Below are 68,051 nucleotides of genomic sequence, written 5' to 3'. Positions count from 1 at the left end.
GTAAACATGATTTATGCCAGTCAGACCATCTAATCCAGCTCAAATGCCCTCTAAGGCATAATGCGCTACCAACAAAACAGCTCTCTACAATCTACAGCGTTGACGTGGCGTGACGTATAGCCCCCGGACTAGACGGCTCCCAGTGGGGTCCGGTGTTGGCTTGTTGTCTCTGTGCTGCTCCATACGTGCTTCACGGCTGACAGGTTGGTTAACATAAAAACGCCTTGCAAAAGAGAGATTGTGCATTACATTTTAGTAATCTGGTGCTGGTGTGTCATGCATTCATAAACTGCACCAAGACCCAAAATGCTAAAAGCTAAATTACAATAGACGATAGTTTCGATAAAGAACAATAACAAAGAGCTCCGTCATACAGAAGCCTGGGTCTGCTTCAGCGTCCCTGGGCTGCGGGGGCCAGAGCCCCTGGAGGGGAACCCCGTTTGTCCACCCACAGCAGGGCCACGTCTCAGCAAGCTACACATTATCCGACCACCAACTTCCCCCAGATCGTTCTATCTCCATCACCAGCCATAGAAGTCACACCTAAAACTGAGCCGGCCACACAAACCTAAGTGACCCAGCCAGTTACAACAATTTCTGAAAGCCCAAAGCTTAATGGCTTCTTGGCAACAAATTCAAATCAACCCCTGAACTGGGCAGATGTCTGCAGTTTAGACTGAAACCGAGATGGTGTGGGTAGTGGCTGTAATTCCTCTACAATGACACCTCGGCCTGAACGATGGTGTGTGAAATATACTCTGAAGGCTTGGTAATAAATAAATAACAAAACTCAAACAAAATGTTTTCCATAAACTCCTTGTGAAAAGTAGCCCGTCTCAGCGTCAGCCCTGAGGGCGATTGGGGGGGGGGGCACATTCTCCAAATTCCAGGGAAGACCATGAAAGCTTCACAGCAGAGCACAGCTCGGTAGTTGGCCTGACCCACCTCAGTGTATGCCCACAACCTGCCAAATGACCCCCCCCCTCCAACATACCAGCCAGTGCGGCACACAGGTTAAAGAAAGTGCTGAATGATGACATGCTTCAATGGGCCCAGGTAAGTTCCCGAGGGCACGCGGACATCTGGGGAAGAGAAGGTGTGTCCATTCACAGTCACACTCTCTGATCTGGCCTTAAATAAGAGTACACAAGGATGTGCTGCAAGCGTTTTGAACAGCGTATTGTGCAGGGCCTGGACACTGTGTGTGTGTGTGTGTGTGTGTGTGTGTGTGTGTGTGTGTGTACCGAGCGCCGTCAGCTCTCAGATGGAGTGCAGGCTGCAGTGTTCTCACATGAATGGGCCGTATTCATCCAGCAGACAGCCGGTGGCCTCAGAAAGCCGCGTCCAGCCGGTGCGGGCCAGGGTGGTGTTTGAGGGGGGGGGGGGGGTGTTTCAGAGTGGTGCGGGGCCAGGCCGGTGTTGGGGGGGTGTCAGAGTGGTGCGGGGCCAGGCCGGTGTTGGGGGGGGGTGTCAGAGTGGTGCGGGGCTCCGGATCTAGCAGGCAGCCGGCCTTAGACGGCCTCTCCGCAGCCCCGTGGGACAGCCAAAGACCAGGGTGCCATGGCAACACGGCCGTGATCATGCCAAGCAACCCCCCCCCCTCCTTTAGACACTGTTCATCTTTCTGAAAGAAAGGCTGAATTCGGAGAGGCTGAATAAAAGGAAGTCTGGCTTCTGCTTCGGGGGACGTCGCTGGACGTCCGCAAACTCGAGGCTTTTGGCGGTATGAATAACCGTGTCTGAAGGGTCGCGTCCCATTGATATTTTAGGGCACATTATTGGGGGTCTCAAATTTCCTACAGCAAGACATTCACACCAAGTACAGGACCATAAATGCAACTTGTAAGCCGATACAAAACCTTTAAAAAGCACATTGCATTTCATCATGAAACGCCACGTGGTTTCTGACCAGGAGCTGCGTCGACGTGGGAGAAACCAGAGTGCCGGCCCACGGTGGATGAGCTCTGGGACGCCTGGGAGAACCGTCCCTCCCACCTCTTGGTTCAGATGGAGCTCCTCCATGAGAGAAGAGAGATCCAGGGTGGGGCGAGTGCACACAGCCGAACCCCAGAAGGGCCTTCACGTGGCCATCTGAGCCTCCCGCTCACTGGGGCTGTTCAACCACCAAGAGCCTGGGGTTATTGCCCCACTCGGTGGGGGGGGACTGTGACGTAGGGTCTGCTTCTCCATCCCTCCCCGAGCACACTCTGCATTTCCCGTCTGGCCGCTCATCTGAAGCCCTCGGCCGGAGGGACCTTCTCCCTGCCTGCTCCTCAGAGCCATGGAGAACGCCGATCCAAAACCGCATTCCGCAGTTGCACAAGGAGCATGCCGACTCCAGCCTGAGCAAGCGTTCCCGTCACCCTTACTCCGCCATTTTGGCTCTGGGGGGGGGGGGGGAGCACCGTGACGGTGGTTCTGGGGTGTGGTGGGAGATTAGTAACCCGACGCGGTGTTCTGTACGCCATATGGCAGCCTGGCTGCGAGACTCAGGACCGCATTATCTGGATCAGCTGGGCGGCAGGAACTGTTTACATCGCTCCTGGTCAAAGGCCCCTGGGAAGAGACCAGTGAGGAGAACAGAACATGGTGCAGATTCACAGCACCTGCAGTACAGCAGGCTGGGACCAAAACACCTGACCATCAACACCACATTTCCATGCAGACACTAACAAATGTATTCGCCTGCGACAAGACCAGAAATCTGGACAGACCTCCGCATCTTCTAGCACACTCATCCAGTGAAGACCATCTCCTAGATCAATACTGCTTAAAGCCTGCTGGCACTACAGGACGTCAGAGCACCCAGCGTCCTGCCTGAGGAGTCGGGCCCCGAAACAGAGGGTACGGATATTGATCAGCCCATGACTCAGACGAGCAGTACTAAGAAGAGTGTGAGGAGCTCAACACTGGTGTACGGAGTGTGAGGAGCTCAACACTGGTGTACGGTCCCGTTATGCAGGTGGCAACAGAGGACACTTCAACTACTGCATCACGTATCAATTGGTGGTTTAAAAAAAATACTAAAATCTAATTCATAAAAGCATCCGATTCGTATTGATTATTGATTTAATTCACATTGCGGTAATTCCACTGCACCACAAGTTCCATTCTTGGAATATTCATTCCCCTAAATAAAGGAGAAGTGAGATAGTCATTGTTTCTCTCTCGACAGCGTGCCTGTGAAGGTCCTGCGTAAACATCTACTAATCAGATGATGGTGTGTCTGTGGAAACGAGGTAGCACAGAACCAGGAAGGGAACATATAGAACGTCTTACAGGGGCGTAATACGACCACGCAATCAGACCTATAATTAACTAACATATGCACACATACATAAATATAAGTACATATATATCATCTGTATATATTTGCATTGACAGATAACAGGTCGTTGGGGACATGCCATGTCAACGTTTTTGTTTTTGTGTGCATCATAAATATAATATGAACGCAAGATCATAATGAGAGAGAATGGTTAGAGTTCTTAAAGACACACCTTCCTCGAATGAGGATTTGATAACACCAAACAGGACATTATTATCCTACATGCCCGAATCTCCGAAATGGGACAGCACGTCATGTAACGGTCCTGCATCAGGCTTGGACTGGCCTGCCTGTCTCCGGTCCGGTCCGATATTACGCTGCAGCACAAAAACCCAATCTGGCTAACGCCATGCATGTAAACACGAGCCAAACATGTTTAGTTCAACTTTGAGCTGCACCCGGTTCGTCCGGTGGCGACAACCGGGACGTGCGAGTGAATCCCAGTCTGGGCGCAGCGCGAGCGTCCGGGCCCGTCCGGGCCGTCAGCCCAACCCACCGGTCCGTATTAGATTAGACAGCGAACGCGCAGCAGCGTTTATAACTATCCGTCGCGGTGAACGTTTCGCCACCGGCTCCGGTTCTGAGCCCGTTTCCGCCACGAGTGTCACTACGTGTAACTTCCCGCAGGTCCGGTCCGGCGAGGCCTCCGACACCCGCGGTCTGGACTCGCAGACCCGCATGGAACACCAGCCGTGCAGGACCCGAGACAGCTTAGTCCCGACACGGGCCGCCTCCCCGTGTCCCGTCTCCTTCCGCCTCCCCGTCCAGCTCGGCGGGACCGAACCGAACGCTGCGCGAGCGCTGCGCGAGCTTAGCACGTAGCACGGGAGGGGGGGGGAAAACCACCCCGTCTCACCTCTCTTATCGAGATCGTATCCGACCACCACGAAATAATCTGCGAGCCTGGCCATCCTCGCTACGGGCCTCTGTCGTCGTGGACCTTCCGTGCGCCGCGGGTGTTCCGATCACATGCCGGAGGCGGGAGAGATCGCAGGGGCGACAGCAGCATCCTTCCAGCCGAGCCCCGCCGCCATACTGTCGCTGTTGCCGTGCCCTGACGGCGCGCATGCGCGGTAAACGCGCCGCGGAAGGACGCGCCACGCCAACGGCGCACGGTCCGTTTATTAACGTTTTACACCGAAACACAAGAAGACAGAGAACGTTGTGTTGTTCAACGCAATAAAAATGTGTCATTTTGGGATTATTGGAACTACTGTGCGAGCTTATTTGGCCGTCTCTGTGAAGCAGGTTTGAGTAATATTTAAGGAACATGGAGGTGTTGCTAGAGCAGAATAATTCATAATGGGCCTCTACAACGATATTTTCACTTTAATAATGCGATGGATCACATGCGGGGCTGGATTTCCGATATTAGACCAAGCACACGATGCTTAATGAACGAACATTGCTGTCACGAACCCGTTTAGTCGACGCCTTCATGACACTTTCGGTATGCAAAGTGGACCAGCTTGAAGGTTCATCCAGCTACCTAAAGATCTGAGGAGCTGATCTCACTCTTACATAACACCACTACGCCCAAAGCGGCGTGTCATCGCCGTCCTAACCCAACCACACTCGGTCTGGCGCACTACACACAGGAACTGGTGCCACGCTTATGGCTTTCTAGAAAGATAAGTACAGCAAGTATCGCGATAGCTTTACATAAACGTTACGGTCATGCTCTCACACCAGAGAGAAAAGCTAAAAGTGTGTGTGTGTGTGTCCGTCCCGGATATCCCTCGAATCGGAGGCCAGCGTCCTTGTCCGTCAACACAGACACGCCTCTGAACGAATTCCAGCACTTCCTGTGTAGTGTCCTTCGACCTATAGTGCTTGACTCACCAGATTTAAAAACATTCCCAAGCACTGATTTATGCGATCAGTCAAGTTTGTTGTGCTCAGCTGTGTCTATTGTCAGTAACATGAGTTGTTTGATAATAATCTACAGTAACCAAACACACCAAGAACAGGGTTGTTTTCATGTGCATGGATTGATGCCGTTTTCACAAAAGTATGTGTGTGTGTGTGTGTGTGTGTGTGTGTAATGTAGGCTATCCATGCTCAAAAATACACAGTGAGCAGATTTCTGAAGATGTCTTGGTGCCATTATATCAGATGCTGTAGGTTCTTCTGCAGATAGAAGCCCCTGCACAAGAGCCTTGTGTGTGTTGTTCCACGTCCTGCCTGCGAAATCAGCATCGGTCCATTTGAGTAGATACTGCAACACAAGTTAGGCAAACTGAATTACGGTATTTCTCATTAGAATAGTAAAAGCGGGTCGTGGAAGTGTTACTGAATGGCCCCGGGTTTGACATTTCCTGTTTTGCTTCTATTTTTCCTTTTGCTTGTTCATGGTTACCACTCTTTCACCCACAGCGAGTTGAAACCTTGAGATGTTAAACTCTTGATAGAATGTGATGAGAGGATGAGCGTTGAGCTGAGACAGAGCAGCTACACGTGCATGTTCGTGGAGGTAAGAGGGCCAAAGTGTGTGAGGGTGTACGTGCGTGTATGTCAGCACACGTCTCTGCGTCTGACACACGACGCTTCTGGGAGCACAAAGAGCAGCACTGTCTGGCCGGATGCAAAAATCACATGACATCCTGTCGACAAACCTATAGACAGGAAGAAGACTGCTTGCTTGATGAAATCTTTGCTCATCTTGAATCATGATACCTTACACCCTAACATCTATCTGAAATATCACTGCAGGTGCATCAAAACTCTTCAAATGAGACCAGAGACATATCACCAGATCCAAACCCTCTTTGTTATTTTCAGACATTTCAGCCAGTCACTGGGACGTTGGAGAAGGAATAACAGACTTAAAAATGCCTTAGATGCAGATTTTGATTTCCCTGTCAGAACAGCTTGATCAGATAAATCAGGACTCTGGCTTCCAGTGGCGTGCACACGACACACGACATTTTGGGGGGCAAGTGCTCAGGGGGGAAAAGGGCGCTTTTTAGCACACGTGGAACACTTCATTGTAAAAAATACACGCATATGTTGAATGAAATTTGACTTTTATTTATTCTCTAAAAGTGAGTTTTCAACGGAAAAAAGTCACACCACCAACTGATAAAATCCATATCCAATATTAACTATATACAGTCAATGTTAAGTACTTCAGTTAACTTCTGTTTACCCTCCACGGTCTGCAGGCCTTGTTGCATATATTTTGGAATTATTAAATCAATATATGCCTACAATTAAGACAGTAAAAAGACCTAAAAGTAGGAGAAGGAGTTATAGGCTACTCCTTCTGTGTCATTACATGAATGCAGATGGGCATTTTTCACAGGTAATGGGGAACTTCCCGTTTCTTCTTTCACAAATGAATGTGTTCATTTATGTTGCCTAACAAAACCTATAGCATACAACAGAAAACGTTCAGCTTAACACATAGATTTGCAAATTCTACCTTAATATGTGGTCGTCCTCACGTTATCTTTCATTGATTTGGGCTAGAGTGACTAGTTTATCAGATGACCAGTCGGCTAAAAATGCATAGTAGTTTGGTGCTGTATGAGACATTTTACTGCACAACAAAATGATTTCACATTGGGCTTAGAGGACAAACGGTACGATTTGACTTGATGTGTATGTGACCAGGCTGCTGCTGTAGCGCATCTGGTGTTAAAGGAAGAGAGAGGTCGGGTGTGTGTGAGGTGGGGGCTCATTTCAGGGCATTGTTTTTAATCGCTCAGGTTTTCAAAAGATCAATTCAAACCGACCTCAGTAAAATGTTAATAATCATAATATAATATTTTTAAAGGCTTCTATGCCTTCAGATGTCTGACTGTATTCTGCATGACCTGTTCACACCACCCTTATAACCTCCCCTGCTACTACGAATGCCACGTGCTGTAAATACAGACTGCCTGGACAATGCTACTTTTTGTTTTTACAGTAAATATGACATATGAGGGCTTGTCATCACATGAAACCTGGAATACCTGGAAGAGCTAAATCAGGACCATGCTCTAGCCACACCCCCCGCCCCCCCAGGTGTACAGGACCAGCGTCCTCATCTTCATTCATCTTTTATGTCTGCGGTTCATTTGATCCGCCTCTCCACAGTCCTCTATGTTTCTGAGTCTATTCACTCCTGTTTGTTGTTAGTAACAAATCCATTGTGCCTAAACAGGTCACGCCCAGAAACATTTGCCCAATCAAATGGCTTTATCCACAAACCTGGTGGAAGCCTACGCTAACACAGAATACCATGAGCGTGAGCTGTCTCTCCTTGAGTGGAGATGAACCCGCTTGTCAGCCATTGCGAAAGGTGAAAGGGTCACGTTAACAAACTTGGTGGGCGACTGTCAAAACGTGCAGGAGAAGCACTCTGGGAAATCGGAGGGAAACATTTTTCTAACTGGTGTTTCAAAGGGGCTTTGCGGCTGCGTGTCACCAGTAACACAGAGGCCAAATGCATTACAAGGAAGAAACACACTGACTCCCCTTATTGCCTGTTGTCTGAGTTTGTCATTTGTATTATAAATACATTAAATATTAATTTTAAAATAAGATGCTAGATAGATAGATAGATAGATAGATAGATAGATAGATAGATAGATAGATAGATAGATAGATAGATAGATAGATAGATACTTTATTGATCACGAAGGTAATTTAACAAATTTAGCAAATATTTATCTTAATCTAAGTTTAATCCCATGAGGGGTTCTACTCCCACTCTATACCAGTGCACCGTCTTGTCATATAGGGCAACGATAAATGTTGAACTGCCTGGCGACTTTGAGCTTCACTAGATGGCAGCATACATGGGTCAACTGCTCCTTTGCTCCGGCAGTACCACATCCTACCACTAGGGTGACCTCTGGAGGAAACCAGTGAAGGTAATACCAGTATAAAAAGCATAAATGAAACTGAAACTCCTTTCTCAGAAGAACGTTTCTGTTAGGTGTTAGGTTAACTTATGAAATGAAAATGCAGCATGTTTTGATACTCAAAACAAAACACAAAAACAGTTCTAACTAAATTTCCACAGACAAATTTTCACAGCAACTGACACATTGCAGTGCTCACGTTTGTAAATAACTTAACATATTATTAGCATTGCAGTCAATAAAAGGAAATGATTTTGATTCCTCTCACACCTTTCCGCTCAGTGGCTTATCTGTGGGACAATGTGCACTAGATTCAGTGCTCATGGAATAGAGCTACTTGTGAAGTAATTCAAAAAATATTTAAAGCAAAGCCCGGGCAAGAGATCAAAGTGGTGCTTGTTTTCTTTCTGGGGCAGTTTGGCACTCAACCACAATTTTTGGTATCACATGATTCTATGTGGTTACGTAAAAGAGTTAATCTCACTGACCTGACCAGGAACTTCCAGACTGCCAAGAGGCACTGAGTTCATCAGCCACCACCTTACACACATCCCAGTTTAAACGTGACAGCGATACTGGGAAGGACCCTCCTCTTGTTTCTCAACTTAGTCCATGAAGATGCTGTAGAATGATGTTATACAGAGTATACTCTGGGTATACTACACACGTCACAATCTGACATTTTACTTTCAGCTTCTAACGCTGAAGCAACTTCTAACGCTGAAGCTCTGAAGCTCTGAAGCTCTGTGGTATGACATGTCCCACCACAAGTCACAGAATGTGGCAGATTCCTCAAACAATGTGCATTACCACAATGACCCTCAAGCCATGTTAACCACAGACAAACTTCAGATGGTGCATGTGGTTGGAATGACAGCCAGAAAGATGGAGATGAATTTAGCTCTAATGAAAAAACAAGGACCATATCAAAGGCAGTTTTGTGTTCACCATCGCAAAACAGAGCAGTCACTTCTGAAACGTGCCATATTTGTCAATTGTGATTTTCACCTCAATCGAAATTTGTCCTCCGCTTTTACCCATCTGTGCAATTAGAACACACACACAAACATACTACTAGGGGGGTGTGGTGCACACGTGCCCAGAGCGGTGGGCAGCCCTAGCCCGGCGCCCGGGGTGCAGTTGGGGTTAGGTGCCTTGCTCACGGGAACTTCAGTCATGGCCTCGAACCCATGGGAATCGAACCCACGACCCTCCGGTCACAAGACCAGTTCCCTACCACCAGACCATGACTGCCCCTCTCTTCTGAGCTTGGTAGAGAGATTACAGCAGAAAAATCCAATGGCTCACCCTGGACATCAAGGAATCATAAACATTAATTTAATCAGGATGGAAGACATGGCTGGACTAAGTCATCATGGTTTTCTTAATTGTTGATTATGATGTTTTCCTTATAAGGACTCACTACAATTTTCTCTGTGTAACAGTTTAAACACTGAGGTTTTATGTTTGCTTATTTGTTTTCAATTGATTCTTATCAACCATTTACAGTATTGAGTCATAACTAGAATCTATATCTATTGATTCATATCATATCTAGAAAGTATAAGTCATCTATTTCCTCTACACTGAGCTAAAGAAGGATATAGTGGCTGGCACTTCTGTGCACCCGAGAATCCGTAGGTGGTGATATGTAGGAATCCGTAGGTGGTGATCAATCATGAGGAAATAACAGTAACAGTTAGACTCCATTTTTCATCACAATAGGTGCAGTTGTCCTTCCCCAAAGGATCATATATGTAACATGAGGTTTTCACTCTGAGAATCACAATCATAATTCATGTATTGGCCACTACTTTACATATTAAATATTTACATATTCGAGATGTAAAGGCATACTGAATTGCAGTAGATTTTATGGAACTTGTGTAATTGTGATCATTTCCAGACATTTTGCTGTAGCTTCTGTGAGTGATTTTGAAGTAGCTAACCTAATGTGGCAACATAGCACGTTTACAGTTGTGAGTCATTACATCTAGGACATAAATGCTTCTAGCCAGAGAAGAGATTAAAGTGTAAAATATGAGAAATTACATTTCAAGGAAACATACAGACGTGTAAAATATGTATGGACTAATTAAGCACGTTATTAAAGACATAGAGGATGGGCAAAGTTTAAGATAAAGGAAAAAATATAAATAAATAGAAAACTTGTTCGCCGGACCTGACAAGAGATTAGTTCTTGTAAGATAAACACAAGATGGTACCCTGTAGGACGCGGTACAGTAAAACCGGTCCCAAAACCCCAAACCCTGTTGTTACACCCATCACCTTGATTCTACGCAAACTTTTATCAACAATGAATGTTTCTGACGCAGCGTTGCGCGCTATAGCACCGCCCATCGATATTTAAACGCATAAATGTCAGAGTGCCTCTGACTTCACAACTGGGTCTTGACTAACGCGTGGCAAAATCTCACCACATAGCCTATATTATTCTTTCGGTGCAGTCTCACCTGATATAAAGGTTAGTTTCAAAATATATTACAAACTAGATATTATTATTTGAAATATATATTGCACAAGCTTAAATACAAGTGAATGTTTTGTGAGTAAGTTTTGACAAATGTCAAGAGTTAATTAGCTATTTCTTTAATAATTGTTTATTCTTGGGGCTTTGTGCGTGTGTGTGTGTGCTAAGTAAGCTTAACTCGTAAGAAGATAAAGAGCGTCCTCTAGCCAAAATTGTGATACACGTCACATTGATTGCAAAAAAGTTGCCTGAAATGTATGGATGCCAATTCTTTATCTTCACTCTCCGTTTTGCTCAGGAAAGGGCCGACGTACCAGCAGCGCACTTGGAGCCGCGTTTTTATATCGCACCAGCTCGGATCTTCCTCCGCCTTGAACTCGGTATTGTCCAGGTGGTTTTCAAGCCCCCTCCTGCCCAGGGGGTGTGAAAGAACTTCTCCCACGATGCGACCGCTTCTCCCGGCTGCTCTCTATTGCATCAGCCTTCTCTCTCTACAACTACAGGCGCTTCCAGCGGGAAGGCGACTGGAGAAGAACCGGTAAGAACTTTGCAAAGCTGCTTTCTAATCACCCCAGATCCAAAAATGTCTTTAAATCATTACATATGCACAGACGTTGTCTGTTATCTGAATGGAGCAAATTAAAGAGTGAGAGAGATGGAATGACAGCGCAGGCTAGATTCAGTTTACTCATGAAAAGTTGCATTAAACTAAAGATACTGCAGTACACAGAGACTGCTCTTAATTAACTCTGTTTGCTGGATTGGCTTTGTGCCGGTGCGTGCGCAATGTGTTCACACTTTAGACTTTGCTCCCCTCTTAAAAGTGAGGGAATATTTGACCATTTTGTTTTTTAAATGAGTGCGGCTGTGCTGGTTATGCACGGTGAGGAAGAGTGCGGGTCTTCTCCTGCAGCAGGGCTCCTATGATAGTGCAGATAGTGGTGGGAATGAACAAGGTCAGCGAGCGTGGCTGACGTGCCGGGAGGAACGCACGCGCCTCTCGCGCCAGACCTCCACACGTGAGACGCTCTTATCATCTCACCGAGGAGAGGGACACCACTGTGTTCCTGCTCACTCTCTTCATCACGGCACTCTTGTTCACTTGGCTGACTTTATTTTTAATCGCTTTGAGAAAATGTGTATTTTGGTGCGGTTAGACTATTCTTTAGTTTGTAAAAAGCGATGCGTGGACGCTATTAAATATAAAGTAACAACGGCACATTGGGGTAATGCAAAGTTTAGAAAAGAACTTAAATATCGGTGTTTTTCTCTGTGTTCTGTATACTTAACTATATTTTGTAATGTAATGGGATAAGTTAATGGACTGAGGGCGGCGATTGATACAATCGCGGTTAATTTATTGGGAGGAGCATTTGTAACAAATAGAGCAGTTAATTGACTATGACTTTTTTAAAAACAGCTTTTATTAAGTAGGCAAACCCGTTTTTCTCACTGTTTTGACAAACTAGTGACAGGATTGAGCCATATAAATGAATGTACTTGAACTTTTATACGCGATGCCTCGTGGATTAGGGCAGTTTCCCAGTAGCATGGTGAAACAAAGAAAGTCTTTAACCGGTACAGTTATACTCAACACACTCTCTCTTATTTAAGACCATCTTAACAGTAAGATTTTGGGAAACGGGACAAAGTTCAATAATAATGGTGCTTAACAAAAGCTAAAAGTCAAGAATCCCAAAGGTTTACACTTACTGTTCACCGGTAAACGGTGCTAGTTACAGTGGCAGCGTTTAAAACTGTGGGAATTGAAAGCCGGTTAAATCGCGTGAAGTGAGAAGAAGGATGCACTGTGCGCCCTCTACTGGCCGAGAGAGAGTCTGGCCATGTGCGTGGATTCACTGACTCAGCTGGTTTTAAAGGCAGGTTAAAACCAACCAGAGCAAATGATACAGACCTCGAATATTTGTGGGTTGGCATAGACCCCTGACAAATAGACACTCTTTCTTCTACATTTTGAACGGTCATGATTTATATGCAATGAGAAGAATAAAAAAAGAATTGATTCGGTTCCATTGGTGAGTCATGACTTTCACTTCAGAGAAACAGAAGCACTAGGAAAAAAAAACAAATGAAAGTGTGAGGAAAGAAAGTGAAGCATTTCTGATATTGGTTCACCTCAGTAGGCTGTTGTTTAGGGTATCGTTTGTCACGCAAATAAAATGATGATCCTACCAAATCTCATCCTAAAATGTTCACGTGGCGATCCAGTTGGCATCTGAGCGGTGAACAGTGAAAAGAAGGACTCCTCTGTTAATGTCAGACTCTCTTTTAAAGGTTCAGATGGATGAGTTATTTCTGACTCATGCAGGCACCCTAACAGCAAGGCACCACCTGCCACCGCAGTGTACAATTCAGTAGATGTTCGGTAAGCGGGAGACCTGTTTACATAGAGAAAGTGAGGTGGAAGACATCTTTCTCAGAATTCTCCTCAGTCTTTGTTCCAAGGAAGAGAGACAGCTCAGACTGTGTTCCATGGTAGAGAGACATCTCTCCTCCCTTGGTATCTCTTTCTTCTATGTCTACTTTTGAAAATACTGTAGCTCCTCCCCCTTCTTTGTTCTCACTGTCTTTCCCACTAGGTGTCTTAAGTTCTCTACACACTTTGATACATTTGATAACAAATATAATGTACAGTAAGTGATGTGTACAGTACTGACATTTTCTATGATGTTTTTCGTGTCCTTTGTCACAGACAGTACTTTAGTGTCCTGTCTGTGGGGCTGAGGCCTCCATTACAAGATGATCATTCCAAATGACTTGGAAAATCTCTGCTGTTTATAACCCCTTCTGCCCGACTGCCTGCGCTGCCTTACATAACATGTTGAGATCTTGTTTGCCAGTGAATATTTTAGATGCTGGGGTAAAGCAACATGTTGAAAGTGGATTTAAGAATATCAACAGTAAACCTGACCATGCTGAGGGGTCAGAGATAGTTTGGCTTTTTCACTGGCCTGAAACTGATCTCAAGTAGCTCAATATTGGGCCCACTGACCTTGCTTGTCATTATCTTAAAATCATTAACTAATCACTTACACCAGCATTACAGAATGAGCAACAAACGCTGTCTGTAACCTGTATTTGCTTTTCCCAGAGGCCAAGGTTATTGTTTATCTATTGACAGAATGCCTCATGCTGTGATGTTTTAGCACTGTTAGTTCAGTAGGATTAGATACAGTAAACATTTCGCTTGAACTGGTACCTTGTGCATTCACTTGCATTTCTGCTAGTGTAGCAGGTTTGACTGCACACAGGATGCCAATTACGTTCCTGACTGAAAGAGAATCACAAGTGAATTTAAAACTGGATAGCAGATATTTTGGATCGTGGTAAATAGGCCTCACTGTGGTCCGAAGACGTTTGGAGCTGAAATGGGTCCTCTCCCACCTTGTTTTACAGCCTAAACATATTTCATACCAGTCAGGGGGTCATTATCGCCAGGTTAGACACAATATTCCGCAGTCATGCTAAATTCCTCTATGGATTAGAGGCTAAGACCTACATTCCACACTCTCCAGTCTCTGCAGTTTAGGACAGATGTACGTTCAGTCCAAAATGTAGCAATGATAAGGGGTCTGAACATGTGAGAAACCAGGCATTTAGCTCAGAGACTGGTCTGGAGGAGAAGCCCTCCAGACGTCTTTCAAACAAATCTAGCAACTGTAGCTGTCAAAGTAGAAACTTCTTCCCAGAGGCAATCAGACTTCTTAACAAACCAACACACATACACACACAACCCCCACCCACCCACCTGAGCCGACCCCTTTGCGTCACCATGAAGAGACTTGAAGACACCATCACTTTAAACCAAAGATCTACCTTCTGGACTATTGGAGCTATTCAGAACTATATCTCTGTATTTTTCATTAATTTGTTCTTAGTACAATCAGAAAATCAAAAACCCAGATTGATTTCCCAGCATCCTAATACTTCAGTTGTCAAACCGTTGTCTCATTTTGCAACACATCACCTTTCACCAATTAATTCTTGTCCCCATCCAGACAATGACCACACTGTTTTGTGGTGGTGGGAGCGTGTGGCTTTAATCCATACTTAGTTAGGCTAAAACTACCTCTTGTAAGTTTGGTCCCTCTCCAGGTAAAACATGCTTGACTCATGAGGCCGTTTAGAAGGTGCAATTATAGTACCTTTCATGTTTCAGTAATTTCTTTAACTGATGGTCAAGTCCAGGCAAGCTTATAATATAGTATCTCCTGAAGTGAACATTCTGAAACTGAGAGGTGGATAACTGTCAAAACAGTGCTTTGTCATGTCAGAAAAAACAAGGTTTCTGTGTGATCCAAACAGTGGGAACCACCAGTTAACTTTAATATCTCATTTTGTATTTATTGTTTTGTGTTCCTCTGTTGCCTGCAGTCAGGCTTATTTCTTCACTCTTGATTTTCTGAGGGTCCACTCAGCCCAGGCCTGTATTGCGTCTCCTCTTGGCAGGGAGGAAATGGACCATCTTGGGAGAAAAACATCTCCATGTAACCAGAGACGTCCATCAACTTGATGACTCGGTCACATTTTCGGTCAAAGAACAGAAAGTACCTATTAAATAGTGACTTCAAACGAACATAGACATTTATGTACACAAACGAACAATTGATTTCAAACGTCTACGTTTTTTTTAGTTCTCCAGTTCGAGTAGAACCAACTAGCACAATTTCCCAGCAAGTGAAGAGAGATTGGACCCGTGAGCTGCAGATCATGGATAAAGCTCTTCCAGGCGCTCTGTCTCTCCTAGAACGAGAGCCAATTAAATACCGGATACTCTTACTTTTTCCACTTAAGATCCTTGAGTTTCTCCTGAGAAGTTGTTCCTTATGGACATTGCAAAGGAGGTCCTGTGGCTGCTTGCCAGCACCGGCCCAGACGAGAGTCCCCCTTCAGCAATAACGAACAGAGGCCTGGTCCCATCACAGGTTTAAAGTCCACTTCTAAAGACTGGGCTTCATGTGCAGATATGAGACTGCCAATGGTGGTCAAATGAGTTCAAAAGGTGTCATGACCAACAAAACATGTTGTGGATGCTGGTCACTATGATTCAGCAAAGATTGGTTTTTTTTTGTAAATGTCTAAACCTTCATTGTCTGTCCGGTTGGTTTTGCTGCTGTTGGGAGGGCTTTTCAGAGACTTGCAAATGAAGTTCCTGAATGGAGGTTTTTCATTATGTTCTAGATGGGTTGGGTTTCCTGATGCAGGTGGTAATTTTCTCCACCGAAGGTCTTACACAACAGACATCTACCACAACCACAGATCAGATTTCACTGTGAACTGCAACAACTAATTGAAGAAATTTTAGACCTCAAAAAGACATGCTTATTTAAAAAAAAGACTGAATCCATGCTAAAGTAAAACCACTAATTTTGAACATTGTTCAAAGACAAATTTCTGGGCAAAGCAGGATGTATATACAGGATATCTTCTCTGTAAAACTAGTAAAAAAATAAATAAAATGAAATCATAAATGATGGGTATAGTTAAGGTCCTCCTGATGGTTGCCAGGCGTCAGAATTTCAGCATCTGTCCTGAAGGCAGACAGGGCAGCCAAGTCTCACACCAGCACGCCCTTATCTGTCTCAACAAGTGCTTTACCAACTAGCTTCATCAGTGTTCAAAGCTCATCAAAGCCAGGCGATCTCAGGGAAGGATTTAGCAATATTTAGATTTAGCAAGATCTAGACTTGACAGTGTTCTTTTGGATCAAGCTCAAAGTTAGAAATGGCATTTGAAAACACGGAAGGATAAATGTGTATAGATTACCTATAACACTGTTGGTTGTGAGTAACCTTTACTCAACAAGATCAGCTCTGTAGACTTTGCGTGTTTAGCGTTTAGTTTTCAGTTTGTTTTCTGTAACAGGTTGCTTGTGCTTTTGCTTTGTTTGTGGACCCCATCCTTTCTTACACTCAAATGCGTGCAGTGTTCACACTACATATGGTATGTTGGTTATAGTTTTCATTGAAGGAGATACCACAGCCAATTGCTGAGTCCTCTGCTGAAACCCACAGCACCCTTCTAGAACTTTCTTCTCCCTTCTGGAACCTCCAAATTATTCCTCCGCGTCCTGCACCTGTTTGATGTCATCTGTCTTTGTGGGTATATATGGGGCACGTTGTGTCTCCACACCATTTTGCATTCGTGTTATTGTTGTGTCTTTCTCGGTTTTGGATATAGCCTACATGGGAACCACAGTGTGACTCCACCTGACTGTGCTCTGACCCCTGCTACAAATTATGACCGTGAGCTGGGGAAATGCCCAAGTAAATAGATTATGTGCACACGTCCAATCTCCTCAGGTTCCCGTTTGTTACAGTGGCCTACGTAACCTACAAGATGTTTTATCAGATGCTTACATATGTACAAACACGATACCATTTTGTGAGATGTTAGGAGGTTGTTCGCTGAGGTTTAAAATGGCCGATGCCTTGCCATGCACCTGTCAAGTGGCTAGACGTGAACAATATTTAGAGTGAGGCATAAACTAGGCCCAGTGCAAACACACCATAATGGCTCTGGGTAAAGTGCAGGGGCCATGTCTAAAACTCTAGCATTCCTGTCAAGCAGGACAGATGGTAGTATGCAAAAAGCAGTACAAATCTGAAGTGTTTACTCTGTCCTTGAGAGCCGTACCGCTGCTGAGATGTGGACACAAGTGCACACAACCTAGCTTTAGGCCTTGGTCTCAGCACATGTACTGTATGTATAAAAAGTATGTATAGTTCTCATTTTAAATCATCCATAAATCCATTGCTATGTAGTTAAAACCTAATCTGATTTTACACAGTGTATTGCACAGTGCATTAAAAAAATATAACTATTCTTTATTTATTAATACTTTGTCCAAAACAATTTTACTTTGGTGTAGTTGGCATGCAAGCGGTAAATTAAACTCTTTTCTGTTTCCTTGCTCTGCAGGTTGGATTTCATGATAGCATCACATGGGCTCAATGAGAAAGGCTCCGGCTCTCCAGACTCTGACCAAAGCTCTGCTGATGCCACTTTCGTCCCGGCTGTGTCGTTAGGCCGAAGTGCTCTGTGGAAGGCCCTGCTTATGAGAAAGCCACCTGCATCACTGGTGGGTCCGACGAGTTCCCTCCATGTTTCCCACCCTACTCCACCCATGGGAGGGGCATCCTCCGAGGGAGGGGAGGAGCCACACCGGACACGCTCAAGAGGTCGTCGCCACGTCGTTGTGCGGCCACGTCACCGTCAGCGCCACGACCAGCTGATGCGTGTCGGATGCATCCTGGGCACCTGTCAAGTCCAGAACCTCAGCCATCGCCTCTACCAGCTGTTGGGTCAGTCCGGACTCGAAGACTCCTCACCCATAAATCCTCGCAGCCCGCATAGTTACGGATGAGCCCTGGAACGACAGTGGTCACAACGGAAATGGACACAAACCAGCAGCTTTACTCGTGAGTGTCCCAGCTGCAATCTCTTCGGTGTTGTTGCTAATAGGCTTAGTAATTGATTTTAGAAATGAACGCAGAACTTCTCTTTTTTTTCCCCCGTCTTGTCCATCGCGCGATTGTGGAGCAAGTACACTGTCTCTATCTTCTTTTTTTGAACAGGAAGGATCTTATGTTACAGACATGCTTAAAATGATTCACTCTGCCTTCAAAACATGGATTTTCATTTGGTGGATCGGCTTATCCAGTGGTTCATAAAATGCTGAGACGTTTTGATGCTTCAGTCCCTGAGAAGAAAGCCTTGATTTCTTTCCATTGTCATAAAAATACCATTGTGGACTATGGCCTGGTCTGCACTGCTGAACGAGCTCCCAGGATCTTCCATCCCAAGGCAGCCTCACTTAAGGCTGTTAGCTTCAACGCTGCAGATCAAACTGTTCTGTGGATTTGATCCAGGAGTTCAGTGGGATTTCTGTCAAGTCAATACTGGTGCGCTTCATGAGAGACTGGTGTGGTTCTGAAAGTCTTCACCTCGTTGCCAGACGATCCTAACAGCAACGAGACTGCCCCAGACAGCCTGGGAGAAAAACTCCCACCGTGAGCAAATGAGATAGAGCTGATGCCTTTGAGTGCCGTCAACTCGTGTAATGGCTACAGACGACTACCACCCCTTCTCACTGAACTCTTAGACTGCATCGGTTTTATACATGAGGCCAGATCCAACACACTTCAAGAATGAAAGGTCAGCAACAAATGTTTACATAAAGTTTTTATTTTAACAAATGAGTGATTGCTTTGATAATTATAGTTTTGTGCAATCTTTGCTATGAATACAATGGCTATTTGGTTAAGGCCACAATGCATGTGGTGCATGTGGTAATTGGTAATAATACAGAATCTTCCCACCTATAATCTAAGAGCTCATTTAGTCTTGATGGTATATATATATATATATATATATATATATATATATATATATATATATATATATATAATTTCTGAAGCTATAATAAACTATAATTGGCAAATCAGTCAGTGGAAGCAGTGGGGGCATCAACAAAAGCATGTCTTCTCCTACCACACACACAACAAATGATCCCTTGTTGATTCATAATATACACAAATGAAGAACACTGAAAGCATATATTTATTAGTATTAACTAGCCATTTAAAAACACCATAACAAATGAGAGCATGTCCACTAGCTAAAGGAGTTTAGTGCTGTCTTTTTTACATTCAGACAGATGTTATAAAAATGAGAGCAGTATCTGCTGACCCTGAAGAACTCCACTGTTCCACTAATTAAAGTCTATAAGAGGTTCTACCAAAACGTCAGATGAGTGTGTGCCAACCCTTTTAGTTGTGTGCCATGCTGTACACGTACAAGCACTCTAAATGCCTGGTGAACATTTTAAGGAGTCCCTCTTCTCATAATGACTGTGTGTGAATACGTGGGTGGATGTCCGAGCCAAAATGACTCCGTCTGTGCCTTTCAGACACAAAGACAACAGACCCTGCGAATAGCAGGAGCATACGAGTTGGTTATTCCTTATTTACAGCACCCCGTGGCGAAACGTTTGAAGCCACGTTAAGTGTTTTCATACACTTAATTCCCGAGGATTAAAATAGGCTGGAGTAATCCCAAAAGCCACCTGAGGCTGCTCCTGTTTGGAGCATTTCTACCACGAGCTCTTCAGTATTAGATGTTCCAGTGAAGCATCTGTGTTGCAGTGCTCTAGCATGTGTGTGTGAAAGCAGCTTAACCCACCTGCATGAATTCCATTCTAGGCCTATAAATTTCACACCCACCAAATGTTCTTCATCATTCCGAAAGAGAATCTACCAAAAACCTACTACTTGACACTTACTTTAATCTCTTTATTTGAGTTGTAATGTAATTGGCTTTTTTCGTTTTTATCACCAGTCATTTTTGCCTAATATAGTGTGTCTTGGAAGGGGCGGTGTTTTCTTTGGATAGTTACTTTTTCTTCATCGTGTCTAGTTCTAAAATAACCCTTAAGGCCATAGCTCTGATCCTGAGTGCTTTGTGGCTGGTCTGTTCAAAGCCTCTTTAAACATTCTGCTGTAATCGGTCCTATCCATGTCTTATCAGAAATCATTAAAATGCTTTCAAACTGCAGAGAAACTGGTGAATCTCTATACTTCTTTCACACTCTTTCACGTGAGTGTGCACACATGCAGGGACTGCTCAGCACCACATGCACTCCACTGTGGATGCCTTAACCATCTGTTCTTTGTTTTTGCTTTATGTATTGTAGTTGTATGTTTATGTTTATTTATTTGAAATTTTGTGGTGATACTCGAATGGTGGCGTCAGTGCCGGCCCTGTGTGCGTCTGTGTCTGTGTGAAATGAGTGGACAGACCCTTCCTGTCCTGGTGGCTTGTTTTGAAGACCTTTGCCCCCAGGCCAGGTCTCTGTCCTCGTGCAGCAGGACAAACACACGGCATGAGTTCCTCTCGGTGCCGTCACTGTGCGCTAGCTGCCCGTGTTCTTAGCCCAGTGAATTTGTGCAGGACTTCTGAAGGACGTTTGAAAGTCATGGGTGCTGGAAACACTTGGGTGGGGTGTGCTGGTTCTTCAACCTCTTAGGCTATGATGACATGGCCACACTCCAAACTCATATTCACCATATTACTAAAGGTCAGTCAGTGTTTTAACCAAAAGATGAAGCACTTTACAGCAGGAACCCTGTTTTTATGTCTTAACTTGAATCTCAGATGATGTAACTAAATTATGAGCTATGAAACTTGAGTTTAATGCAACCTATGTATGTACACACCCAATGTATTTTCAATGATGTATCTGTACTTCATTAGTTATACTATTTAAGTGATGTATTTATGTATTTATAATCCACCAAAGACATTATTTATCACCTGAAATGTTCACCTTGGAAGTGCATGGTGGGTAAGGAAGTAATGCATTACTGAAGGCCTGCATTTTGTTCCATAATGTTCATTATCCTATGTGAAATAAAACCATGTTCTTCAGAAACATTATATATGTCTCCTTGTCATTTATATGTCAACAAACACACACACACAAACTCACACACACACTCACACACGTATATATGTATATACATATATACATCGAGAGAGAAACACACACGCACACACACAAATACATATGCACATTCTGTCTTTACTGATTCCATCATGGCCTGGCGTCATGGTTTTCACAGAGTATTAATAAGTGACCAGCAGAAGAGTCATGCAACTTTCCACTGTAACTTTGGAAAAAACAGGTCAGGGGGAGGAGGGGGAGGAGCAGGGGGTAAGGAGGAAGGTGGGGGAAGGAGGATGAGGGGGGAGGAGGAGGAGGAGGAGGAGGAGGAGGAAGGGGGAGCAGGTGACTGTGGTGACATACTGTAGACACACACACACATGCACACACACACATGCACAGTGTCCCATTTCACTGGAAACTGTATCTCAGAACTCTACATATCTTACTAAGTTACACTGACATCGCTCAACTTGAATCTTCTTTTATATACAATATATATATATATATATATATAAATGCATATGGATGTATATATTTACATACATATATAAATCTGAAGAACATTCCAGGAGGTAAATGCAATATATATATATATATATATATATATATATATATATATATATATATATATATATATATATATATATATATATATATATAATTGTTTATCAATTTTAAGTGATACATTTTTTATTATATACACATATTATACACATTTTCCATAGAGAAAAAGGTTAAGCCTCTTGGCAAATTGGAATATTTGACTTCCCTTTGCTGGCTGTGTATTCAGTGATCCCCCGTTGGTGCAGGAGCAGGAGGTGGAGAAAGGCCACTGAATGTTTACCTTAAAAAGGCGTGTGAGCTCACAGTCGTAGTCTTCCCACTACGGCAGCCAAATCACCAGAGCTAACGCCTGCTCTGGTCTCCAACATGCCCTGTACCGTTAGAATGGTCTCCAGTGCACTCTGGAGGTTCACACTTAACATCAAGTAATTTAGTGTAGAGATGGAAGACCAAACTCGAACTCTATGTGGTTATTTCACAGATTCAAATGTTACTTTTCCCTAAATCCTAAAAAAAATCATGAAATTAGCATCAGGCAGTCCTCACCTATCCTGATACTAGCAGCAGCTAACATTAGCCTCCTGTCCAACGTTGGTGGCTAAGTGTCAGTGTAGTGTTTCTGAAATGACTCGGCCATGTCTCAGTGCCACTGGATCTCTCTGGTCAGCTGGTGCTGGTCCAGGAGAGTGGGGCAGGTTCTGCAGCGACACCAAGACGCTGTTGCGTCAGTCCTGCGGTGCTGCTGCAGACGTCTCCTTATAAACCACCTGTAACAGGATCACATTTATCGCCCATTGGTTAGAGATGGAACCCAACCATTCATATATCCACATACATACAGCGCCGTCCATAATTATTGGCACCCCTGGTTAAGAAGTGTTCTTTGGCTTCTTTTAAAAAATAATATAAGCCTAGGAAAATAGAAAAATCTAAGCTTTATTTGAAACCTCCTTTTGCCAACAAGATGGCACTTAATCTTCTCCTGTAACTCTTCACAAGATGTGAGAATACAGAAAGAGGGATCTTCGATCATTCCTCTTTGCACAACCTCTCTAAATCGTCCAGTCCAGGGTCTTCTCCTATACACTCTCCTCTTCATCTCACCCCACAGGTTTTCTATTGGCTTGAGGTCTGGGGACTGAGATGGCCATGTGAGGAGCTTGATTTTGTAACTTGTGAACCATTTTTGAGTAGATTTGGCCACATGTTTAGGGTCATTATCTTGCTAACGACTCATCTTTAGCTTTCAGACAGAGGCCATCAGATTCTGAAAAATGTCTTAATATTTCAGAGTTCATGATCTCATCCTTACAAGGTTCCCAGGTCCTTTGAGGGAGAAACAGGCTCTCATCACTGATCCCTCCACATACTTAACAGTGGGCATGAGGTGTTTTTCTGTGTACTCATCCTTGGTATTTTGCCAGACCCACAAGCGTGTTTGTTGCCAAAAAAACTCCATCTTGATCTCATCTGATCAAAGCACACAGTCCCAGTTAAAATCCCAGTACCACTCGGCAAACTCCACCCATTTAGACTTATGGATATATCTTCTCCCTGCATGCCTCCCAAACAGGCTGTTGGCATGTGGACAGTGAAGGTTGTTTTGGAGACCAAGATGCTATCATCTGATAAAATTATCTTACAGTGAGCTTTGGACAACTTTTTATTTCTCCTACTTCTCACTGTGTGTGGTGCCAAGATAAACTTGCATCGTCTTCCAAGCTTGTCACAGTTCCAGATATTTTTAACTTCTTCATGATTGTTCTGACTGTAGATAAGAGCACCTGCAGGTTTATGAAGGTCGACACACATCTGCCTTACTTGAGTAGTGCATTCTCTTCCCCTCTGTGTGAAACAGGAAGTGAATTACTAATTAAAGGTTCCTAAACCTGCAGATCAATTTATAAACTACAGTAAAAATGACATAAATGTTTCAAATGCATTTATTTACAAGAAATTGCTAAGGGTGCCAATAATTATGGAACATAATTTCTTTTATGTTATTTCACAGATTCAAATGTTACTTTTCCCTAAATCCTAAAAAAAATCATGAAATTAGCATCAGGCAGTCCTCACCTATCCTGATGTGTTAAAAAATCATTATTTTTAGGCTTTTAACACATTTAACATTTAACATTTCTTTTATGTTAAATTTCTTAAAAATAATTTCTTAGTCAGGATTTTTTCTAAAGATTTTCCCTTGAGTTCCCCACCTAGACCCCCCCCCCCCCCCCGAGTGACCTTATGCTTCTGCAATAAAAAAAATCATTATTTTTAGGCTTTTAACACATTTTAACCAGGGGTGCCAATAATTATGGAGGGTGCTGTATATAAACAAACATACATCTACTAAGAAACAAAAAACTTGCAATAAAAGTTCATGTCTCTTGACAGTTCTAAAAGATCTTGAGCTGATCATGACACATTCAGGTGCACTTTAAATATTCTCTTAAACAGGGGAAACAAATATTTATCCTTCCTAAGTAACTCGGGTTGAATTTCCCGAAGACAGCCGACAGGTGAGCAGGAAGTCGGGACTCCCTTTGAGCACCTCGCCCAAACAGACAGGTAGGAGGAGAATGAAACCCGTCTCCTCTTTGTTTGTGTGCTGTGAGACAGATGTGTGCACTACATCCCAACAGGAGGAGAGCAGGAGGAAGGATTTCTAACACACCAACTACAGCAGTAAAAAGATTTCACGCCTTTCGGTTTGGGGCCTGTTGTACTGGACGTTCACTGTACATGAGGCGTTCTAAAAGCACGAGAATAGTAATGATTTGATGAAAATGAAGGTACCATGATGAATATATTTATATATACACAGTATGCTATTACACTGACATGGCCAGTTCTTGGCTCAATACTTTTCCCAAACAGGGAATTTCCATTTTCACAGTTACATATCTGGTCATGGTGCGCTACCTTGAGTGCGTCTAGTCCAATGACACCATCTTCATATATATATTTCATAAGAAAACACATTGTGTCTTCAGAAATCATGGATTGTGAATAAATCCATTAGGATGCTGAATGTAAGGTACTGAATATAACATACTGAATGTAAGGTAGTGTATATGCTGAATGTAAGGTGCTTACTTTTTCACCACAGTATGCATATGGGTTTTTACGACACTGCAGAGAACAATGAAAATGTCGTCTTACCGTTTGTTTTATTGTCATTAACACGCCCTGTTCAGCCTTTGAGCACTTTTCTGTAGCCGCTCCTTTAAAATAACGGAACGAGCTGCTTTGCCGTGAAGGCCCTGCTGCCCGACACGTCACCTGTGCGCCTTGCGCAACGGCTGAGCGTTCCCCTTTCACCCACATCTCACCCCACAGCGTGCAGGAGCAGGCAGGGAGCGCGCCTTCATCACGCACGCCGTCTGCACATACCTCCCCGTGACCTTTGACCTCTGCAAAGAAGCAAGCAGTGCTTGTTTTGTTTCAGAAGGACATAGCGGCGCGTTCTCGGGACGTGGAACGTGACTGGCTGTGATTTGTTGTGAGGGAGGAAGAGGATACGTGATAAACTAAAATCACAACTCCACAAAGTGGTCAGTGCAATTGGTGTCATACACCGACTTTTTCTGCTCAGCGGTGCATAAACTCATAACACAAAATGACTACACAGAGAGACTTTGTCTTTTGGTGGGTAATCATTAGAACCCCGTTATACTGTAGTAGATGTGATCTTTGTGGCACAATCTCAGATTGCACATTATAGTTTGTTTGAGGAAGCAGAAATTAGAAGGGATCTTCACTGTAAGTGTTTGCCTATAACAGAACAGAAATGGAGACTTGCTTGCTGACTTTTTAAAGGTTTGGATTAAATTTCCCCTGTACAAAGCAGAGACTAAGAAAGAGAGCAAGAGATAGGGGAAGAGAGAGAGAGAAGGGGAGAGATGGAGGGAGATGGAGAGAGACAAATAGAGTGAGAAGGAGGAAAAGAGACAGAGGGGGTGAGACAAAGATGGAGAGAGTGAGAGGGAAAGAAAGAGAGAGAGGGGGAGATAGAGGGAGAGACATCCACATTATGTTAAGAATTAAACTAGGTGAGTATATGCTGAGGCACACGGGTCTTCAAGATGAGGTCATCAACATTAATGAGAACCCTGAGCTGACTCAACTGAACACACCTCATTCATTAAGACGTGCAGACACAAACACACACACACACAGTGCATACGTGACGCTTCACACGACTACAATTACCTAAAGCTACCTTTCAGTTTTGCAACTGGAAAAAATAGCATGAAACCATAAACAACCGAAAGATAAAAAATAACGGGGTTTCCCTTTCTAACTGCCGTTGGCTGAACCAGAGAGACAAAGTCCCCACTCAGCATTGGTGGTATTAACAAAAGTACTAACACACATAAATAAAGTCCGAATAAGAGGAGGGTGAGAGAAAAGTATAGAAAAGGAGAACTTAAGTAAAGTGTTGAGAGTATTAACAAGGCTAAGAGTAACACAATAGCGCAGTTGTACTTGTGGAAAAGATGATAAACAGCCAGGTGGGGGGTGGCGGAGGGGTGGAGAAGCTGGAGGGAAGAAAGGAGCTCGACTACCTGGAAGATTAATTAAGTAATGGGGCTTTCGCCTGCAGTGCTGCCACTGACACACCAGATGAACTCTCCTACAGCGGGGATACAGGTTTCCTTCCCCGTTTGACCTGAGCGCCTGCAGGTGTTCCTATTCACAGACAAAAGCGTGTTTGGTTGGATTTGGCTTTTGAGCCAGGATGGTTACGATCTGGGGAAACAAAACAAAAGTGAAAAACACAGCCATTAATATCCTAAGTGAATTTTTTGATTACCCAAGTGAATTTTTAAACATTTTATTACAGCCACATATTTAAAGTGTTTTGCTGACAAAGAACTTCTAAATAAAAAAATATTTAAAACAACAAAGGATTATTACCAATTTAGTATCCTTTTATTAAAAACACATTTCATGTTCTTCAGTGGACATGTGTCACACACAATGATCTGCTACACAAGAATAGTTGCTCAGATTAAACTGATTTTTACTGATTTTTCATGTTTGATCTTTAATCCATGTTCCAAAAATTGTGAGGTTTGTCTTGTAATGCATGTATTGATGCATTAACAGTGAGTACAAGCAGGGCCTACATTTAGGTAAATGTAGGTTACTTATGTAACATTTTAAATAATCATATTTTCTGATTATCTAAATACTGCTTAGAAATTTTTTGTTTTGTTTTTCAACCCATCTTGTACTTTAAGGGATATAATACGAAATATTACCTAATTGTATTATTATATGTAAACAATTTACAATTACTAGTTAATAACCTAATAAATAATACAACCAATTTTCTTAAATGTTGCTTTTCTATGCATTCCTGGTATGTCATGCATTGGTCTCCTTGTGATGTACCATGAACCATGTACCATGAATGTAATTCATTCTGACAAATTTATATCACCTAGTAGTAAATATCAGTATAAAAATGGGAAGAATACACCTGCTCTATATTGTTTCATAATGATTAAACAGGTGTCTGCTGTAAATTACAAATTGGTTTCTGTTGCAAATAAAGGTTATTAACTCTGGTAAGACGCCCTTAAAATTTGATATATCCCTAACAAAGACTGTATGATTTTTCTTTGTTCATTCACCAACTCTACATAAAATTATGTGTTGTTACGATTAGGAATACGAATGACTACAAGGAAAAAGCAGCATTCAGAAATAAGCACGTAAATATTTAAGTGTGCACTAAATAATGTACACCACTTCATCTATTAGTACTGCGGTCAAATGAACTTTTATTAGTCAACCACATTAATAATTGGTTTTCCTTCCTTATCAAAGTACGATAGCTTGATAGCAAGAGAAGACTCACCTACCTAAGTCTCGCAAAAGGCATCGCCAAACGGCAGAGGCAGCTGATAAATCAGTGATGAATACACGGTACCAGGCAACTGTAAGCGATAATTGAGCAGCGTCTCCTTTGCTTTTGGAGAACCATAGGCAATCTCCAAGCTTAATCTAATACACCTAATCCTGAAAATTAAGGCCCTTCAGTATCATCAGAATATTAAAGCCAGGTGTGTTGGAACTCAACTCTACATTAAATATATAATGCAGATACATAGTGCTGGAATTAGACGCGCCTAATACGGTCTCGCTGTGACTAAAGACATCACTGCCCTCTAGAGACTTCATCTGTAGTAATATAAAAGGACACATTTAATAATAGCAAAATAAATATTCTATACTTAATTTCTTGCAACCAAAAATTTAATGTAAGGGTTCTTGTTGTGGTGGTGGTGTTTTTTTTATTTCAGTTTGTTTTGTTTTTGTTTTTGTTTAGACTTTTATTATGAAATAACTTAATATCTTGTTCCGGAAGTTTGCAAAGAGAAACTATTTTCGATTACGTTAGATATGTAGATAGCAAACTAGCTTATACGGTACCACAACATCAATGGGATAACATCGCAAGCCAGTAGTGTTTTTTAAACCTGTACAATATTAGATATTCTTTGACAGGCTGGTTGCTTGTCAGGATTATTTAGCTATGGAGTCTGCTTTAAAAGGTGACGCGTGTACTTGCTTACAAGTAGCTGTTGCTATCAAGCTAGAACCCACCATTACTTTCATGTATGTAGATTGTTAATAACCAACTTTCTAATGTATATAGTTACATGTATGTGGCTCTCCTTGCTAGTACTTTATTTGAGACTAAGAGTAATAGCAGGCTGAGGGTAAACAAAGCGCAGTGGTGGTAACAGCAGCCATATGTACTGCTGTGCTGGTCCTCCAGTGTTTGGGTGACCGTGTTTGTGTGGTCACGCAGGTAAGGTCAAGCGGAGACACCTGAGCGCCTCCGAGTGCAGCAGCTTGGCCCAAACCCGGACGGGCAGCCTAGCGCAGCCGTTCTCCCTGCAACTTCAAAACATGGACCAGAATCGTGGACTTCACCCGAGGACCCCAACTAAGAGAAAAAGAGGTACCAGTTATGTTTCACACCATGCCACTCACCGCCCCTGGCACAGTGCTAATGTTGTAATGACAATGACATGTTTGTTAAACCACTGGGTGTCATTAAAGGCATTTTCTTTAACCATCAGATGGTGACAGACAACAAAGAGGCATCGCTGAATTTTTCCCTTCAACTGGAGTCCTCTGCAGCAGTCCCCAGAAGAGAAGAAATAACCTCACAGTCAAGACGGAGGAAGAACAGAACGGGCTCGTCGTCTCCAAAAATGTGTATGATGAACAGGAACTTGCAGAAAATCTGCTGGAGGGCATTACTGAAGAGATGTTTGGGGATGACGAGGACTTTGAATTGGGTGTACGTCCAATAAAGCAGGAGGAGGAGGAAGAGGAGAAGGCTGCAGGATGCAGCAGTTGGCTGGCTCCTCCCCCTCAATCTGCCTTGGGTGCTGGACACCCTTGCGTTACAATAAAAAAGGAGGAAGAAGAGGATGAAGAGTACCCCGTGGACGCTGTCCCTGATGCTCACTATGGACTGCTGGGGGTGCGTGTGGGGCTGGTGGAGCCGCAGGGCCACATCCAAGACCTTCCTGAGGAGATACTGAGCGTTATTTTCGCTCAACTCCCCGCAGATGACCTCTACCGCCATGTTAGCCTGGTGTGTCACCGCTGGAGGAACATGGTCATGGATTCTCAGGTGTGTTGCTTGTGCTTAACTCTCCCACCATCTAAAATTGTCAAGTTTTGAACAGCATTTCTCCTTATTTTTAACAAAAAAACAACCTGCAGTGTTGCTGTAGTCCTTAAAGGCGGCCAGGTCTTGATACATAACAGGCGCGTGGCTTTTCCTGAATGTAAGGACAGGCCTGATCTTTCTGGTCTAGTTTCTTCCCTGGAAGAAGTTGTACTACAGGTACGAGAAGCAGGAGGATGAGGCGGTGAAGAAGGTGAAGGCCCTCCTCGAAGCGAACGGCATCGTCAAAACCAACGACCTCTGTGTGCTCAACATGGTGAGGTAAGGCTCACGGGATGGTCGCAGGGGATGCTGGGAAGGTCGTGAGCCGTTTCCTGCTGTTTGCTGGTGACGTGACGAGCGAGTTTCTCTTGAGGACGTGTGCTTGAACTGCCTGTGAGTTCCTCCAATCAGACAAAGTCCAGTAATCTGGTGTGTTTGGAGGATCTAGACGTTAAGAGCTTAAAAGCTGATCCCAAGAGATCCCATTGCAGGTGCGGTTAAGATGTTTAAATCAGCGGAGCGCCCAGTGCAACCCACCTTAATTTGTGTGCACAAAGTTGGCTTCGGAGATCCAGTGTGTTCAGTGGTGGATGTACTAGCTGGGAAGCCCGCTGTGGGTGCAGGGGCGGGGCTGTGTGATCAGGCTGTGTGTGCATTTATTCACCGCTCTGCTGTCGTTGCAGGTACATGTCCCAGTTTAAACACAGCAGGCGAGTGAACGAGAAGGAAGTTTTGCTCTGCGCGAGAGGCCACGGGCTGTATGCCCAGGCGGAGGCCGTCATCAAGCACAGACTGCCCGACATTGAGAGCACAGACGCGGTATGTGTCAGTGAGATCGCCTGCAGTGGAAGGTCCGGGGTCAAAGTGCACATTCCATCCACATGAACAAGGATTTCATGTGCAATGCACCAGACGTCCCCGTAATCCATACAAACCCATGTTCTGGTGATTTTAAACTACATGCTTCCGGTGAGCGCAACACCTCTCTGAGCCGGTTTTGCTGCAGGGTCCGAACCCGTGGGCAGTCGTGGCCATGATGCTGGTGCTGGCAGACGGGGTGAAGGACGTCCTGGACCTGGTGGTGCTCTTGCGTGCCTGTGGCTGCCTGCTGAGCCCAGGTGTATTCTCCGAGTACCTGTGGGCTGTGGCTACCCTGCTGCTCGCCATGAGGAACGCCAACATCGCCATCAGCAACAGGTGAGCTGACCCGACGTTCCTCCTGTTAGAGTGGACACGGGCACTTGAGTGGCTGCTACAGGCTGTGTAATCCGGTTGAGGGATCATACCATATCTGGCGGTTTTAGAATAATTTATGCTTGCCAGCATGTGGTGTTAATATGCCCTAACTGGGATTGCTTGTTTGTGGCTGGTCTGGCTTTTGATGAGAGGGTTTCTCTTATCTTCTCTAAGGTGGCACTACAACATCTTCTATGTCCTGCATCTGATGGAGAACTCGCCGCCCACTCAGAGTCCTGCTGATGGCAGGTAGGAGACTGTTGTGCCATTTTAAAGCAAGCTGCTGGTCAGAGTGTCGACCGTGGCCGTGTGTTTATTACTAAGTGTGTCCATGCACAGAGACACGCAGCACCAGGTCACTCAGGAGCAACAGCAGATCCTCAGTCACGACACACAGAGTGACCACGTCATCAAAATCATGGCCTTCGCCGGTAAGTATACTGGAGAGTCCAAGCTATATTTGTCTGGTTAATCACAAGCTTCTCTGCTTGTTTTGTGCACTGGCTGTTCTAGCTTGATTTATTTATATTTTTTGCCTGACAATGCTGCCATGAAATGTAATGCCCCACAGTGTATAAAGATCCTGAGTCCTGACTCACAAAGCTTATTAAAGTTATTACAGACACACACAAGACAATATGCATAAATAATGCATATTCATTATTTGCTTCTTAACATCAAAATCCTACTGTAACCAGTATTCCTTGGTGCATTCAGTTCTAGATCGGTTCCCACGAACAGATCCATCACTTAAAAAATGGCGATTGGCTAGTTGTGTTTGTTTAAAGAGGTGTGATTTTGGTTCAGGCACTGGAAAGACGACCACTCTGGTGAAGTATGCCCAGCAACGGCCTCACCTGCGCTTCCTGTACGTGTCCTTCAACAAGTCGGTGGCGATGCACGCCACACGCACCTTCCCCAGCAACGTGGTGTGCAGGACCGTCCACTCCATGGCCTACAAAGCCGTCGGATACAGGTCAGCTCATGAAGCGTTTGAATCGCACGCAGCACCAGCACCAGCAGAAGGGGCAGTTGAGAGACGCCACGCTACTTTCTGCCCCCCCCCCCCCCCCCAGGTACAAGGGGCTTTCCAAGCTGTGCGGTAACCTGCAGCCCTTCACGGTGGCGTGGGTGCTTCCTGAGAAGCGGGGGGGCTTCGTCAACGCCAAGGTGGTCACGCAGACCATCAACAACTTCTGCGCCTCCACCGAAGCCCGAATCGGGCCGCAACATGTCCCGGACGTCTTTAAGAACACTCAGGGCCACGAGGAGCGCCCCAGTGACGCCAAGAGAAACGTAGGACCGGAGCTCAAAGACCCCTTGATGTTACACACTAGGAATTGTGTTTTAAAATGGGGACCTTCTTAATACTTTGTGGTGTGTGTGGGGTTTTGTTTTCCAGCTGTTTGCAGCTGATGCACACGACATCTGGGTTAAAATGAAGGAGCTGGAACCCACTAAGCAACTGGCGCACCATATGACCCATGATGGTAGGGTTAGTTATAGGCTCTTATCTAACCTCACAAAAGTAATGCAAACTACTGAACCAATCCAAAATGATTTGCCTAATCTTTATTTTACACTGTCTAATGTCAAATAATCACTTTAATAGGCTCATAGCCGATGAATTGTAATGTGGTCATTGTGGCACAACATATAATTGAGTAACATGTAGTTATACTTGAGTGGCGTGTCCTTGTGTGGCGTGTCCTTGTGTGGCGTGTCCTTGTGTGGCGTGTCCTTGTGTGGCGTGTCCTTGTGCGGCGTGTGCTTGAGTGGCGTTTGTCCTTGTGTGGCGTGTCCTTGAGTGGTGTGTGCTGGAGTGGCGTGTGCTGGAGTGGCGTGTGCTGGAGTGGCGTGTGCTGGAGTGGCGTGTGCTGGAGTGGCGTGTGCTGGAGTGGCGTGTGCTGGTGTGGCGTGTGTGCTGGAGTGGCGTGTGCTGGAGTGGCGTGTGTGCTGGAGTGGCGTGTGCTGGAGTGGCGTGTGTGCTGGTGTGGCGTGTGCTGGTGTGGCGTGTGCTGGTGTGGCGTGTGCTTGAGTGGCGTGTGCTTGAGTGGCGTGTGCTTGAGTGGCGTGTGCTTGAGTGGCGTGTGCTGGAGTGGCGTGTGCTGGTGTGGCGTGTGCTGGTGTGGCGTGTGCTGGTGTGGCGTGTGCTGGAGTGGCGTGTGCTGGTGTGGCGTGTGCTGGTGTGGCGTGTTCTTGAGTGGCGTGTGCTGGAGTGGCGTGTGCTGGTGTGGCGTGTGCTGGAGTGGCGTGTGCTGGTGTGGCGTGTGCTGGAGTGGCGTGTGCTGGTGTGGCGTGTGCTGGTGTGGCGTGTGCTGGTGTGGCGTGTGTGCTGGAGTGGCGTGTGCTGGAGTGGCGTGTGTGCTGGAGTGGCGTGTGCTGGAGTGGCGTGTGTGCTGGTGTGGCGTGTGCTGGTGTGGCGTGTGCTGGTGTGGCGTGTGCTTGAGTGGCGTGTGCTGGTGTGGCGTGTGCTTGAGTGGCGTGTGCTTGAGTGGCGTGTGCTTGAGTGGCGTGTGCTGGTGTGGCGTGTGCTGGTGTGGCGTGTGCTGGTGTGGCGTGTGCTGGAGTGGCGTGTGCTGGTGTGGCGTGTGCTGGTGTGGCGTGTTCTTGAGTGGCGTGTGCTGGAGTGGCGTGTGCTGGTGTGGCGTGTGCTGGAGTGGCGTGTGCTGGTGTGGCGTGTGCTGGAGTGGCGTGTGCTGGTGTGGCGTGTGCTGGTGTGGCGTGTGCTGGTGTGGCGTGTGCTGGAGTGGCGTGTGCTGGTGTGGCGTGTGCTGGTGTGGCGTGTGCTGGAGTGGCGTGTGCTGGTGTGGCGTGTGCTGGTGTGGCGTGTGCTGGAGTGGCGTGTGCTGGTGTGGCGTGTGCTGGTGTGGCGTGTGCTGGTGTGGCGTGTGCTTGAGTGGCGTGTGCTGGTGTGGCGTGTGCTGGTGTGGCGTGTCCTTGAGCGGCGTGTGCTGGTGTGGCGTGTGCTGGTGTGGCGTGTCCTTGAGCGGCGTGTGCTGGTGTGGCGTGTGCTGGTGTGGCGTGTGCTGGAGTGGCGTGTGTGCTGGTGTGGCGTGTGCTGGAGTGGCGTGTGCTGGTGTGGCGTGTGCTGGAGTGGCGTGTGCTGGAGTGGCGTGTGCTGGTGTGGCGTGTGCTGGAGTGGCGTGTGCTGGTGTGGCGTGTGCTGGTGTGGCGTGTGCTGGTGTGGCGTGTGCTGGAGTGGCGTGTGCTGGTGTGGCGTGTGCTGGTGTGGCGTGTGCTGGAGTGGCGTGTGCTGGAGTGGCGTGTGCTGGAGTGGCGTGTGCTGGTGTGGCGTGTGCTGGAGTGGCGTGTGTGCTGGTGTGGCGTGTGTGCTGGTGTGGCGTGTGCTGGAGTGGCGTGTGCTGGAGTGGCGTGTGCTGGAGTGGCGTGTGTGCTGGTGTGGCGTGTGCTTGAGTGGCGTTTGTCCTTGTGTGGCGTGTCCTTGAGTGGCGTGTGCTGGTGTGGCGTGTGCTGGTGTGGCGTGTGCTGGAGTGGCGTGTGCTGGAGTGGCGTGTGTGCTGGTGTGGCGTGTGCTGGTGTGGCGTGTGCTGGAGTGGCGTGTGTTCTTGAGTGGCGTGTGCTGGAGTGGCGTGTGCTGGAGTGGCGTGTGCTGGTGTGGCGTGTGCTGGAGTGGCGTGTGCTGGTGTGGCGTGTGCTGGAGTGGCGTGTGTGCTGGTGTGGCGTGTGCTGGAGTGGCGTGTGCTGGTGTGGCGTGTGTGCTGGAGTGGCGTGTGCTGGTGTGGCGTGTGCTGGAGTGGCGTGTGTGCTGGTGTGGCGTGTGCTGGAGTGGCGTGTGCTGGTGTGGCGTGTGCTGGTGTGGCGTGTGCTGGAGTGGCGCGTGTGCTGGAGTGGCGTGTGCTGGAGTGGCGTGTGTGCTGGTGTGGCGTGTGCTGGTGTGGCGTGTGCTGGTGTGGCGTGTGCTGGAGTGGCGTGTGCTGGAGTGGCGTGTGCTGGAGTGGCGTGTGCTGGAGTGGCGTGTGTGCTGGAGTGGCGTGTGCTGGAGTGGCGTGTGCTGGAGTGGCGTGTGTGCTGGAGTGGCGTGTGCTGGAGTGGCGTGTGTGCTGGTGTGGCGTGTGCTGGTGTGGCGTGTGCTGGTGTGGCGTGTGCTGGTGTGGCGTGTGCTTGAGTGGCGTGTGCTTGAGTGGCGTGTGCTTGAGTGGCGTGTGCTGGAGTGGCGTGTGCTGGTGTGGCGTGTGCTGGAGTGGCGTGTGCTGGAGTGGCGTGTGCTGGAGTGGCGTGTGCTGGTGTGGCGTGTGCTGGTGTGGCGTGTTCTTGAGTGGCGTGTGCTGGAGTGGCGTGTGCTGGTGTGGCGTGTGCTGGAGTGGCGTGTGCTGGTGTGGCGTGTGCTGGAGTGGCGTGTGCTGGTGTGGCGTGTGCTGGTGTGGCGTGTCCTTGAGCGGCGTGTCCTTGAGCGGCGTGTCCTTGAGCGGCGTGTGCTGGTGTGGCGTGTGCTGGTGTGGCGTGTGCTGGTGTGGCGTGTGCTGGTGTGGCGTGTGCTGGTGTGGCGTGTGCTGGTGTGGCGTGTGTGCTGGTGTGGCGTGTGCTGGAGTGGCGTGTGCTGGAGTGGCGTGTGCTGGTGTGGCGTGTGTGCTGGTGTGGCGTGTGCTGGTGTGGCGTGTGCTGGAGTGGCGTGTGCTGGAGTGGCGTGTGCTGGTGTGGCGTGTGCTGGTGTGGCGTGTGCTGGTGTGGCGTGTGCTGGTGTGGCGTGTGCTGGAGTGGCGTGTGCTGGTGTGGCGTGTGCTGGTGTGGCGTGTGCTGGTGTGGCGTGTGCTGGAGTGGCGTGTGTTGGAGTGGCGTGTGCTGGTGTGGCGTGTGCTGGAGTGGCGTGTGCTGGTGTGGCGTGTGCTGGAGTGGCGTGTGCTGGTGTGGCGTGTGCTGGTGTGGCGTGTGCTGGTGTGGCGTGTGCTGGAGTGGCGTGTGCTGGAGTGGCGTGTGCTGGAGTGGCGTGTGCTGGAGTGGCGTGTGCTTGAGTGGCGTGTGTGCTGGTGTGGCGTGTGCTGGAGTGGCGTGTGCTGGAGTGGCGTGTGCTGGTGTGGCGTGTGCTGGAGTGGAGTGTGCTTGAGTGGCGTGTGCTGGTGTGGCGTGTGCTGGTGTGGCGTGTGTGCTGGTGTGGCGTGTGTGCTGGTGTGGCGTGTGCTGGTGTGGCGTGTGCTGGAGTGGCGTGTGCTGGTGTGGCGTGTGCTGGAGTGGCGTGTGCTGGAGTGGCGTGTGTGCTGGTGTGGCGTGTGCTTGAGTGGCGTTTGTCCTTGTGTGGCGTGTCCTTGAGTGGCGTGTGCTGGTGTGGCGTGTGCTGGTGTGGCGTGTGCTGGAGTGGCGTGTGCTGGAGTGGCGTGTGTGCTGGTGTGGCGTGTGCTGGTGTGGCGTGTGCTGGTGTGGCGTGTGTTCTTGAGTGGCGTGTGCTGGAGTGGCGTGTGCTGGTGTGGCGTGTGCTGGAGTGGCGTGTGCTGGAGTGGCGTGTGTGCTGGTGTGGCGTGTGCTGGTGTGGCGTGTGCTGGTGTGGCGTGTGCTTGAGTGGCGTGTGCTGGAGTGGCGTGTGCTGGTGTGGCGTGTGCTGGAGTGGCGTGTGCTGGTGTGGCGTGTGCTGGTGTGGCGTGTGCTGGTGTGGCGTGTGCTGGTGTGGCGTGTTCTTGAGTGGCGTGTGCTGGAGTGGCGTGTGCTGGTGTGGCGTGTGCTGGAGTGGCGTGTGCTGGAGTGGCGTGTGCTGGTGTGGCGTGTGCTGGAGTGGCGTGTGCTGGAGTGGCGTGTGCTGGTGTGGCGTGTGCTGGAGTGGCGTGTGCTGGTGTGGCGTGTGCTGGAGTGGCGTGTGCTGGTGTGGCGTGTGCTGGAGTGGCGTGTGCTGGTGTGGCGTGTGCTGGTGTGGCGTGTGCTGGAGTGGCGTGTGCTGGAGTGGCGTGTGCTGGAGTGGCGTGTGCTGGTGTGGCGTGTGCTGGAGTGGCGTGTGCTTGAGTGGCGTGTGCTGGAGTGGCGTGTGTGCTGGTGTGGCGTGTGCTGGAGTGGCGTGTGCTGGAGTGGCGTGTGCTGGAGTGGCGTGTGCTGGAGTGGCGTGTGCTGGTGTGGCGTGTGCTGGAGTGGCGTGTGCTGGTGTGGCGTGTGCTGGAGTGGCGTGTGCTGGAGTGGCGTGTGCTGGTGTGGCGTGTGCTGGAGTGGCGTGTGCTGGTGTGGCGTGTGCTGGAGTGGCGTGTGCTGGTGTGGCGTGTGCTGGTGTGGCGTGTGCTGGAGTGGCGTGTGCTGGTGTGGCGTGTGCTGGTGTGGCGTGTGCTTGAGTGGCGTGTGCTTGAGTGGCGTGTGCTGGAGTGGCGTGTGTGCTGGAGTGGCGTGTGCTGGAGTGGCGTGTGCTGGTGTGGCGTGTGCTGGAGTGGCGTGTGCTTGAGTGGCGTGTGCTGGAGTGGCGTGTGTGCTGGAGTGGCGTGTGCTGGTGTGGCGTGTGTGCTGGTGTGGCGTGTGCTGGTGTGGCGTGTGCTGGAGTGGCGTGTGCTGGAGTGGCGTGTGCTGGAGTGGCGTGTGTGCTGGTGTGGCATGTGCTTGAGTGGCGTTTGTCCTTGTGTGGCGTGTGCTGGTGTGGCGTGTGCTGGTGTGGCGTGTGCTGGAGTGGCGTGTGCTGGAGTGGCGTGTGTGCTGGTGTGGCGTGTGCTGGTGTGGCGTGTGCTGGTGTGGCGTGTGTTCTTGAGTGGCGTGTGCTGGAGTGGCGTGTGCTGGAGTGGCGTGTGTGCTGGAGTGGCGTGTGCTGGTGTGGCGTGTGCTGGAGTGGCGTGTGCTGGAGTGGCGTGTGTGCTGGTGTGGCGTGTGCTGGTGTGGCGTGTGCTTGAGTGGCGTGTGCTTGAGTGGCGTGTGCTGGAGTGGCGTGTGCTGGTGTGGCGTGTGCTGGAGTGGCGTGTGCTGGAGTGGCGTGTGCTGGTGTGGCGTGTGCTGGTGCGGCGTGTTCTTGAGTGGCGTGTGCTGGTGTGGCGTGTGCTGGAGTGGCGTGTGCTGGTGTGGCGTGTGCTGGTGTGGCGTGTGCTGGTGTGGCGTGTTCTTGAGTGGCGTGTGCTGGAGTGGCGTGTGCTGGTGTGGCGTGTGCTGGTGTGGCGTGTTCTTGAGTGGCGTGTGCTGGAGTGGCGTGTGCTGGTGTGGCGTGTGCTGGTGTGGCGTGTGCTGGTGTGGCGTGTGCTTGAGTGGCGTGTGCTGGAGTGGCGTGTGCTGGTGTGGCGTGTGCTTGAGTGGCGTGTGTTCTTGAGTGGCGTGTGCTGGAGTGGCGTGTGCTGGTGTGGCGTGTGCTGGTGTGGCGTGTGCTGGAGTGGCGTGTGCTGGTGTGGCGTGTGCTGGTGTGGCGTGTGCTTGAGTGGCGTGTGCTGGAGTGGCGTGTGCTGGTGTGGCGTGTGCTGGAGTGGCGTGTGCTGGTGTGGCGTGTGCTGGTGTGGCGTGTGCTTGAGTGGCGTGTGCTGGAGTGGCGTGTGCTGGTGTGGCGTGTGCTGGTGTGGCGTGTGCTGGTGTGGCGTGTGCTGGAGTGGCGTGTGCTGGTGTGGCGTGTGCTGGTGTGGCGTGTGCTGGTGTGGCGTGTGCTGGTGTGGCGTGTGCTTAAGTGGCCCCTAAGCGAGTGAGCTGTACCTGCAGGTTACCTCAAACTATGGCAGCTGCAGAAGCCCGTGCTGGATGAGTTTGACATCATCTTCATCGACGAGGCGCAGGACTGCACTCCAGGTACAGGACCCTCTGCTTCCTGGCGTCCTGCTTGGAGAACCAGTTCACCCAGTCTCACCCATTAGCCTTTTTGTCTTTTAACTGGGGCATTTGAGACGTGGTGGATCCAGAGTTTGATTCAGGACTCTGCCAGCGGTCAGCAGAGGTGGGGACTCGAGTCACATGACTTGGACTCGAGTCAGACTCGAGTCATTAATATTAAGACTTTTGACTTGACTTGAAAAAATATTCAGAGACTTAGACTTGACTTGGACTTTTACACCAATAACTTGGGACTTGAATTGGACTTGAACCTGTTTACTTGCAAAGACTTGATTTTTTTTTACACCAAATCTAAATTTTAAAACGCATATTAATATTTATAAAGTGCGCCCCATTAATTTCATTTCCGTCCTTCTGACGCAGACCAGTCCTCTGCTTTTCCATACTCTGTACGTGTGTGTGCGTGAGCTGCAGCACAACCAATCAAATGGGGGGTTGGCGAACGTAAATTTTTACCGGGCGGGGTGTAAAATGGACACAAATTAAGTATTATATCGCGATCGATCGATCGCCAGGGGTTGGTGCCAGAGCGAACTAGTAACTCATTGAATCATAGATGTGGATCAGAGGTAAATAAACTAGATTTTTTTCCGTCGTGAGAAATCGGACGTGTGGCGTGAGAGCGTGTGAAGACGGTCAAATGCGTGTGTCTCACGCTCAATGCGTGAGAGTTGGCAACCCTGGGTTCTGTATCTGAACTCAGGGAAGAGAGCCTCTCTCTGTCACCATCATAATATCCAGTTCTATCTCAGCATGGATTGTGTATTTGAAGACATCTACGTCGAGAAAAAAATATATTGACAAAAGTGGAGCGAGTTTTCAGCTATGGGGACATCATTCATCGTGCACAAATGACATACAGACTTTTGGCCAGGAAATGCAATGCAGAATAGTTTACTGAAATGTCTAAAGTTGCAGATTCCTGTTAATTGTTCAGTTCTTATATTTGTTTGTCTTGTGTCACTCACACATGTTCTCCAAGAAACCAGATAAGAGAAGAGAGGGAAAATGCTGTTATGGTTCTTTGTATTGTACTGTGAAAATATCAGCACTTTTTATTTGAACATGGAGTTCTACTTATGACTTTTTCACAGAATATTTATTTCTGGAAAATTGTAGTTTAAAGTATGAATATTTTTGCAGCTAAGTTTAACAAATTGAACTGTGCAATAAAAAATTTTTTTTAATACTTCGTGTTTTCAGTTGCACATGTTTTATCAAGATTTGAGGAGAATACAGATTTTAAAAAGAACGCATGTCTATTATTTACATTTAAAATATACCTGCAACATTGGTAAAAAAAAAAAAAAAAGACTCGAAAGGACTTGAAATTCCAAGTTTCAGACTTGGGACTTGACTTGACTGATGCCTGTCTTGACTCGAGACTTGACTTGACTTGAGTGTCTTTGCTTGAGACTTGACTCGGGACTTGAGGTATAAAGACTTGGACTTACTTGAGACTTGCAAAACACTGACTTGGTCCCACCTCTGGCGGTCAGTTTCTGTAGAACCCTGGATTCACTCAGTGTGGAGTAGTGCAGACAGATCCTCACTACTCCTGCAGATCTGTAATGTGTGTGTGGTGTGTGTGGTGTGTGTGGTGTGTGTGTGTGTGTGTGTGGTGTGTGTGTGTGTGTGTGTGTGTGTGTGTGTGTGTGTGTGTGTGTGTGTGTGTGTGTGTGTGTGTGTGTGTGTGTGTGTGTGTGTGTTGCTCTTCAGTCATCATGGACATCATGTTGTCTCAGCGGTGTGGGAAGATCTTGGTTGGTGATCCCCATCAGCAGATATACACTTTCAGAGGAGCTGTCAATGCTTTATATGCTGTGCCACACACACACCTCTACTACCTCACACAGGTAGGTACACACACACACCTCTACTACCTCACACAGGTAGGCACACACACACACACACACACACACACACATCTCTACGACACACATACAATATTAACGATCAAATATTGCATCAAATGTTATTTTATCTAAATATCTCTTATTCTAAAGCGAGTTTTAAAATCATTATGTGATCCCGATTCCAATGCATTACAGTTACCTTAATTCTAACTACAGTAGTTACAACTGTAACTGTAAGTGTTATATTGCCCCTAAACATAACCATACACACAAATGACTAGTTGGATGTGTTTGGCTTTGTCTTTTGTAGAGTTTTAGATTTGGCTCTGAGATAGCTTACATCGCTGCGACAATACTAGATGTGTGCAAAAAAGTAAAGAAGATTTTGGTCGGTGGATACCAGGACGGTAGGTATAATTTTTGGACTCGTTTGAAATTAGTGTGTGTGTCTGTGTGTGATATTTGATTGGATCGTGTGTGTGTGTGTGTGTGTGTGTGTGTGTGTGTGTGTGTGTTCAGGCAGCGTGAGAGGAGAAGACATGGAGACGTTGCAGTCCCTCCGTCTCGCCACGAGCCAGGACAGGGGGAGGGTGGCCATCTTGTGCCGTAGCAACGTGACCGTGTTCAGTGAAGCGGTGCGGCTCACCGACGCCAACCACAACTGCAGGATCCACATAGTGGGGGTGAGTGTCCTCAACGCCGCCCGCCGTCTCTCCGTCAGCGCTCCCCCTCCGCCCACTGCAGCACAATTCACACCCCACCCCCCGGGCTCAGTCGGGCCCACCCCCTGGGGTCGCTGTCTGCAACAGTCTCAGATTTACATTTACATTTACGGCATTTAGCAGACGCTCTTATCCAGAGCGACTTACAAAAGTGCTATGTGTTTAGTCAGAATATGCATCTCTATCTAGTATAAACAGGTTTAAGTCCAAACTACTCGAGCTCAAGCACTGCCATAAACAGCTGCCAGTGCTGATACCTAGAAAGAAGACAACAAAATATAAGATTAGACACAGAGCAATACCTAGCAAGACTGAAATACCTACAAGACTACATTAGCAAGTGTTCCCCGAGATAAAGTGCAGTTACGATATATTCAGTAGATTAGTGCTTATAAGTGCTTTAAGCTTGGCGTACACTGTACGATATTTTAAATCGTGTACTCAGCTCCAGCTCAAACTGTACGACTAAATCGCAGGGTTTAAAAGTTCACAGCTCACGATTCATATACTCCCACTATACGACCCGACGCTCTCATTCGATCTCACGAGGAGCGATTTGAATTTCAAACATGTTTGATATTCTTGCGACGCTGCGATTTCTGATCGGGAGTTGGTCATGAGGTGTGAATCGCTCCTCGTTTACCTGTGTGAACTATACGATGCACGACACGCGATTGAGCCGAAACTCGGCCCGATCGCAAAAATAGTCGCACGAGTGAAAAATCGGCTGAAAATGGGCTAAAAATCGCACAGTGTACGCCCAGCTTTACAAAGAGATGGGTCTTCAGTCTGCGTTTGAAAACCGCATGAAAATCACGTCCTGTTTTGTTTTACTTTTCAGGGTGTTGAAAATTTTGGTCTGAGTAAAATCCTGGATATCTGGATTCTGATGCAGCCTCAGGACAAACGTAGCAGAGGTAGATCTTACGTCTTTGGTCTTGGTCTTGGATGCTAAGACTCTCATATTTGGGGTGGGGGTGTTGGGTGTCATGACGTTTGGCTCCACCGGGCTGCTGTTGAGAGCTGACGTGTGAACTCTCACTCTCAGAGAACCTGTGGATTAAGGACCCCTTCATCCGCAACTTCTGCAGACAGAAGCTGGGGGGGTACGTGGGCCTGAAGCTGTACGCCACCAAGACGGAGGACCGCGAGCTGGAGGCCAAGCTCTCCGTGGTGGAGAAGTTCAACGCTCGTATCCCTGAGCTGGTGCAGCGCATCTCCAGCTGTGCCCAGAGCACAGCCAGCAGTGCAGGTCCTCCACCCACCAACTCGCATGTTCACTGTAGGAGGAGGAGGAGGAAGGAGGAGAGCGGGAATGTTCTACGCATTTAGCACATTTGCTTCTAAACACGCGTGTGATATTGAGAATGGCCCCGAGCCCCTTCACCCTGCATCTGACACCGCGACCTGCCTTGTAGATTACGTCCTAGGTACGGTGCATAAATCCAAAGGCCTGGAGTTTGACACCGTGGTGGTGACGGACGACTTCGTGAAGGTTCCCTGTTCCCGACACAACCTACGCAGGCTTAATGTGAACCCAGGTTGGTACTGGGTTTCAATCTGCTTTGGCAGTGGTCTCTGGGTTGTAGATCTCTGCTGCTGTTATGCAGTCACATAGAGTGGTGGATATAGAATACAGAGAGCGGTGATTGTCCAGGTTGTAGCTCACCTGGACGGGCAGGTACAGCAAACACACAACTGCCATTATGATGTTTCTCAGGATGAGAGCGTCATCCGGATGCAATAAATATCAACGTACTTCGATATAAATCTTCACTTTTGCCAACTATGAAAAGCAGATGCAGGCATTGGATATTTGCACTATTTTAAGGCTTATTGCTTGCCAGGAAACTTCTAGTGAAACCATAATCATGTCATCTTTGACGTCACAACAGTTAATCTTCTCCTTTTTGATTATAAGTGGTGCTTACGATGAAGAACAGTTTCCAGATCTTTGTGGGTGGTTCCCTGTTCTGTGTACTGACTCCCACCTTCTCCAGGTATAAGGAACGTTCCGGCCGACGAGTGGAACCTGCTGTATGTAGCAGTTACTCGAGCCAAGAGGGTCCTGTACATCACCAGGACTATCAGCAACGTCCTGACGCTTGCAGGAGTATGTTTGCCTTCCTTCCTTCTGCCTGCTCGAAGCCCGCCCTGACCAAGCCCCGCCCTGACCAAACCCCGCCCTGACCAAACCCCGCCCTGACCAAACCCCGCCCTGACCAAACCCCGCCCTGACCAAACCCCGCTCTGACCAAACCCCGCTCTGACCAAACCCCGCTCTGACCAAACCCCGCCCTGACCAATCCCAACTCCCCATGAGCAGCTTCTCCATCTTTATCTTTTCTCTTCTTTCTCTCCTCTCCTCCCCACCCTGCGTTGCAGGAGTACTTTCTGAGGTCGGGGCTGAGCAGTGTCCTCCTGAATAAGGAAGAGTCTGGCAGGTGTAGCACCAGAGAGTGTCCCAACCACATCACCCGGGAAGTTCCTCTCAGCATGCACAAGCTCCCCATCAGATATGTAAGATCTCTCTTTGAAGTGATCTTGGTTCTATCAGAGTGTTTGTCTTTGGTGATTGTGATTGACATCCCTATTGGTTTGTGTGTGTGTGTGTGTGTGTGTTCCAGATGGATGGTGTGGAGGAGGGTGGTGTTCTGTGCGCTTCGTGTGTGGAACAGCGTGTAGGTCCCGTGGCCTTTCTGCTGTCTCCAGCAGAGAAGATCAGGGCGATGCACTACACAGAGGAGCCACTGGAACTGCCCGTCAACATCAGCATGCTGCTGGCTCTCCTCTAGCTACATGCACCACACACACTCGCCACACACACTCGTCACACACACCCCACACACTCGCCACACACATGCCACGCTGTCTGTTCAAGTCTTTGATTAGTGTGTTTATATGCGTGTGCCAGTACATGGGTGACTATTGGGCTTAACCTCCTAATTGAGTGTGAGTGTGAGTGTGTGTGTGTGAGTGTGTGTGTGAGTGTGTGTGTGAGTGTGTGTGTGAGTGTGTGTGTGAGTGAGTGTGTGAGTGAGTGAGTGTGAGTGTGTGTGTTTGTGTGCGCACAAATCTGGAGGTGTTGTCTAGGCATGAGGCAGCTGACCTTAAAGTATTTTGATGTCATTTCCCCCTCTAAAAGTAAAATGAAAAGACAACCTCACAAGCCCTTTAAAGTGAGGTGTAACAGGCGAGCATTAGCTGTTGCTGTCGGAGCCTGCCATTCAGTTTCAAAAACCATTTTGACAATTGGTCCCTGGTTGGTCCCTGGTTGTTGTGACCTCTCCTGTGTTGTGACCGCTCAGTAACCCTGCTGAGGTCACCGAGCCTGCTTGTGTTGCTGGTTGACTGAGGTGCAACTCGCTGCCTCCATTCTCCATAGTTTTTTCATCTTCATGTCTATTGTCATCTGTTCTTGTTGCTCTTGAACGCAGTCTGCCTGCTTCATCGTGGAGCTTACAGAAGACTGAGATGGAAACCCACCATTGTCTCCTGTGCCTTTTTAATCCGAGTTGCCTGTCTGTGTCAGACAGACATTTGCACTACATAATTTGTACAGTGTTTATTTTTGTTTTAGTGGTTTTGAGCATATAAATACATGCTGATGGATGTCAGTCGCACAAAGAAGGATGTACAATTAGTAAAAAGATTTTTACTCAAGACAAGTGTGTTGTCTTTTTGTTTTTTTGGGAATGTTTTGTGAGATTTTTAGGTATGAATACAACAAATTAATTTCCGCAACAAGGTCATTATTTCATGACCTATGCGTTCAGTGCGTGCACCGCATCTCGAATTACAACGTCCACAGGCGTTTTGCGCACAGTTAGCGCAAATGTCCGTTCCAGAGAGCTGATACATAAACGAAAGCTTCCCCATTGAAAACCGATTCGAAGAAAAGCATAACGAAGCGTAAAAATTAAGTTTTGGTGTAGTAAACGTGTCCCAAAACCGTCGGTTCCCTCTCAAAGTGGGGAGAGTAACTGCGCTGCGCCTGAGAGAGACGGGGCGCCTCAGGAGGACGACGAAAATGGGGCTAAATGTACGGTTATTGTGAGGTGGGATATCATTTGGTGAGTAAACTATAACCTATAGCAAATTATCTTTATAGAAATATGCCGTAAAACAGCACTTCTGTCCGTATCGAGAACATACTTATTGGTTATTAAACGTGTCGGCGAGTCCGCTGCTGTATTTGAGGGTTTTTACAATAAAGGACGATGGGTTTGCGGTTTTAACCTAAATTCGTCCTGCATCGTTTCTGGTCTGCATGATTCATACTTCATATACACTGAAAACTTTCCAGCAGAAACGCGAAACAAGTACACGAAACCAGTACACGAAGTGTGTTATTACTGTTGAGAAGCACCGTGAGCTTTAGTCTCAGAGCCACGACGACCCGAGTGTGAATTTAACAACTTTTGATGCCATCTCCCAGTGTATAAACCGGTGGTGGTGGAGGTCTGTGGAAAGTCTACTCTTTGTACCAAAATAAAGAATCATTATACATAAATATTATCAAGCAATGCACATTTTAACCCCACAGAAAAATGTTATCTGTCGGAGTCGGACAACAGAAACTGGACAAAACTCTCTGTTGTTAACAATTGTTAATGCGCACAACTTTACAAGAGAGAAACACTAGTCTGTATTTTACTGTTGGTTAGTTTCTTGTAAAATAATGCTTGGTGTTCCTGTGGTCTTGTAGTTAAAGACTTTGTTATTCTTTCTGCTGCATTCTCATGAGGACTATTGACCAAGGCACATTAACACAGGGGACATTTTAGTCTTCTCAGAATTCTGTAAATAAAAAAGTGGAGGCTGTCCAGTGTTTTATTGTGCACTGGAGAAGTAAAGAGAGGAGCAGTTATGAAACTTAGAAAAACTTATGAAAGTTGTGAAATAAATAGGCCTGTTTCACATGCTCCAAGTTTCAAACATATCCCTCCATAAAATGTTTTATTTATATACAACATGACCAGGTTTGAGATGTTTGGCGAACAGTTGAGCCATACAGTGGAGTATGTAGACATATTAGTCATGACCACCTGTGAATAAAAGCATTAGATTTCTTTGCGACCATTTTTGGTGTTAACAACACAATCCAGACGTTGCTGTATACCAACTAATCTTTAGTTCATATCAGATATTGACAAACAGAGTCACACATAGCTTCCTCTCCGTCTCTAGTGGTAAAAGAGCGTGAGGCCACGTTGCTGTTGTGGGGTGTATCTTCCCCAGGTCCAGCTGGGGGACGGTGATGTGTTTACTCAGACTGAACAGTGCAGAATCTCCACTCCTCCACACAGAAGAATGAGGGAGAGGTTTGAGCTGAAATGGGTTTTGTGTGCAAAAGATACAGGCTGAGGGAAAACTACGGCAGGACGGAGGAGGGGGGTGTCTCCAGAGCCCTTCCACATGTGTGTGGGGGACATCAGGGACCTCCTCCGTCAGAAGGATCAACAGTGGACATCATCCAGCCGAGGAGGTGCTTCTGAGAATTTAGACAACATGGCAGCTATGATAAAGTAAACCACCATCTTGTGTACAGACGTGGGAGAACCGAGCACTAGTTTCCGTGTCGCCTTTGCACGCCTAATGATCACATGATCAGTCTGGGAATGTATGTGTGATATAATGTATGTATGCAACAAAGGTGAGCATATATGTATAATGTATATATGTATAATGTGTATAATGTATATATGCAACAAAGTTTGGCAGCAATGGTTGACCTATTTTTCTTGCTGCAGGTACTTAAGTCTGAATCATGGCCCTGCTGAGGAAAAGTGAGTAAGTCTTCTTCTGTTCTGTCATGGATGTTCCCATTAGATCCATCCCATAAAAACCAGGACATGGTTCTTTATGTCGGGGTTAAACGACAGCACCATATAAAGACGTAGTTCTCGTAATCCTTCTGTTTCACATTTCAGTTTCTGACCCTGTTTCTCCAGCCCAAGCCAAGGGGTTTAAACATGCTGGCTGTGTTGTCCCTGTGAAATATGAGCCGTGACTGAGACTGAAGAAACACTTCTGAAGGCTGCCAGATAGCAGTAGTCACGGTACTAACACATTACTAACACATGTGTGTACCCTCACCTCCTGCAGATCAGGAACGTGTGCCGTGTGTGTGTGAGGCAAGTCCTGGCTGACAGGGCAAATGATGTAAGTGCGAGAAGGAGTTAAGAGCGTGTGGGTTTCGGTCTCAGCTCACATCTGCACCCTTCTGGCAGCATTAGGAAGTGCAGGCTCATCTACGTCTCGGATTTCACACGCAGAGTACATGGTCAAACCCCTTGGACTGAAATAGGCGATTCAGAAACTAAAATATTTTAAACAACCAATGATGGTTGCAGATATTTACCAGTAGCCTTTTCACTAGCCTTTCACACGGAAATGTTGGACATACATTTGTGTGCCCGATTGTGTTCTGACGATAGGCGGTGAAAAAGGATTTGAATGTCACTAGATGAGTGTTGACGTGATACGTGATGGCCAGCAGCTGTGAGCTCGTTGTATGGTAGAGGAAACCCTCTATTTTGCTTGCTGTTTCTTTCAGGCCAAGTTTGTTGCATCTGTCTGTAGAGATTTCCCCCTAAAACGCGGACTCTTGGTTACAGCGACCCCTGGAGGGCTTGATTTCCTAGGGCCTGTTTTCTCTGAGCTGTCTAACAGCGACCTCTAGTGTTTTAGAACTGAATTGCTGCCGCCTGCCCCGAGCGAGATTTTCTTTTGTAAGGCCGGTGGATTAAGTTGAACCTGGTCCTTGTTCTAGCAGCAGGTTGTTCTCTGTGTTTCAGTTAATCAGGTGCTGTTGATGTTACTCATCATGTTGTTCCTGACTCTGCTGTACAACAAGATGCTCAGAGTGCGTCTGCCCCCAAAACGCTCAGGTATCCATACAGTGAAGGTCAAATTTCCCAGTTTTCTTTGACACTTGCCTGAGCTGCATTTGTTGATGTGTGACAGGGCTCAGGGACAGACAGACTCTGAGCTCAGGACGGGCAGGTGAGGACGCACCGGAGGCGGAGTCTGATATTCCCGTGGTGATCTGCGCAGCAGAGGAGCGTCTCGGAGCTGCTATGGCAACAATCAACAGTGTCTGCAGCAACACACAGGCAAACGTGTTCTTCTACATAGTGACCCTGCGAGATGCCGTCGGACTGGTAAGGTGCGGACCACTCGCTGCTCAAGTGCACGTGTGGACAGCCAATACGATACAGCACATCGTGCAGGCGTCAAACGAACGAAACACTAAATACGTACAAAGGCAAACGGTTTCATGCTAATGTCACTGGAACGGTAAAATGATGCGTTTTCTGCACCTTCCCTGGTCATCTCACTGCCCTGGTGTTGAGCAGGCAGTATATAGAGAACACCAAACTGAACGCTATTAGGTATAAGATCGTGGAGTTCAACCCTATGGTACTGAAGGGCAAAGTGAAACTGGATTCATCCAGACCTGACCTGCTCCACCCGGTAAGCCCTGCTCCAGGACATAGACCTAATGTTTGGGTCTTTACTCCATCTCAGTGGTGTGACCTCCTCTTTCTGGGTTTCAGCTGAACTTCGTTAGGTTCTATCTGCCGCTGCTAACCATCAGTGCTCACCGGAGGGTTATTTACTTGGATGATGACGTTATAGTTCAAGGTAGCAACCTGTCCTGCTGCGTGAGAATGAAGGGAGCATTGATGTGCGCGTGCGGTGAAATAGCAGTTCCTTCCTGTCATGGAACCAGGAGATATCCAGGAGCTGTATGACATGGAGCTGCAGGCGGGACACGCGGCTGCGTTCGCCTCAGACTGTGACCTGCCAGCCAGTCACGTGATGGTGCGCACCGTGGGCATGCAGGTGAGCCTGGGCCTGTGTCACGTACATTCAAGGAGTAAATAGAATATGTAGCTAACCAAACATGGTTCCATAGACACTCTAGACTACCAGATGCTTTGTAATTTCACCGTTTTACTCGTTAACTTCGAAAGTGTCTGTATGTGTGTTCTTCTAGACGACCTTCATGGGTTTCCTGGACTACCGGAAACAGCAGGTCAGGGACCTGGGCATTGACCCCAGAGACTGTTCCTTTAACCCAGGGGTGTTTGTGGCCGACGTGGAAGAGTGGATGAAGCAGATGATCACCAAGCAGCTCGAGAAATGGATGAGTGAGAACTTTAGGCGAGTCCCAAAGTTTCATTTTATTAGTTGCAAATGTTCTGTGGGCCTAAATACTAGTTTCCTACCTAAAACCATGACATGAAATTAATTTCAATCAAACACATTAGTTTGCCTGAAATAAAGACAGTTTTCCTGTGCCGGTAGGGAGAACATATACAGCAGTGCTATGGCAGGGGGTGTGGCCACACCTCCCATGCTGATCGTGTTCCACAACAAATACACAATAATCGATCCAAAGTGGCATGTGAGGCACCTGGGTAGGACACCGCTCCTCCACCACACCACACCCTCCATGTTTAGGACATCGAACATTTTCTTGATGGCACAAAGCACCTTCAGGAGGGGGAATTACCTTTTTACTGTAATACATTATGAACTGGCACATCAAATCTCTTACAAATTACAATTCAGAACCACCTCTGATTAAACTAATCCAGCTTGAATATTACTTTAGTGCATCATATATAAAACCAAGCACAATGAATTTTCCTTTTTCAGCAATTGGTTTAAGCATGAATGCCTAGCAACATAATTATGTTTTCCTTATCAAAAACCAGCGTGCCATTTTTCCACCATTTACTTCCGCCAGGTTGGAGTCCTGATGCCCGCTATGACAAGTCTTCCCTCCAGGGGGCAAAGCTGCTTCACTGGAATGGCCATTTCAAGCCCTGGTCTTACCCTTGTGTGCACCTCGAGCTCTGGGAGAAATGGTTTATTCCAGACCCCTCCGAGAAGTTCTTACTTGTGCGACCCGAAGCATGAAGGAACATATCTGGATTGAGATCTTTAAATATTCACCAAATGGAAAAACACTGGCTGTAAAGACCAAATTCATGACCTGCCCGATTGTGACTCAACAAGTAGCACTGCCACCTTTACTTCTGTAATCATAGATTTATGTGGATTGTATGTATTGTGGTATTAAACTTCACTCCCTTAACTTGCACCAAATAGCAGTTTGAACACCGGTGTACAACCCTACTCCAACCCTTGGTTCCAAAATTCACAAGCTGCAGATCTTACCCACCTCACGAGACTCTGCCCTCATATGAGGACGATTCTGGATTCCAGGTCTGCCATCCTCTGGCCCCAGAGACTAACAACCTCAAATATTTGGAGTTGAGGTTTGCAGGGCAGTAGGTCTCAAAATGGAGAAGCCCCACCCTAAAGGGGAAGTACCCATCAGTCATTTGAGGTGGTAGCAATGCAGTCCTGCAACCACATCCTGCTGAAGATCTGATCACGGAGAACCACAGAAGAGAAACTTAAACTGTTCAAACTAGGACACCAAGAGAAGAATGTGGGTGGGTTTGACAAAAGACAGACAATCCCTTTCTGGAAACATTTAATGGTTCACACGATGGGAACTCAGCACTCCATAACCGGGTCAGTTAAATATTAACAAATTTACAGTCATGAGGAATGTAGAAAAAAAAAATTCAAAACACAAAAAGCAGCGCCTTAAAAAAACCACCCAGCCCTAATCCCAATCCCTCTAAGCCCACCCCTACAGAGAGGAAGAGGAGGGGCCACTCTGGGCGCAGCCTTCATCCCGTCTCCCAGGCTGAACCCATCGCCTACCCCAGCTCAGGGTCTTACAGCTCATCTTTCTCTGTGGTTTCCTGAAACACAAATGCACATGGTGAGATTTTGCATGTCGACTACAGTTAACGCCAGTCAAATATGAGCAGGTGAGTGGATCCCAACTAAACTGCGTTAGCCCTTCTTTAATCTATAGTGCCCTGGCAACAAATGAAAGCAAAGTCTTTAAGCAAACTTCACCATACTAATTGGTAGTCACTGGTCTTAATTGTTAGCATGAGTTGAGCCAAAACTGCAGATCTGCAGGAAACTGACCTTTTCTTCTTCCTCTTCATCCGCTTTAACCTCCTCTTCCTCCTCCTCCTCAGCATCCTCTTCCTCTGCTGTCTCTTCAGGCTCCTCCTCTGGCTCCTCCTCCACCTAAGTGGCAACAAAAGAGACTGAATATTCAGAGGCAGGGCCACAGAGGGGGCCGGTCTGCATAAGCGCAGGGTTGGTCTGCGTTTGTACGCACCTGCTCTTCGAGGTCTACGTTCATGCTGAGCCGGAGCATACGCTCAATCCTGTCGCCGTAGGCCTTGGTGTCGGCCAGCTGGTAGCCAGAACGCAGGGTGGCGGTCTCGAACAAGACCACGGCCAGGTCAGACGCCGTCTGGTCTTCTGCATTATCCTGGAAAGAAGCAGAACAATCGGGATTATCCTGGTCTTTGATAGCGGCCCGATGGGCATAACCAGTTACACACCGTGTAAAGTGGCCCAAGTTACCTTTACTCTCTTCAGCATTTCTTTAATGAGGGGATGTTTGGGGTTGATTTCTAACGTCTTCTTCTGACTTGCATAATAACTACACACAAAAAAAAAGCAGGTAATTAAAAGTTGTACACATCAAATTTAATACAGACTGGGCCTACAACTACCAGGCTAGATTTGAAATACATTTGACAGTCCCATTAAGCCCATTTAAGGATGTGTACAGACACCTACTTTGTGGAAATATCTTTGCCCGTCTGGTAGGCCTGAGCCTTCATGATCCTCTCCATGTTTCCAGACCAGCCATACTGACTGGCTACCAGGGCGCAGGGAGACTTGGTCAGCCTCTGAGACAGCACGGCCTTCTCAATCTACACAAGAATCGTTAGCACACTTGAGTTAGACCACCAGAGTGTAGCAGACAGCTTCACCCCCGAAACCCCTCCAAGACACCAAATAGTTCAGTGTTATTAGCAAACACCCAAAACAATCTATTCAAGTTAAGGTGTCCCTGTAGATCCACGTCCAGGAGAAGACTGTACCTTGTCCTTCAGGGAGGTGTCCTTCATCCAGGTGGTGAGGGGTTCGTACTCCTTCTCCAGAGCTTCCCGCTTTTCTTTGGCCTTGTCGCCCTCGTCGAACTTCACACCCTCCTTGGCCACGTTCTGGAAGCGCTTGCCATCAAACTCTGGCAGGGCCTGAATACAGTACTCGTCCACGGGCTCGGTCAAGTAGATCACCTCATAGCCCCTCTTCAGCAGAGCCTCCACAAAGGGAGACGACTCGGCCTGGTGTGAGACAGAAGAGCGTTATTAAACACGCCCACATAGCTCGTCATTGAAGTTCTCAGTTTGCACGGTGGAACTGAAGTGATGGAGAGCTCACCTCCTTCCTGCTGGTCCCAGCCATGAAGTAGATCTTATCCTGCTTCTCCTTCATCCTCTCGACATACTGCTCCAGGCTGGCGTGTCCCGTCTCGCTGTGGGAGGTCTGGAACCGAAGCAGCTTGGCCAAGCGCGTCCTGTTGGAGTGGTCCTCGATCACGCCCAGCTTGATGTTGGTGCCAAACTCCTTCCAGAACTTATCGTTGTACTGCTCTTCGGCAATCTTCTTGATCATGTCCAGGGTCTTCCGCACAAGCTTCTTGCGGATGACCTGTCCAGACGCAAGAGGGGCAGCTTAGACCACAGCTGTTATTGAGGCAAGCTTGTGACACTCAAGTGCGTCTCTTAAGTGAGAGTCTAAGTTCCACGGTGAAGGCATCTGAGAAGGTAACGAGGTCTCACCTTCAGCAGCTTATGCTGCTGCAGGGTCTCTCTCGACACGTTCAGGGGGAGATCATCAGAGTCCACCTGTGGGGACAGATCAGACCACTGGTTCAGCCTCAACTGCCCAATCGCATAAGAGCATCTGTAAAGTGCAAAGTCAGGTTACAGGACTTACCACACCCTTGACGAAGTTCAGATATTTGGGCATCATATCGTGGAAGTCATCAGTGATGAAGACCCTACGTACAAACAGCTGCAAAGGGAGGGAGGTTTTAGGTTGGTGAGAATTCAGATGTAACTTGTGGCATCCCTGTAATCCCAACCTCACTGTTCCATCATGGTACCTTGATGAAGTCGTTCTTCTTGGAGCCGTACTCGTCAAAAAGGCCTCTGGGAGCCGAGGCAGGGACGAAGAGGATGGACTTGAACGTGACCTCTCCCTCAGCAGTGAAGTGGATATGACTCATGGGTTCCTCGTTGTCCTACAATTTTCAAAGCATGTCATTTATAAAATTAAACATACACACAAAAACGCAAAGTTCAGACGTGTACCATGGTGAATGTCCTGGAGGGAAGACTCACCCTTGAGAAGGTCTTGTAGAACGCCTTGTACTCGTCCTCCTCCACTTCCTTGGCAGGCCTCTGCCAGATGGGCTTGATGTCATTCATCAACTCCCAGTCCCACACAGTCTTTTCCACCTACGGAGCCCAAGAGACACGGTGAGCACTGCACAGACACGACCTCTGGAACCACGGTGTGCACCAGCACCAGGGTCATTCACCTTCTTGGTCTTGGGTTTGTCCTTCTCCTCATCCTCTTCCTCCACCTCAGCCTCATCCTCAGTAGTGTCCTTCTCCACCTCCGACTCCGCCTCCACATCCTCTATGGGCTCCTCCACAGTCTCGGTCTGAACAAAACGACATGTGAGCCTATGAATCATCCAACGTTACCTGGAACATTAATTTTAGGCAGAGGAAACTGCAGTTGCCATGACTGACCTTGCTGCTCCACACGTAGATGGGGAAGTTGATGAACTGCGAGTACTTCCTCACAAGGTTCTTTATGGTCTCCAGCTCCAGGTAGTCAGATGCTTCTTCTTTCATTACCAGACTAATGGAAATAAAAACCAGTCAACGTCTTATGCAGGTCTTCTCCTGAATAACCCAATACAGGCCACTGGGCTCTTTAAAAATTGTGGCAAGCAGGTTAACTGATGCCCAGTTAAAAGAGCCATTTACAGTGTGTATATAAAGCCCCACTTACGTGATTGTGGTTCCTCGGCCCAGAGTGTCGCCGCGGGGATCTTCGATGACTGAGAACTCATTCGAGTCAGACTCCCAGATGTGCTGTGTGCCGTTGTTATGTTTGGACGTGACGATGACCCTGTCGGCCACCAGGAAAGCAGAGTAGAAGCCCACGCCAAACTGGCCAATCAGCTCAGACGTCGACTGGCCCTCTGACTGCATCTCCGTCATCTTGCTGAGGAACTCGCTGGTTCCTGACTTGGCGATGGTACCCAGGTTCCTAACCAACTCATCCTTGGTCATGCCAATGCCAGTGTCGGTGATATGAAGCATATTCTTTTCTTTATCAGACTGCAAGAGAAGGGAAGAACCATTCACGTCATTTGTGTCTTAAGCAAATGGGACTGGCTTATAAGTCACTGTTGACTTGTGTTGCTTAGATGAAGTGGAACTAGTCAGAGAGGTCTCAAGCAGTGGTTTAATACAAACATTAGCAGTTAGCAAATAAAGTAGCCTCTCACTAATCTCCCTGAATTTGTGTTTCGCTTTAGGCATCCCATATCCAAATCACAATAAAATGATATCATTCTAAAGCAAAGTTGAAAATGCTTGCACATAATTTTACATTAAGTGGAGATAAAAATAAAATAAAAAAAACTAAAAAAAAAGGTGGAAAGTCCTTGGCCACAAATGTCCAAACCTTTTTGCAATGCAAATGTTTGTATTCACTCAAGGCTTCTATATTGAAACAGACAATCAGAAGTGCATTACAGATGCACTAGTCTTGAACGGAGATGAACACACACCTTGATCTTAACAGTCAACTCTTCATTCCCAGCAAGGGCATCTTCATTGGTCAGGGACAGCAACCTGATCTTATCCAGGGCATCAGAAGCATTGGAGATCAACTCCCTCAAGAAGATCTTAACACACAAAAAGGAAAGATTAGGTAAAAGAAAATTAACTCAAATCAATTTGAAGTTTTAACCAACTTATAATGCAGCTTAATGGATATTTGGTACCAGTTCTAGCTAGTGTTAACCCAGCGGACTAGTAGGAGGTACTGGGTAGAACAGCCTTGCCTCACCTCCTTGTTTTTATATAGGGAGTTTATGATCAGCTTCATCATTCTGTTCACTTCTGCCTGGAAGGCATGTTTCTCAGATTTCTCTCGGATTTCCTTTATTTGTGCCGCATTTAGGCCATCTAGCTGAATGGCCTCTTCCTCCCTACAGAAGAAAACAGTTACAAGACGTGGGTGAATTTCAAACTCAAGACAAATCAAAACTCAAGATGTCGTGCATGTGTGAATTGGGTACCGTGTCCGGCTTGTGTGATCAATCTAATCAAACAGGCTAAACCATGTCACCTGAACATTTTAAGACTGCAAAGAGTTAAACTAAGCACATGATATTCCAAATGAGATTCTTCAAAGTCTTTCAATTTGAAGCACCTTCCTGTACCACAAGATATTTGAGGGTTTAAGCTAAGGGGTTACAAGAACTGTCCCCCCTCCCACACAAACCTCTGAACAATCTCGTCGTCTGTCCGGGATCCATCTCTGCTCTTGCCCAGGTCTTCCTCGATAGTACCGTCAATATCAATGTCCTCATCCGCCTTAACAGATGCTGTGCAAATTCAGATTACAAACAGTCAGTGCATCAAATCCAGGCACCATTGCGAAGGTCAAAGGCAGCGCACACCTGATTTAAATTACTGTAGCAGCACAACGTAACACCCCGCCGTGTGCTAAAGTGGTTATTTGGAGACAGAAGACGAACAAAATCTCGACGTCGTGAGTATTTTTGACATTGGCGTCCCATCAGGATTTAACCGGCCAACCCAGCAGACATGGCAGCGCTATAAACGTCTCTCACGGGATTTCATTTGATCTCATGACACATGGCATCCGTTTTCCAGCAGGGCCAAACCCTACAGGTGTCTCAACGCAGCTGGAACCAACCGTCCGGACACCGGGCCACACCGACCGGTACCTACCCAACCTGGCCCGGTTTAAGGGTCCGAGCTAGCGGAGGTTCGTTCCGCGGGCGTTAGCCACACGCTAACCGCTCAGCTAGCCACTTCCCTAGTGTCCTCGAGACACTAACGTTAGCTTAGCTTAACGCAGCTAGCTAACGGCGGGTCCGCCGAGCTAACAAAGCGTGCTAACGCCAGCTAGCCAGTTAGACGCGCACGAAAGCAGGTCTGATGTAGATGTACGTTTTAGTGACATTATTTAACACACGGACCGTTACGTGCAACATTTGTTTGGCGGGATTTTCTGAGGAAACTTCTAGAAGCGCACGCGCTTCAGCTCGTGCAGCATATTAACAGAGTCGAGGTTTATTAGGTAACTAGCTAATAAAAAACCACACTTTATTTCTAGAACTGGAGTCAGCAGAGACGGTTTAATGTTTGAAGACAGGGCAGAAGACGACAATATAAACGTTAACGTGTAGGTGCCGGCTGACGGGCTGGTGAGGCGAAGCGATGCTGCGCGAATCTTTGTCAAGTTCAAGTTCAATAGGAGATAAAACCAGAATGTGAACCAATTGTCTACTTCTGTTTACAGTAAAACAAACGTCTACTTACCAAACACAAGAAGGGCACAGAGTAGCCCTAAAAACCACAGCCGCTTCATCTCAAAAAAGGGAAACAATACACTAAAACTGCAGTAGAGACGGTACACTGCACTCCAGTAAACTCTCGACCTGCGACTGTGGACAGATAGAAATCGGCTTTATGAAATTCTGGGTACGGAGGAGGAGGGTCGCGGAAATCAACCAATCGCAGCTACCCACGCACATCACGAGACCAATCACAGGAAGAGCCGCAGCCACGCGCGGCCAATCACTGCTTTACATGTCCGATTTCACACGGCCAAATCGTGGCTACCTTCGATTGGCCCAGCGAAGTGTCATGCCTCGCAGTATGCAAATCGTACATTTTTCCTGCTGATCTGAAGTCAGTTTTGAGTTTTTTATGAATGACTGTCATATTAACGAGCTGATCTTAAATCAGTACAAGGCGAATACTTAATTTCTCCCTAAATCCTGAGCTTGGTTAATTTGGATACATCCGGGGGAATTGCTCGTTTACCTTAACAACGAGCTGTTGCTATGAATTCTCTTGAGAATCTCTGTACGTTCGTCGTATAAATTTATTTACGTTTGCATTTTATTCAGTAAAACTAAACCTAAACATTTAACAGAGTATGTAAAACAAACGTCTACTTCACGGAGTATGTGAATAAATGCTCGGTTTCATATATTAGACTTCTGCTTGCTATTTTGTAACCTTGTTTAATGACTTCAGAAAGCAAAACCCCCAAAATTCCTGTTATCCCACATTTCTGTGCGATCAGCAGAGCCAACCAAGACGTCTGATCTATCTATGCAATGCACTGCTGAACTTGGGAAAGTGTTCTATGGTGAGGAGCCTCATTCCTAATAAAACAATTGCTAAAATCTGGATCTGGTTTAGTTCATTATGTACAAACTTTTTATTAGAATACTTATTTTTAGTTCTTTGTAAGTCTTTGTACCATATTGTTCGAAGTAATGTCATAAACTTAAGATATCAGTCATTTATTTTGTGTGTGCTAAGCTCTTTGCAAGCCATGCCATTTTGGAAATCAATTTGGCTGGGTGTGTGGGTGGGTGAGTGTAAGCTGTGGAGGAGCAGGTTAAGGCCAGGCCATTTCTTGGGGAGGAGCAGGCCTTCACTGCTTCACTTCAGTGATCACCAGACATGTGGGTTGCAGAGAGAGGAAGATGAGGAGGAAGAGCTGATGGAGGAGTATTTAGAGGTGGATTTGGTATCAGAGCTGTGATTGAAGGTTATTCACCTCAGGGTAAAAGGCTACAGTACCTTCTGTAGACCCCGTTCACAACAGGCCAGGACCAAGAGCTGGAGTAGCCAGACTAGGTACACTTTCTGCAAACCAGATGCTACAAATGTTACACAAAGATGCCCATGTTTGTCAAAATCCGAACTTAATTAATACATAACTTTGAAACATATTTGTTTTTAAATCTAAGTATATGTTATGTGTTTATTTTATATTTATGTTACTGGTATTATGAAAGTTTCCAATACTTTTGAGACTGTGAAGCCTACTGTTTGTACTGAGTGATTCTTGCTTGATGACCTCTGACCTCTGCTGTTCTGACGCTCCGGTTCCTACAATTTCCTGTCCTCCACCTCTGGAGCTAAGAGGCTGGGTGTGGGGTGCATTGTGCCTGGAAGTGTCGGAGGAGATACCTTCATCGTGTTCTTGCCAGGCTCTTTCAGAGGCCTGTTGAGGAACGCCAAGGCTGGCTGTACAAGCTGGAGGAGCTCCCTTGGCACCTAGCGCAAACGTGCACAGTGAACTCACCCACCCAGCATGAGGCTGCACAGGGTGGAATTATGGGAATGACCTCAGGAAATGTTCTTTTGATGCCTGTGCTATAGAAATTATATAAATATAATTCTGCATTACAAACAGTAAAAACAACAATATCTGGCATTATACTGCTAAATCAAGTACAATAAATATAAAGTGAGCCGAGTCTTAAACGTTCACACACAAATTGGACAAATAAAGATACAAGCACGAGTTACTATAGCCCAGACTGTACAGATGTTAATCAGCACATTGAGATAACATATCTCTATTTTCCATAGAGCCATGGGGTTATTGTTCTTTGAGAAAGTATCCACAGCTAAGGCTGGACACTACTGAGCCAAAGAGACTGTCTTCCTCCTCACTCCAGAGACTGTGTTCCAGCGTCCTAACTCCAGAGACTGTGTCCCTCCTCACTCCAGAGACTGTGTCCCAGCGTCCTCACTCCAGAGACTGCTTGTGTTAAACGGTCTCTTGATCAAGCATCAGGTTGTCTTATGTGCTGTTGTTGTCACTTGGCCTGCTCTCTGTTTAAAGTGGGTTTCTTATTCTGCCAGTGCTAGTAGGTCAGATGCTGAATGGAAGGTGATTTGTTTATCTCTAGATGCAGAAATGTTGTCCTTCAGTGTGCACGAGGGAAAGGAAGGAGATGTGCACTGCTAAAGTCCAGGAGCACGGAGGTTAAAGCATGGCTACGGAGAGTGCATTGCAGATGAACAAATGACCTGATGAACAAATTCAGTCATGACTGAAGAAACACTCCTGCTTGTTTGTTCACAGGTTGTGGCCTGCCAGACCTTGGCACTGCGGGTAAGTTAGCGATTTTCTCCTCTGAAGTTCTGTTTTCTTTGAGCAAGAGCAAAGAAGCAGAGAACATACTGTTACTGTCACCAGTGTCACAGCAAAGCTCAGCAGGAGTGCTCCCTGTGAAATCTTACTTCCTCAACCACATGCGGATTTGAACATGATTGTAGCAACCCCCGGACCTCCATGGAGTGGTCTCACAGCAAGACTTACTTCACAGTGAAATCAGGACAGACCTCTGTCCAGGCCCTGGATGGATCTCCCGACCTGTGTCTTTGGGCCTCACAGTGATATCAGGAGCCTAGTAGTAGCAGTGCCCAGAACAGGCATGCACCAAGCCTGTAGGGCTGTGTCTGGGGAGAGCTCGTCCACGAGGCCCGTGCCTGTCCACTGCCCCAGCATGCAGAAGTGCTGCAGGGTAAAAAGCATGGAAAATTGAACATGGTATGTGCAAAAGGGTAGTAATCTTTAGAATGGATAGGGTTTTTATAATGCCTTTGCACTTTGTTAAGAAGTGTAATGCTGTTACACTATGTTACCTTTGAGGGTGAATTTTACAATAAATAAAAAGGGGGGTTGCTTTTTGTTTGCGTGGGACGGGGTGAGGTGATGGAACGTTATGGCAAGATCTACTCGCATATACAGTACAAGGTATACTGCCATCTTCTGGTGAGATATAAAATAGCGTGTGTTTTATTTATAAAATAGCAGGTGCTTGTGGGCCGCATATTACTGATTTTATGTTGTATTTTACTGCGGGCCTGTGGAGGTTTAAGGCCGCATTTGGAAATGGCCTGATCTATTTGAATTAGGAAAAATTAGTTCAAAGGAGTTCAAATCAAACACTTGGTTTCATAGTGCATTTCTGATCTATGTGTCATTTTAATGTATGGGTTTACACAGAATGCTTAGTATATGTGGCACATGTTCTGATCCATAATCCATTTATACATTTATTAGCAGGGCGAGATTAAACCCTATACCATGTACAAATTGGGAACTCTTTAAGGGGTTCATTTTTTGGACGAAAAAAATATTATTTAAAAAAATTATATTACGTGCAGCTCACATGCAATGGAAAATGAATTTGTTGTCATTAAATTAAGCAGTTTATGCTGCATAGAGCCGCGCCCCCACATGTAGCCTATGCAACCATATTTAAAATAGATTTAGTACACAATCTGTGAAACATCTTGGTCACCAGATGTCAGTGTAATGGATATTTCATAATATGTATAATATGTAGAAGAATCGTTTAGAAATGAATGAAGAAAAAAAGGAAGAATGTGAGATTCAAAGTTGTTCTTGTACACATTGATCTCGTGAGACCGTAGGCTGAGGCCCATAGACTTTACGGTTAATCCGGCCATGTTTATCATGTTTATCAGGATAACAGCATCTGCGCTACGAAGTGGCCACTGTAGACGCGTGAGCGTGTGTCCGTATAATTATTTTCAAACCCAGCACTTTTGCAAGTTCATTTATATTTGATATGCCACTTGTAGTAGCTACAAGTCTAATTAGGGTTACGTCTATCAGACTAACGGTTAGTTCATACTACATGACAATAAAATGATCTGAAATCAGTCAAATTATTGCAAAATTCCATTTACAGCTTTTATTTTGAAGAGAAAAAAAAGTTTCTCCGGAAATGACGTTGTCGAAGGCGTGTCTATGGCTTGTCCATCTAGCATGACGCTCTAGCATGGTTGTCTTTTCTCAGCATTTATTTCCCAGCACTTAAGTACGAAAAGATGGAGAATTTAGCAACAGAGGATTTGACATCCACTAAGGTACAGTATTGAAAACGCCAGGTGTGAAGTTTGGACCTCTTAAACAAGCTTGATAAAGATAACTGTTGCAGTGTAAACAGTTTAGTGACTACCCATCGCTGGTTTAATTGGCTAGCTGGTTAAGCTATTACAGTTAGCTATACACGTGGGGAAAAAAACAAAGTTGCATTGCAGCAGCAGCGAGGTTGGTGAGTCTGTCATTAGTGCCATTACCCTTGTTAAGAGGATCAACATTTGCGCTTGAGTTGTTTGTCATCTTTAATGACACTATTACATGTATGTCCTAATCCCTCCGATTACTTGCTGAACTAAATCTTTATTTCATTTTATTTTGGGACTTGGAAAATTGCAGCCTGAAGAGGAGGCGACTCCAGATGAGAAGTTGTGTCAGGATGAGCACGACAGACTAGTTGAGCCAGGAGCGAACAGCAGCACTGCAGAGGAAGGGGAACGTCAGAGCCATGAATCTGAAGCTGACCTGGGTACAGTCGAAACCGCCTCACAGCAGAGTGAGGCTGTGGAGACGCGATTGTGCGAGCAGGTCGGAGATCAGTGCTTGGGCTCTCAGAAAGGGACCGAGCGTGAAGAGCCAGTGCCTCTCTGTGCTGCAGGGGGATCTTTGGCTCTGCTGAGCCTGCAATACAGGGATAAAAGTTCAGACGACCTCTCAGACAGGTACATTAACACAAAGCCAGATTTGAAGATGGAGATATAAGACATATATAGTGTGTGCTTGTGCATCTCGAGTATTGTGGAAACGTAATCGGCCACTCTGTTGTGTACTTTTGTCCGTAACTTTGAAGTGACTCGGACTCCTCTTCGTCCACCACATCATCTTCGTCTTCTTCTTCCTCGTCTGGCCCTATAAATGAGCCTAACCAGGACGAAGATCAGGAAGATGGACATGCTACTGGCAAGAAATTGCCAGCACTGAAGACTCAAGATGAGCTTCTACTTGAGGTGAGCACCTGCCTGATGGTGTGTAGCTGACATCGTTATGGTGTGTGTGTACTATAAGAACAAGTAAAACTAGCTTCCTTAAACATGTGCAATCTTCTTATCTACTACATTCAAGTCAATGGGGGGAAAAACAGATTTTTGGCTGAATTGCTGAATGCTAATTTTTATACTGTTTGTATTGTATGGTAGTTTGCTGAATTGCTTCATGGTGTATTGATCTGAAGACTGTCATGTTTGTGTGCAGGACCTTCCACCGGTAGAAAGTCTGACCATGACTCTCCCAGAGGAGACTGAGATGCAGCCTGTTGGAGTGATCTCCAGTATCATAGATCAACTAGGTATCCTTACAGTGGTGACCAGAGGTCCAGACAAGATAAAACTGTATTACTCAGTGTAAATGTGTTTTGAATCTATTGGTGTTTTTAGTAATTTCATAATCTTTTATTAAAATGAATGGGATGGCACAGAGTTAATGAAATAGTTAATTAATGAAAGAGGTGATTGGTCATGTTTTTTGTTGTGTTTTTCAGTTATTGTCGAATCAAAAAAGGACAACCCACCCTTGAATGATGACAGTGTCTTATTCAACAAGGACCGGCTCGCAATCGGCAAGGTGTGCTCTTAGAATGCCTCCTGTATCATTGTATGAAGACACACTTCATATTCTTGGTTTAAAAATGAATATTCTTGGTTGTTAAATCCACGTTCAGCAGATGTCTGTATTATTATTATTGTGTTAGGTGTTTGAAGTGTTTGGCCCAGTTTGCCAGCCTTACTACATCCTGAGGTTCAACTCTCAGGAGGAAATAGAGCAGAGGAATCTCAGATTAAGGGAGCCGGTTTTCTTTGCCCCTAAACTCAAAGACTTCACCGAGTACATCTTTGTTGAGCAGATTAAGCAGTGAGTAGCCCGTTTCTGAGACCAGCCACTATAAAGTCATTTTGTATTTGTCCTGTTGATGTATGTTCTTTTGTGATGTTGTAGAACAAAAGGGTCAGATGCTTCTTGGAAGAATGACCAGGAACCTCCTCTAGAGGTAAATGTTAGACCTCTGTACTGTGATTGGCCAATCATAAAATGTTTAGTCTTGCACAAAACCCAATAAGGTCCTGATCTATTGTTCAGATTAGAGAATTTAATTTGACAGGCATGAGCGGTTTGTTTTTAAAGTGTAGACCTAGAGATTCCAGTACTGAAAAACAATGATTGATGTTGAGTTGGTGCGTTAACATTCTTTTCCTAATCACATATGTGGTTTTAATGCATCCCTTGTGTGAGTGATTGTGTGTACTCCTGTGCATTAAAATTGTTATAATACATGGATTGAGTTGAACATCCCATATACAATCCACAACAACATTGATAACACCTTTACTATTATTGATGACTGCTCCTACATAAACCTTATCCAATAAGTTCCGGATGGCAGTGAAGTCAAGTTTAGTTTGTGATGAGTGAGTTTTCCTCTGTTGACCAATAGGTTGTTCTTATGGAGTTTGCTGCTGGCTTTTTTTGTGGTGTGTTTATGCGTGTGTTTCTAGGCCCTGGACTTCAGTGATGACGAGCAGGAGAGGAAGGCTAAACAGAAACTGAAGGACCAGAAGAGACCTCAGCACCAGAGCCTGGAGGACTCGGACTCGGGTAACCAGAGCACCAAACACGGCTCTACTCATCACCTCAGTAATACCCAACACAGCTCTACCACACACTACCCATCACCTCAGTAATACCCAACACTGCTCTACCACACACTACCCATCACCTCAGTAACACCCAACACTGCTCTACCACACACTACCCATCACCTCAGTAATACCCAACACTGCTCTACCACACACTACCCATCACCTCAGTAACACCCAACACTGCTCTACCACACACTACCCATCACCTCAGTAACACCCAAACACTGCTCTACCACACACTACTTGTCACCTCAGTAATACCAAACACTGCTCTACTACACACTACTTGTCACCTCACTAATACCAAACACTGCTCTACCATACACCACTCGTCACCTGACTAATACCAAACACTGCTCTACCATACACCACTCGTCACCTGACTAATACCAAACACTGCTCTACCACACACTGCTTGTCACCTCACTAATACCAAACACTGCTCTACCATACACCACTCGTCACCTCACTAATACCAAACACTGCTCTACCACATAGTACTCATCACCTCACTGTTAACCAGAAGTGCTCTTTACAGTCTGTCATTCTATACTCTCTACTTCACTGCTCCTTGACACACTTTGCCCAACACTATATTTGACTATGACCAAACATCGTATTTCATATCTCCTTCTGCCAGAACTCTTCACACCTCTACTCGTCATGTCTGTTGAATCATTTCCATGAGTTGGGGTTCTCCTAACTGGAACTGTTCTTTTCTTCATCAGGGAGCGAGTCTTCTTCAGTCTCTCTGCAGAGACCCCAGTCCGCACAGAAACCACCGCGGAGGAAACCACGCCAGAACCGGAATTTTCCATGCGACCAATCTGCATACCACAACCCTCATGCTGGATTCCATAGCAACTTTCATACCATCCCCCACTATCAGCCCTATGGCCCTGCCCACTTTCCACCGGACTATATGTTCCCGCCCCCTGGCCCCTACCAGCCACCTATCCAGGGTCCTGGGTACTCTCCCTACCCCAGACCCCCTCCTCCTCACATGGGCATGTTCACCTGGCCTCCAGGTCCTTACCCAGGCCCCATGTTTCAACCTCCTCCACCACCACCACCACCACCGCCCTCAATTTAACAAAAGTTTTCAGTAGCTTTGTCTGTCTAGTTTGTCCAGTGTTGTCTAAAAAATAAGATGGACTCATTTAAATGTGCTGAACAAACTGGAGATTCTTATATTCTTATACCTCTGAAATAACCTTCTGAAGTGGGTATGAAGAGCTTCTGTTTGTGCTGTCTTCAGAAGGTCATGCTACTGTGTTTAGAACAAATGAGATGGAACATACAGGTACCACACAGGCCTTTTTTTGTAAATGATTTGGTTGTATACTAATAGACAAAGCTTTATTAATCAGATAATGGACATTGGAAGTGACAGTCATGTATTTTGTAATAAAATGGTAATACCCCATTAAAAGTCATTTTTCATTTGTGATGTTTTTCTGCACCTAGCCTGCTACTCATTAGCATTTCTTATTATGCGTGCCCTTGTTTTGCTCATTTTTTTTACTGCTTTAATTACGCATAAATTATTATTTCTGTAGTTTGCCGCATTTGCTTAGTTTGTCCCAAAGAGTTGATGTTTCATTGAGAAACCGTGAAGAGATCTTCTCTTTAGGGGGGTTGTCTGCTCTGTGGACGGGTGTGTCTTTTCCAAGGCTCCTCCCCTTTGTTTTGATGGCTTGTAGTTTTGTTTTGCCCTCTGGTGGCCCAGCTGTGCATAGCAGCACAACAGCTTACCCGTGTGACTCCAGCCGTCTCTGCCCTAGGTGGCAGTTGTGTGTCTGGAGATTGTCGGCGGGTTTGCGCTTTCCCTGTGCAACCTTGGCTGCCCAGATGGGGAGAACAAACGTACAGAACCGTTTGGAACAGCAAGGAGATTGGTGCTACGTGTCAAGGCACAGTGCCACTGCGCTAGTTTTTGGATGCCACCTGTATGTGTCTGTGAGAAGGAAAGACGGATGGTTGTCCTTGTCTTCCGTCTGCCTTTGAGCTGAAACATTGATCCAACCTGTCCTTCAGGCTTCTCAATGCCACTGTGTGTGTGTGTGTGTGTGTGTGAGGGGAGGGGAGGGTGGGGATGTACTCCACTGGGTCAACTCCTGCACTGCTCTCTCATTCGTGTGAATCATCTCCTTCTGATGATGTGTAGGAGAGAGTTTAATTGCTCTGTTTTTACTGCTAACCTGTTGGCCAGAAGCCAAACACGCACTTCTGTTTGCTTGATTAGATTTCTGAAAATGACTCAATCACTCTGTATACCAGTCCAGTACAACTTTCATTTTCAAGCAAAAATATTGCATATGCATGTTTGCCCAAACCTCATCACCTGTTCAAATCATTAAGCTTGTACTCTATATGGTTTAGATGTGGTGTTTGTACTCCATATGGGTTAGATGTGGTGTTTGTACTCCATATGGTTTAGATGTGGTGTTTGTACTCCATATGGGTTAGATGTGGAGTTTGTACTCCATATGGGTTAGATGTGGTGTTTGTACTCCATATGGGTTAGATGTGACGTTTGTACTCCATATGGGTTAGATGTGGAGTTTGTACTCCATATGGGTTAGATGTGACGTTTGTACTCCATATGGGTTAGATGTGACGTTTGTACTCCATATGGGTTAGATGTGGTGTTTGTACTCTATATGGGTTAGATGTGGTGTTTGTACTCTATATGGGTTAGATGTGGTGTTTGTACTCCATATGGTTTAGATGTGGTGTTTGTACTCTATATGGGTTAGATGTGGTGTTTGTACTCTATATGGTTTTGATGTGGTGTTTGTACTCCATATGGTTTAGATGTGGTGTTTGTACTCCATATGGGTTAGATGTGGCGTTTGTACTCCATATGGGTTAGATGTGGTGTTTGTACTCCATATGGTTTTAATGTGGTGTTTGTACTCCATATGGGTTAGATGTGGTGTTTGTACTCCATATGGGTTAGATGTGGTGTTTGTACTCCATATGGGTTAGATGTGGTGTTTGTACTCCATATGGTTTAGATGTGGTGTTTGTACTCCATATGGTTTAGATGTGGTGTTTGTACTCCATATGGTTTAGATGTGGTGTTTGTACTCCATATGGGTTAGATGTGGAGTTTGTACTCCATATGGGTTAGATGTGGTGTTTGTACTCCATATGGGTTAGATGTGACGTTTGTACTCCATATGGGTTAGATGTGGTGTTTGTACTCCATATGGTTTTAATGTGGTGTTTGTACTCCATATGGGTTAGATGTGGTGTTTGTACTCCATATGGGTTAGATGTGGTGTTTACTCCATATGGTTTAGATGTGGTGTTTGTACTCCATATGGTTTAGATGTGGTGTTTGTACTCCATATGGTTTAGATGTGGTGTTTGTACTCCATATGGGTTAGATGTGGAGTTTGTACTCCATATGGGTTAGATGTGGTGTTTGTACTCCATATGGGTTAGATGTGACGTTTGTACTCCATATGGTTTAGATGTGGTGTTTGTACTCTATATGGGTTAGATGTGGTGTTTGTACTCTATATGGTTTTGATGTGGTGTTTGTACTCCATATGGTTTAGATGTGGTGTTTGTACTCCATATGGGTTAGATGTGGCGTTTGTACTCCATATGGGTTAGATGTGGCGTTTGTACTCCATATGGTTTTAATGTGGTGTTTGTACTCCATATGGGTTAGATGTGGTGTTTACTCCATATGGTTTAGATGTGGTGTTTGTACTCCATATGGTTTAGATGTGTTTGTACTCCATATGGTTTAGATGTGGTGTTTGTACTCCATATGGTTTAGATGTGGTGTTTGTACTCCATATGGGTTAGATGTGGTGTTTGTACTCCATATGGGTTAGATGTGGTGTTTGTACTCCATATGGTTTAGATGTGGTGTTTGTACTCCATATGGTTTAGATGTGGTGTTTGTACTCTATATGGTTTTGATGTGGTGTTTGTACTCCATATGGTTTAGATGTGGTGTTTGTACTCCATATGGTTTAGATGTGGTGATTGTGGTTTTTGATCTCTCATTTTGGCTAATGCTTCATTCAGTTCCACCCAGTGCAACTTTGTTGCTTGACAACCCCATAAAATCACTGGGATGCTCCAAGGTGAACCTTAATCTTTTGTATGATACCTTTTTAGCTTTTGGATGCTTCAGTGACTTGAAAAATTGTAAATTGTTTAGTAACCAGTTTACTTTTAGATATAGGCTTGTGTATGTTATGTTAACTTCTCCTTCTATTTGAGGAAATTGTCTCTGTATAGAATTTATAAAATAATATTTTAAAACAACTTTAAAACACATTTTATGTGATCTCTTTCCCATTTGCAATATACATACTGGATGTTGTGTAAAAATATGTTCCAACAATATGTTAATAACGATGGAAAGATGAACAATAATGAAAGGTTTGGCAACCCAGGGAGGAAAAGTGCTTTGACGATGCAATAAACTTATCAAACCAGTGTGGTCAAGGTTGGCATAAGCGTAAGAAGTCCGT

General features: G+C 46.2%; 7 protein-coding genes and 1 long non-coding RNA gene across 17 annotated transcripts in view; 5 read left to right on the top strand and 3 right to left on the bottom strand.

The window, feature by feature from the left end:
- The window catches only part of sbf1 (SET binding factor 1), a 42,851-nt gene extending 38,457 nt beyond the window's left edge, over nucleotides 1–4,394 (bottom strand). For 4 of the 6 annotated variants that reach the window (XM_077005187.1, XM_077005185.1, XM_077005186.1 and 1 more), the window contains exon 1: nucleotides 4,185–4,393. In XM_077005187.1, the coding sequence (XP_076861302.1) occupies nucleotides 4,185–4,239 (55 nt within the window). In that variant the 5' untranslated portion in view covers nucleotides 4,240–4,393. Of the gene's footprint in view, nucleotides 1–4,184 lie in introns of all 6 variants that reach the window. The other 2 variants (XM_077005183.1, XM_077005184.1) reach the window with 1 other exon arrangement.
- A 6,177-nt stretch (nucleotides 4,395–10,571) lies between these two features.
- Nucleotides 10,572–21,130, top strand: adm2a (adrenomedullin 2a). Of its 2 annotated transcripts, XR_013130812.1 has the most exons (4): nucleotides 10,572–10,666; nucleotides 10,971–11,210; nucleotides 17,615–18,114; nucleotides 18,271–21,130. XR_013130812.1 is itself a non-coding variant. In XM_077005182.1 (3 exons), exons 2-3 carry the CDS (start codon nucleotides 11,116–11,118, stop codon nucleotides 18,057–18,059), a joined length of 540 nt encoding a protein of 179 aa, XP_076861297.1. In that variant the 5' UTR covers nucleotides 10,572–10,666; nucleotides 10,971–11,115; the 3' UTR covers nucleotides 18,060–21,130. The 2 variants fall into 2 exon arrangements, 1 of the variants encoding a protein (XP_076861297.1); XM_077005182.1 differs by having other exon boundaries at nucleotides 17,615–21,130.
- A 751-nt stretch (nucleotides 21,131–21,881) lies between these two features.
- On the bottom strand, nucleotides 21,882–27,844 carry LOC143513798 (uncharacterized). The gene is made up of 4 exons (XR_013130667.1): nucleotides 27,578–27,844; nucleotides 26,273–26,456; nucleotides 24,867–25,117; nucleotides 21,882–22,471 (listed from the first exon to the last, which is right to left on the bottom strand). It is a non-coding gene; the product is annotated as an uncharacterized LOC143513798 (long non-coding RNA).
- Nucleotides 27,845–28,085: 241 nt separating this feature from the next.
- Nucleotides 28,086–32,442, top strand: LOC143514247 (F-box DNA helicase 1-like). The gene is made up of 11 exons (XM_077005175.1): nucleotides 28,086–28,270; nucleotides 28,531–28,683; nucleotides 28,805–29,367; nucleotides 29,555–29,685; nucleotides 30,090–30,225; nucleotides 30,413–30,603; nucleotides 30,817–30,891; nucleotides 30,982–31,073; nucleotides 31,450–31,618; nucleotides 31,719–31,938; nucleotides 32,045–32,442. Exons 1-11 carry the CDS (start codon nucleotides 28,252–28,254, stop codon nucleotides 32,240–32,242), a joined length of 1,947 nt encoding a protein of 648 aa, XP_076861290.1. The 5' UTR covers nucleotides 28,086–28,251; the 3' UTR covers nucleotides 32,243–32,442.
- A 4,719-nt stretch (nucleotides 32,443–37,161) lies between these two features.
- On the top strand, nucleotides 37,162–44,567 carry LOC143513759 (F-box DNA helicase 1-like). The gene is made up of 11 exons (XM_077004493.1): nucleotides 37,162–37,201; nucleotides 38,224–38,322; nucleotides 40,084–40,220; nucleotides 40,531–40,627; nucleotides 40,740–40,903; nucleotides 41,784–41,859; nucleotides 41,991–42,194; nucleotides 42,361–42,483; nucleotides 42,943–43,055; nucleotides 43,328–43,462; nucleotides 43,570–44,567. The coding sequence occupies exons 1-11, from the start codon at nucleotides 37,162–37,164 to the stop codon at nucleotides 43,735–43,737; spliced, it is 1,356 nt and encodes a 451-aa protein (XP_076860608.1). The 3' UTR covers nucleotides 43,738–44,567.
- A 177-nt stretch (nucleotides 44,568–44,744) lies between these two features.
- On the top strand, nucleotides 44,745–50,320 carry glt8d2 (glycosyltransferase 8 domain containing 2). Of its 4 annotated transcripts, none has more exons than XM_077005176.1 (10): nucleotides 44,745–45,015; nucleotides 46,696–46,731; nucleotides 47,743–47,835; nucleotides 47,912–48,113; nucleotides 48,304–48,421; nucleotides 48,505–48,592; nucleotides 48,681–48,793; nucleotides 48,948–49,114; nucleotides 49,259–49,371; nucleotides 49,704–50,320. In XM_077005176.1, the coding sequence occupies exons 2-10, from the start codon at nucleotides 46,713–46,715 to the stop codon at nucleotides 49,874–49,876; spliced, it is 1,086 nt and encodes a 361-aa protein (XP_076861291.1). In that variant the 5' UTR covers nucleotides 44,745–45,015; nucleotides 46,696–46,712; the 3' UTR covers nucleotides 49,877–50,320. The 4 variants fall into 4 exon arrangements, with proteins under 4 accessions (XP_076861291.1, XP_076861293.1, XP_076861292.1 ...); XM_077005178.1 differs by having other exon boundaries at nucleotides 46,696–46,735; XM_077005177.1 differs by lacking the exon at nucleotides 44,745–45,015 and adding an exon at nucleotides 45,029–46,598.
- A 122-nt stretch (nucleotides 50,321–50,442) lies between these two features.
- On the bottom strand, nucleotides 50,443–56,670 carry hsp90b1 (heat shock protein 90, beta (grp94), member 1). The gene is made up of 18 exons (XM_077005174.1): nucleotides 56,512–56,670; nucleotides 55,445–55,547; nucleotides 55,007–55,148; nucleotides 54,726–54,842; nucleotides 53,939–54,270; nucleotides 53,674–53,785; nucleotides 53,457–53,582; nucleotides 53,257–53,373; nucleotides 53,019–53,156; nucleotides 52,850–52,927; nucleotides 52,693–52,758; nucleotides 52,292–52,561; nucleotides 51,949–52,194; nucleotides 51,641–51,777; nucleotides 51,422–51,500; nucleotides 51,171–51,326; nucleotides 50,972–51,076; nucleotides 50,443–50,736 (listed from the first exon to the last, which is right to left on the bottom strand). Exons 1-18 carry the CDS (start codon nucleotides 56,558–56,560, stop codon nucleotides 50,710–50,712), a joined length of 2,400 nt encoding a protein of 799 aa, XP_076861289.1. The 5' UTR covers nucleotides 56,561–56,670; the 3' UTR covers nucleotides 50,443–50,709.
- A 4,080-nt stretch (nucleotides 56,671–60,750) lies between these two features.
- Nucleotides 60,751–64,985, top strand: naf1 (nuclear assembly factor 1 homolog (S. cerevisiae)). The gene is made up of 9 exons (XM_077005173.1): nucleotides 60,751–60,903; nucleotides 61,256–61,578; nucleotides 61,707–61,863; nucleotides 62,108–62,201; nucleotides 62,394–62,476; nucleotides 62,604–62,764; nucleotides 62,849–62,900; nucleotides 63,406–63,505; nucleotides 64,278–64,985. The coding sequence occupies exons 1-9, from the start codon at nucleotides 60,865–60,867 to the stop codon at nucleotides 64,640–64,642; spliced, it is 1,374 nt and encodes a 457-aa protein (XP_076861288.1). The 5' UTR covers nucleotides 60,751–60,864; the 3' UTR covers nucleotides 64,643–64,985.
- Nucleotides 64,986–68,051: the final 3,066 nt, after the last annotated feature.

This window comes from Brachyhypopomus gauderio, chromosome 5, assembly GCF_052324685.1.
Source record: "Brachyhypopomus gauderio isolate BG-103 chromosome 5, BGAUD_0.2, whole genome shotgun sequence".
Lineage (NCBI taxonomy): Eukaryota > Metazoa > Chordata > Actinopteri > Gymnotiformes > Hypopomidae > Brachyhypopomus > Brachyhypopomus gauderio.
Note: the sequence above shows the minus strand (reverse complement) of the source record. Positions and strands in the feature narration are given on the sequence as shown.

Coding starts and splice junctions, on each gene's coding strand:
- hsp90b1 (XM_077005174.1), bottom strand. CDS start 56,560: ATGAAGCGGCTGTGGTTTTTAGGGCTACTCTGTGCCCTTCTTGTGTTT. Junction 52,928..53,018: donor AGAAGAACGACTTCATCAAG/GTACCATGATGG, acceptor CTCCCTTTGCAG/CTGTTTGTACGTAGGGTCTT. Junction 52,562..52,692: donor AGCAGCATAAGCTGCTGAAG/GTGAGACCTCGT, acceptor GCGTCTGGACAG/GTCATCCGCAAGAAGCTTGT.
- glt8d2 (XM_077005176.1), top strand. Junction 48,593..48,680: donor TGATGACGTTATAGTTCAAG/GTAGCAACCTGT, acceptor TCATGGAACCAG/GAGATATCCAGGAGCTGTAT. Junction 48,794..48,947: donor TGCGCACCGTGGGCATGCAG/GTGAGCCTGGGC, acceptor GTGTTCTTCTAG/ACGACCTTCATGGGTTTCCT.
- adm2a (XM_077005182.1), top strand. CDS start 11,116: ATGCGACCGCTTCTCCCGGCTGCTCTCTATTGCATCAGCCTTCTCTCT. Junction 11,211..17,614: donor AGGCGACTGGAGAAGAACCG/GTAAGAACTTTG, acceptor CTTGCTCTGCAG/GTTGGATTTCATGATAGCAT.
- naf1 (XM_077005173.1), top strand. CDS start 60,865: ATGGAGAATTTAGCAACAGAGGATTTGACATCCACTAAG. Junction 62,765..62,848: donor TTTGTTGAGCAGATTAAGCA/GTGAGTAGCCCG, acceptor GTGATGTTGTAG/AACAAAAGGGTCAGATGCTT. Junction 62,901..63,405: donor ACCAGGAACCTCCTCTAGAG/GTAAATGTTAGA, acceptor GTGTGTTTCTAG/GCCCTGGACTTCAGTGATGA.
- LOC143514247 (XM_077005175.1), top strand. Junction 30,226..30,412: donor ACATTGAGAGCACAGACGCG/GTATGTGTCAGT, acceptor GTTTTGCTGCAG/GGTCCGAACCCGTGGGCAGT. Junction 30,604..30,816: donor AACATCGCCATCAGCAACAG/GTGAGCTGACCC, acceptor ATCTTCTCTAAG/GTGGCACTACAACATCTTCT.
- LOC143513759 (XM_077004493.1), top strand. CDS start 37,162: ATGTGCTTGAGTGGCGTTTGTCCTTGTGTGGCGTGTGCTG. Junction 42,484..42,942: donor CAGGCTTAATGTGAACCCAG/GTTGGTACTGGG, acceptor CACCTTCTCCAG/GTATAAGGAACGTTCCGGCC. Junction 43,463..43,569: donor ACAAGCTCCCCATCAGATAT/GTAAGATCTCTC, acceptor TGTGTGTTCCAG/ATGGATGGTGTGGAGGAGGG.